At 43.0% G+C, this 72,089-nt stretch overlaps 2 protein-coding genes across 2 annotated transcripts in view; one reads left to right on the forward strand and one right to left on the reverse strand.

Moving 5' to 3' along the window:
* Nucleotides 1-16,743: 16,743 nt before the first annotated feature.
* ephb3a (eph receptor B3a) lies at nucleotides 16,744-49,531 on the reverse strand. The gene is made up of 15 exons (XM_061084011.1): nucleotides 49,468-49,531; nucleotides 42,638-42,702; nucleotides 39,116-39,788; nucleotides 37,007-37,162; nucleotides 33,925-34,260; nucleotides 32,642-32,766; nucleotides 30,333-30,489; nucleotides 29,927-30,035; nucleotides 29,591-29,643; nucleotides 27,770-27,892; nucleotides 26,842-27,089; nucleotides 23,197-23,412; nucleotides 22,130-22,279; nucleotides 19,973-20,166; nucleotides 16,744-16,855 (listed from the first exon to the last, which is right to left on the reverse strand). The coding sequence occupies exons 1-15, from the start codon at nucleotides 49,529-49,531 to the stop codon at nucleotides 16,744-16,746; spliced, it is 2,781 nt and encodes a 926-aa protein (XP_060939994.1).
* An 18,270-nt stretch (nucleotides 49,532-67,801) lies between these two features.
* The window catches only part of LOC133017829 (neuromedin-U receptor 1-like), a 5,245-nt gene continuing 957 nt past the window's right edge, over nucleotides 67,802-72,089 (forward strand). The window contains exons 1-5 of the mRNA XM_061084039.1: nucleotides 67,802-67,870; nucleotides 67,974-68,005; nucleotides 69,112-69,845; nucleotides 70,725-70,958; nucleotides 71,171-72,089. The exon at nucleotides 71,171-72,089 is cut by the window's right edge and continues 957 nt beyond it. Of these exons, the coding sequence (XP_060940022.1) occupies nucleotides 69,140-69,845; nucleotides 70,725-70,958; nucleotides 71,171-71,481 (1,251 nt within the window). The 5' untranslated portion in view covers nucleotides 67,802-67,870; nucleotides 67,974-68,005; nucleotides 69,112-69,139 and the 3' untranslated portion in view covers nucleotides 71,482-72,089. The remainder of the gene's footprint in view (nucleotides 67,871-67,973; nucleotides 68,006-69,111; nucleotides 69,846-70,724; nucleotides 70,959-71,170) is intronic.

Consider the following 72,089-nt stretch of genomic DNA (forward strand, 5'->3'; position numbering starts at 1 on the left):
AATGTGTCAGAACGAGTTGGCCCAAAGGAAGATATTACGCTTTATTACTTACCTCCATGTGTGAAATGCAGATCTTTTTTCGAAAAAAAGTTACTAAAATTATCGGACACAGATGCATTATTTGACTCCATGCAGATGTTGGACTCTGGTTCATGCTCAGCTGATGAAACCGACAGATTGTGGCTGAAGAGTTTACGGCTTCGCGAGCCGATCTGTGTGGATGGAGGCTACTTAGGCTTTGAGCCACATGCTAATGTCAGCAGCCTGAAATGCTCAAAATGATAATGCAAAGTGGGTGTAATTTCCACCGTAATTATGAGAATGTGTTAACATGCCAACGTTTGTTTATTAGTAGTAAAGGCTGATGGGAATGGAGCAGTAAGAGTTTGACTTAGTGATGATATGATGATATTACTACATTATTTGTTCCTATAAAATATTACTAAATAGTGACCTCTGCCAACAAGGGTAATGTCGTCATTGCCGTTTATTTGTCTGTTTTTCTGTCTGTTTGTCTGACAGCAGGATTACTCTTGAAGGATTACTTTAACCTACCAAACCGATTTCAATGAAATTCTGTGGAGGGGCGGCGAATGACCCAAAAAAGAACCCATTAATTTGGATCCAGATCCGACACATCCGAGTTTTTTTCGCTGTCTACAATATGGGGAGATGGGGCATTAGCATTGGCGAAGGTATGTCCTAGTTTTGAAAAATGACTTTAATGTGGAACTGAGTGGTAGACGGATAGATTTCCATCTGTGCTCCTTCAAAAGCTCATGAAAAAAACTTAATATTTGAGCCTTTTCTTTAAAGACTTGCATCAGTAGTAGCAATAGAGTATTTTCTTTAGATAATTTCAATGTTGCTTTGTTGTCAAAAAGAAAATATATGTGTCTTGATCATGAGCTGCAAAATGTACCTGTAAAATAAAATATGAAGCAATTTAAGTTTTTTTTTTCAATTAAAAATACCTTTTGACAATACTCAGGAAATCCTTTCATGTCTTCAAACCAGGATAATCAAATTCATCGCTATAGAATTAATCATTTTATGTGAATCGGCCTCTTTGATGCTTCAGTCATTGATTTAAATGACTGCGTTAAAATCTCATCAGCAAATTCAGTTTAATTGGAAGCAACAAAGCGAAGATTTTTTTTCACTCCTCAGCGGATTAATGTTTAAGGTTTATCCCTGGCTCCATGGGGAGGTCAGAGGTCACAGTCTGTGTGGAACCGGTGGTTTGCTTCCCGACTCAGGAGTGAATCTGGCTCTTCTGGTCGAGGGTCAGTTCTTTCTCCACCTCACTGCTGCCACAATGCTAATAGGTCATTGGTCTGATGGGCGTTGATGTAATATTCGTAAAAATGAATAGAAACATAAAAAGTATGACTTTTATTATAAATTTACATTTTTGGGGTTTAAATAATTGTTTGAAATTTGAATAAAAACATTTGAACAAAAACATGCTGGTCTCAATGTTAAATAGTCGTTTTTAGGAAGAGTGCAATCAGCAACCCTGTTATAAAACTATTCAAAGATTACTGAGATATTCCAGCCTTCATTTCATAACCATGCACCATTTTCTAATCAAACCGCTTTCATCAGGAGCTCATCTAGTTGTTGCAAATTATGTTAATGAGTTACAGTGAGGATCCACCAGTGTGGTTGCAATCAGCACAGACTTTCATTACTGTATGTTAGAAAATAATGGGAGGCAGAGCAGTGGAAAAGCATGATGACTGTGACTCAGCACTTGGGAAAAAAAAATCTCACTCCTAATTAAATCAAGTGCGACTTTCGCTTCGCTAAACTTCCATATCTGGTTTTTGATCGCACAGCGGCTGCTGGTAACTTATACGAGACGCTTGGTGCTGCAAATTCTAAGTTCCTCGAGTTCGATTGATCTGCAGTCGTCATCCTGAAATTGAAATCACTCAAGGAAACAGTCTGCGTTTTGTTCAGATGATCAATTTATGTCTGACCTTTAAGTAGCGACTGAAGCTGAGAGAGATTTAATTTCAAAATAGGCTTAAAAACAAGTATTTAATCTTGTTTTCACTGGGGAAAGGAGATTAGACTGGGTTACGATGTATTCTATCTATATATCCTTACGCATCACCTTATAAGAGAGTATTAACAGATGGAGTTATAATATTATAAAAAGGACATTTACACTGGGTTTTGCATCCATAAGGTCACATTTAGACACTGAGGGCAAAATAGGAGCTTATTTCTATATAGGGAATTCAAAATAGAAAATGAAAATCCAGCGTCCAAAATACAGAAACTAATACTTGTCTTTATTATTCATTATTTAATGAAACCTCATAGATGCGCTATCAGACATTAATACACTGTGAGGAATGACTTTGGCAGCAATTTTTCATGTTGGTAATTCATTAATATGTACACATGGTTTCTGTCAGGTTGTAATCAGCCATAAAGCACGAAATTATGAATGTTACTAAGTTATTTATAAATGGGTTTTAATCATCTTGAATAATTGGATTTGGTTCAAGTAAGTTTGGCGAAAGGGATCTTTCACAAACTGGCAACCCAAAAGTTGCTGTTATTAAAGGATTATAACGGATCAAGCTTTAATAAATTATTCATTATACAGCCATAATAAGTCACCATCTTATAAACTCTGTATAAATTATGAGTTAAAATTAAAGTGGCGGCATAAATGTTTAGAAAACACAACTGTGTGTGTGTGTGTGGTTGTGTGTGACAGTGACACATAATGAAACCATTGTTTAATTAGAAATTCAGATTCTAGTGACACTGATTACATTTTAAAACGTACCAGACGGCTGCATCCAGCTATGAAGTGTTGTCCCAAAGTCAATTTAGTATTGTTGTCACAGTATTAGTCGCTGGAGTCAGATTTTGAAAAAAGAAACAACTGAAGAATTTAAGCCCTAACTTCATGGGCCGAGCTTTAGAAAACAATATATTCTACATTTCTAATAATTCAACTCAAGCGAATCTTTCCTTAGACCCTTTGCAGATTGCAAAAGCATATTTTATTTGCAGTCGTCAAACCCAGACTGAAATACCTCTGGTGACATCACTATGACATCATCAGGGTTCTTTTCACAGACTTGAGTCTCCACTTTATTTTAAATTACAAAGAAACAAATCAATGATCCTCCAGAGCCACAATATACATTATACAGCTTGTGTAATATTGTACAATAACATAATGTAGTGTATTGGATTGTCCCTTAGAGCTGACGAACAAGAATCAATACAACACAGAATAATTATTAAATGCAGGATCAAAACTGTTTTTTTTTTATGATTGTATGCTTATCTACTGTTTAGAAAGCATCCAGCCATCCATTTTATGTTTCCTAATACATTAACACACACACACACACACACACGCTGTGCTCTCTCCGCAAACATCTGTTACATACTCCTGATAAACAATTCACCTTAAATACTTAAAGTGGTTTAATTATGTTCATATAGAAGAATTTAACATGTTTTCTAGCATTTTGCAAAGTGGAATTAAAATGTTATTAGAAGAAATATATTGCTAACTGCTATAGCATGTCATGCACTGTTTGTTTTTCTGAAATATTAAACACTAACACAGGGCTGATTGGATTGACCTCGCTTGACATGTCAGCAGCTGGGTGACGGGTGCATGCTCAGGATAATGAATATTTAAGGAAAGTTCACACATTTACCTGAAGCAACGTCGCCCGAGTCGTGACCTGAGAATGTCCGGACGAATACATTTTTAATGAGGTTGCCTTTCACATGTATGCATTTAGGTGAGGGGTGATGGGGTCTGTGAGGAAAAGTTCCAGAAAATGTCCGGAGCAACTGTCTCTGTTATTTAAGCTCTCACATCCAGCCCCTCTAGAAAAATCTGAGAGATCTTAAATGAAAAAGGTCCAGACTTCTGTCGATGTCTGAAAGCAGCTTTATTTACACAACATAATGAATGTACTGTATGTCCTATGAGACACATTGTGATTTGTGAATATGGGCTAAATCAAATTTGATTGATTGTCATGATTGAAATGATTGGTATGTTAATACATTTCCACTGATAAAATGAAACACATTAACTACACATCATGGTACTGTCAGACAGATTACTTAAAATAATGAGCAACGATCATAATGTTACATGTGAGATAATTTGTGTTTACCAACAACATGAAAACATTATATCATCAAAACACAATGAAGGACATGTATTATGTGAAAATATATATGTAAACCTGGACAGATAACAAATAAAACAAGGCACACAGGCTTAATTACAAAATGAAGCATCTTTGTGGACATGAAAAGACACATTTATTTGACTTGTTCTTCTTTGCCTTCTGGCTGTATAATTTTCTGACTTTTTTTGGAGAGGGGGGAGTTAAATTCCCATTAGCAATCCACAAATCTAATTTAAATGTTTTGGCAAAGTCAGCTTTCAAGTTTAATGCGTTCATTTATTTTGCTGCAGCCGCTGATTCCGTCTGGCAGCAGTCCTGAAACCGTGTTTACTGTTCGGCACTCCTGCACCCAACAGAATGTGCAAACAGTACAACAAAACATTGTCTGTGTTTTGCGAAATGCACGGTGCAATACTGTCGCTCCATTTTAACATTCATATCGAATTGCTCATGAAAATTATAGTTTTTTTTCCGGAGCTCCTCTTGCAGGATGTTGCTTGGCTGAGCACCGGTCCTGAAGTCCCTCTCCTTCACTCCCAGTCTCCCATCTTCTCAGGACTTTTCATTATCCTTACAAATCTCCCAGTGTGCTAACAAGCCGCTTCGCTCAGTGAGTGAACAGACGGAGCTCAGGGGGAAGAGGAGGATCAGAGCGACTCAGGGCTCTTGGGTTGGTGCGCTCGGAGATTCACATCTTTTTTTTCCCCCCCTTACATACAGCTGGGGCTCAATTAGTGTCCAGTTTTACTAATTAAGTACACTATGCATGAATCAGTGGTGCAAAAACTAACGTTGTTTGTTAAATCATACGCTGTATCCGGCTTGCTGCCCGTGAGGCAGGCTGGAGGCCCTTCTACTGTACACTGCTCTTCCTCTTCCTCTTTCTCTCTCCCTTCATGTGTGCACAGACGAAGAGAGGAAATCGAGCGTTCCCAGGGGTTTTCTGCAGCTACCAAATGTTTCTCTTCCCGTCATGTTTACACAAAATCCTACAAAGCAAGAAAGAGGTGCATTTTAGGAACTAGGAATTAGGAAAGAGCAATAGTGTCAATATTTAATTGTCCCCTCTCGCGATCCTGTCCCTTTTCAAACCGCTGCACTGGATGTCGAAACGCATATTTCTGCATGACATCCATTATTCTAGCGCCGGGCTAAAGCCCAGCTAAAGGCATGGAAGTGTAGTTTTGTGCATATTCTCCTAACAATGTGAAGCCGGGTAAGCTTGGCACAGCAGATGAATCCTAAAGGACTTGAAGAAGAGACCCACAGTCACAGACATTTACAGTGTGAAAATACCCTCACTGGCGTCTGAAGTTAACACTTTGTACTATGATTTGTGTTAAATTGCTCCCACAGAGAGACTTGGGACTGTCAATCTCTACACACCATCTGCGTACGGTATTAATTTCCCAGACAAGACGACGGTCCTTCGGCAGAAGGGTCAGACTTCTCCAAAATGATCTGTCAACCCCTTCATCCCCTGTCGCACTCTTATCAATGCCGCACACTTCCCTTCTCCACTGTTGCCATGGCTACGGTTTGGCAGGGATGAGCACTATCAAAAGCGCTGTGGAGTTCAGCGAAGACTCCTCTCCACACTTACCTCTGTTATGTTGCTCTAATCCCTTGCTTTTGATCTACTTTTCAAGGAGACATTAAACCTGGAGGAATTCAGGATGTACCTCACAAACACTTCACGCTACTATTTGATTGGACGAGACGTCGATTCTCTCCGGACTGATCCTGTGGTCCGACTGGGCTGCTCTCTCGCAGCTAACAGATAGGACCTCATTATCTGCTGTCCGCAGATAGGGAACCTCTCGCAGCCAGGAGCAAAGCTTTCTTCTTCTGCTCCACAAAATCTCTGCACATTTTCAGCTCAACAACACTTGAAAGGCAGCAGTGTTCCGTGCCAAAGTGTAACTTTTAAATACTTGGTAGACTTTTGATAAAAGCCTGACATTAAGGTTTAGGACTCTTTCTCACCTGAGAGTCTGAACCAAGTTTCTACACTGTTAGCATTTGATCTGGTTCGTTTTTGCTTCACATTATAAGGAGTTGACCAAAGACTTTGGTGTGACATACGTACATCATCATCTACGTGGACTGGGTCTACCTACACTCGATTTTGATTGGTTTGTAGAAAGGTGTATGTCTTATGTCATCGATCGGCAGGTAGTGGCCTTTCCATTGGAGGTAAATGAATGAACCGTTTAATTTTGTTCATTTTATTGCCACTGTAAGATCATTATGGTTCCACTCCCAGCTTTGGGTTCCATTCTCAACGCCAGTGTGAATGCAACTAATTAATGAGCTTGATGTTCAAACATATTGTGGACTGCAAGCAATCCTGTGAGCCAGCTCCGCTCAACTATGGTCAAGAGGCGTGCTAGCAGTCACCATGCATTCACTCTCATTAGGACTATGCTAACATGCTATTTTGTGTTTTAAATCACCATCTCTACGAATATGTCCCTAGAAGGACACTTCACACTGACTGACCAAGAACAAAAACAAATGCTCAACTTGAAGAAGTTTCCTGAAGGGGCTCCGTTTGAATTATTTGAATCTTTGCTGTAGAGGGGGCAGCCCGGAGTTACTGTATATCCTGAGGGTAAATTGATGCTCTGTACTAAATATCATGACAATCTTATTAGCATATCCTGATGTATTTCACTCAAAAACATAAATGGGAGACTTGTGTTTCTGCTAGAAAGAAGATCATGATAAAAATCAAGATATATGATCAACAAAGTTATTAGGATTCATTCTCTGAGGAACCCGCATGTCTGTCAAAATGGGATGAGATATTTTTAGGATGAACTTTTGACTGCAAGTAAAAGACGAATTTGCCATAAAGCCATTATTGCTAACAAGTTGTGGAATGTTACTTGACTTAAACTGTCCTTAAGTGCAATTTTGAGATTTTTCAGCTGTTTACTTGAACATATTCATTCAAACTGTTTGCGCTTTGCTGATTTGTATTTGCACCTCCAAGGCTCCAATTACCCGAGTTGTGAAGTTGTTGTTGTTCCGACTTTGGTTCGTTTTCAAAATGTGAAGCTGGATGTGTTGAGATCATTTAAAATAAAATACACCTTAACACTTTTTCTCAAATATTTGCATAACAACCAAAAGCAAAGAAAAAAGGATCAGGTGCGACCGGCTTATGAATATTTTAATACTTAGGCACATTTATCATAACAATGTCTGTGTTGGGTGAAGAGTGGTGTTTAGGGGCTTGTGAGAGATGGACACAAATTTTTGCAAGTGACCAAATTGTCACAAGTGCACATTAGATGGTAATATTAAGGCTACATCCTAAACTACTATGTTTTCTTTTGAAAATACATCAAGGTTTAAATAAAAGAACTGGAAAAATCCTTGATGCCCCACGGCAAAAGAATGGATTAATGAAATGATTAAGATTTCATCACATGAACACATGTTGAGTAGAATGAATAATGTAACTGAGACATGGGAACACTTCTGTCTTCATGTCGAGCTGAGCCTTAGATAAAATTGATATATATATTAATTAATGGAAACCCATCCCTTGTGTCCACCGTTTTATTATATTTCATTTTGTGTTAATGGCTGGTTTCCCCCCTATTGTGTAAATCATCTGTATTGTATCGGATATGTGGTCTACCGCACGGTTTCGTTGCACCAAAAATTGTATGACAAAAGAAAAAAGACAACTCATCAATATGTCAGTTTAAGTAAGAAACCTCTGGCACTGCGTTTTAGGGCGCGGGTAATAAATATCTAAATGAGCTAGAGAGGAGGCGAATAAAACATTCTCTTCCTGTGGCGCAGGAAATCCAAAGTGTGGCTTTTAACTCTGGCGATATTCGTGTTTATGTGACCTTGCCCTTAGCCTGGTTGGATCTTATTTTTCGGTCATGATTCCCCGTCAACATGAGTGTCAGCTACTGGGTGTAGATAGCTACATGAATAATCAAATACAAGCATTGCTAGCCCTGTCTTTGCTGACAGCTGTTGGAGATCATTTTACAATGTTAAAACTTCTGACGTGTGAAAGAGACGAGCTGTTTTCCTGAGCTCAAGCAGGGACACGGGTGGTCACGTGATATGCATTTCCAGAAACAACTTGGAGTTCTATAACGCGCTAACTCGTGCACCAACTTTTTCAGCACGTGAACACACGACACCTATGATTGTTGTTATTCTCCATCGAGTATTTTCACACTGTTGCATTGCGGCTTTTATTCATCCCGACACTTCTTTCACCAGCATTACAGCCCAGCATCGAGATAAACCCTCAGCTCTGTGTATTGTATCCATCCCCTCGACTCAGTGTGAGGCAGTGATGAGAAGATGTGCTTGAGTACATCGCACAAATATTTCCTCACTCTCGCTCCTTTCCTTCATCCTGCGCCCCGTGGCCCTCTGTGAGAAGCATCAATATCGCTGACAGATGGTGGAAACACAGCGAGAGTGGAAGAAAAAAAAAAAGAAACCCCAGATACATACAGTACGACAATTTGTGCAATGTGTGAATCCTCATCTAGTTTAATTTAAAGCCAAAGAATTTCCATATTACTCGCATTAAAGCGAATGAGGCTCTGATTCCTGAATATTCATCCGCTAATACCGCGGCCCACTCCACTGACTCGTACTAACTACGGCAACACATTAGAGTCAGTGCCATCTTAACAAAGTCACTTTACCCTGTCACTTTAATGCTAACGACTGACAATTAATGTTGCGGGGAGGTGCATGATGCAACATGACACACACACACACACACACACACACACACATAGCTGACATGCAGCTAAGCTTTAATACGGGGATTTGATTTTGAATGGGTCATCATGCACAGACATGTTTTGTGTGGCCATTTATCAGCGGCGGGCATAAAAAGTTGACTGTGCGACTTGTTGTGAATATGCCGGAGTTTATATGAGCCGCATGATGAATAGCTGGTGTCAGGTGTTACCATGGGGATGATTACTTGAAAGCAGCCAAGGCACTATGAGCATTTGGGATCTCTAGCCAACCCATCAAATGCTTGGCAGGCTATTTATTTAAAATATACAGGTAGTTTCAGGCAATAAGAATCTGCCTGTGTTTGTGTGTCTGTGTGTGTGTCTTTGTGATAGACAAAAAGAGATCACGCTGCACTTCAGTCAAACAGACTCCTACCATTTAATTACAAACCTGCACTGACACATATCACTGTCAACATCGGCGCCATCGACCCCGGTAACAGGACGAGACAGCGCCACATACTGGCTCGTAGGAATGGCGAGGAAGTGTTTTGGTTTCCTTGTCTCTCCTCATCTTCCCAGCGAACTGTAAAGCCCTCCGCATGTAGAGGAGAGTCCCTGAAGCCCGCCAGCCAGCCCTCTCACTCGCGGCCTTGTTTCTAACACGCCCCACAGGCCACAACAAAAGGGGCCTCTGAAAACAAACATCTCAAAACTTTGACTGGCAGCCCGGTGGTGCGAGCCGCCCCGATGCTCCACACAGATACTTTGCAGATTCAGAGAAGATAGGAGTTAAGCCCGGGATCCACCAATCCCTTTGGTCTCCTTTTTCTTTTCTCTGCCAATTTGGGACATCTGCTCTGAAACCACAGCATCACCCCCCCCTCCCCCCAACACACACACACACACACACACTCCGTTTACTCAAAAGCCTAAAGTCTGTCTCTTCCTTCTTCCTCCCCACCCCTAGTGGGGATTTGCGATTCAAACTGGGCTGAGGGACCTAAACCCCTCTATCTCATCTGCAAACATACAAATGCATAATCTGCTCTTTCATTCTGGCCCATTCACATGCATGCTAATGATCTGTGTTGGCCCCTCTATTCACCAAGAGCCCCTTGCTCGGGTGCTTTGAAACCCACCCTGGCAGTGTGATGCGGCCCTGGATCAGGCTGGATTGTGTTTTTTTTTACAGTGCACAATAGACACAGTGTCACAGTGTTTGATGATTTGTCACCTCATGGCAACATGACAGCTCAGTCAGAGGCTCCCGGGCGAACACGCGCACATTTCAGCTTTGAAATGTCAGATCCTCACCCGATCACAGTCCCGGGAGCAGATAGCAATTAAAAGAACAGCTTGAAATTTTAGGGTATGAGCTCATTTGTTTTCATGCTGAAAGTTTGACGAGAAGATTGATGCCACTCTCAAGTTGTTTAGTGGAAACGCGTGCAACTGTTCAACAGAGACTATTTAGCATCCTGTTTGGTTAATTTGTACAGAAAGTATTTAGTCTGTGCTAAAAGATAAAATACGCTGTGTCCAAACTATAAAGTGCTGATCTCCTGATGTCATTTCCAGACTCTTTTAGGCCCCTGTCTTTGAGTGTTTCTCTCTGTTACTCTCGAAAAATTAATTCAAACTGAGTTCAACACAGTGAACCCAGCTCCCAAACTGTTTTTCAAGGAGGTAGTTGCAGCAAGAAGTGCAGAGAAAACGTCAGAATAATTTCTTGTTTAATGTAAGTACTCAACCGAACAGCTAACTTGTGAAAAAAACAAGTTTTCAACGTTTTTGAATCAACCTGAGAGCTTCGTCCATAGCTCTGTTGCTAGGCAACAGCTGTACGGCTGGGACCAGCTAGTGATGCAATAAGAAGACCAGACTTCTCATTTCGGTTCGGCCGACGTGGTCAACGCTGCTGATGAAGGATGAAGCTGACGTAGGCTCTGTAGACCAGGTCCTCTGAAAGATGGGACCACTGAGACACAGCTATCAAGTCCTGCTGTCTTTTCTTTTTGTTGTGAATGCATCTGACCCGCACAAGATAAACTCAAAAAAGAGAAAAAGACTGCACTCAATTTCATTATGGTCTGGGGCTTATTGGGAATGGCATTCTTTTTAAGCTTCTACAAACAGAAACACTGAGAATGGAGTGAGCCAGGTACACGTGTTGGATTTTCTCTTGTTAGCTTATAGTTCGAAACGTCTGTGTCATTTTGACGGGGTTTTCATACTTGAGAAACCCAACATGGGAGTTCCAGGAGCCAGGTAACCACTGGAGACATTAAGGGTTCCTGCCAAGAATTAGTCTGTGACACAGCTGTGCTTCAGCACAACCAACACAGATTCATACAAACAGGCAACAGAGATTCATCCCCAATTCCTCCTCATCATCCTTACATTTCCTCATCTCCTCCTTTGCCTCTTTCCTCCTCCTGACCTCATTTGCTGCTCTGTCCCTGCACATTCTCCTCAAACTGTGTGTGGCTGTGGCCCATAGATCAGCGGCCCTGGAAGCAGGAGAGTAGGGGTGGGGGGGGGGAGGCAGTGAGCGGATGCCTTTCTGATGCACTGAGTCCTGTCCTGTAAACACAACAGGGCACTGACACCCGTTAATCAATGGTCAGGGCTTCAGAGAGCATTTAATGGATCACGCTGCAGAGATCGAGCATCGGACCCGGGGCGGAGGTGGGGAAGCCTCTGTGAGCACAAAGTGCACTGTCATGCTAATCATCAGTCCCTGCAACACTAAGGGCTTTCATAAGGACAGTGCTGGGTGGTAAAGGGGAGGTATTATTTTGTTTATGTGTGTGTGTGTGTGTGTGTGTGTGTGTGTGTGTGTGTGTGTGTGTGTGTGTGTGTGTGTGTGTGTGTGTGTGTGTGTGTGTGGATGTGTGTGTGAGGGTGTTTCTGTGTTGCAGCATTTTTAATTAAATGTGAAAAAAAATAATTTGAGGGGAAAATTGAGTATTTCAGTAATGAGACATTTGTAGCTCCTCATTTATATTTTTCATTAGACGTGATGCCGCAGCACAGATTACAGTTGCATTCGGTGCCAGCTGCTACGTTGACGATGTTCACACCATAACACTTGAAGAGCGGGGTTAGGGAGGAATGGATTATCTTTAACAAGATTACCATAATCTGGTTAGGAGAAATGCTAAATGTAATCCACTCCTTTAGATTTAAAAAGAGAAACTGTCCCGCAACTTTACAGCTTCATTCTGAATTGTCGATTTATGAGCAAAAAGTGGAAATTGCATCTTAATTGTTAATTAGTGTCTAAATATAAGGAAAATGAAAGTAATGTCTTTAGAACAATGAAGTGTGTGATATATTATGTTCATACCTATTACTGCTACTCCTGAAGACAACACAAGCCCCTTTTACACAAGTCAAAAACCCACTACCACACACTTTAGTCTGTAATGTGAGTGGATTTGATTTGCATTCACTCCCAGGTTCTATAACACGGCAGTGGAAACTTGTTTTAATCGGCTGTGGCTCTAATGGAAACATGACAACTGAACAAGCTATAATTTGGTTTTGTTTTATTTTGGAAGTCTTGATGCTGACGCTGCATGAAGCATGTACTACTTGTGTACTTTTTGTTTTTTACATCTTAGGAACAACCTGCAACAGTGTTTTGGAAAATGGAACAACGGTAAGGCAGCGACAGGTGGGAGAGCGCCTCAGTTCCCACTACCTGTGTGACATCGACCATGACTCAACAAGGGGAAAGAACAGAAAAGCAAACTCCTCTACTGGCAATGGGAATGGAGCTGCCTTTTTTAGCAAGTTATTTAAACATATAAATATTTAAAAAACCTGCATTTACTGTACCTGCCAACTTTTGTGTAGGAACGATAATATGAGAAGTTATTTTCGCCACAACATATATTAAACAGTTTGTGTAATATTGTATTGTATTTCCCCTTTAAGTTCACTTAGAAGAATAACTATAAACACCAAACAACAGCAATATATCACGTTTCTGAGCATTTCGATGATGTATATTGTCATGACAACATAAATGTATGATTATTTAAGTCATAGCTGAGCTGAGTTGAGTATTTTCTTTCCTTTGACTGTCGAACACGGAGCATTTACAGAGACACCTCACACGTCATGTTTCAGCAGCAGTTATCTTGTGTGTGTGTGTATGCACCGTTTCCCTCATTTGCTGCCTTCAAATCATAACACTCAGCCAGCTTAATTAAAACAGAATCCATTTTAAATAAAAATCGTTGCTGAAAAGACTTTGATTTCTGTTTGTGCTTGCAGTGCAGAGATGCAGAAACTCCTCCACAAAGTCTGAAAAAAAGGAGAAAAACCCCGATATTTCTGTGTCTCTCCTCACAGTTTGGGCTTAGTGCTGCATGCGCCTCACAATAAAGAGGGTAGTTTTCCATTGATGAGCCGGTACAGGCAGCTTCAGCACCAGCACCAGCAAATCACTTCTCTGTTAAAAGGCCCTGATGCGTAGCAAACTCTCCTGCCAAGCCTCCTCGCCTCAAATCTGCCTGCTTGCAGACCCCCTGTAATTGGAGGCATTAAACTTGCTTTGGACAGGATGGCAAATGAGTGCTTTGAGCCTGGAAGAGAACTGACTGGTGCATTCAGGAGGGGTACACAAGTAGCTGCAGCTCAATCGAACAAATCACTGCCAATCCTGCAGATCTGTTAGTGAGTGCCCGGGCGTCTGCAGTTGTGTTTGAGTGTGTGTTTGCGTTGTGTTTTCTCCTCCTGCAGTGTCCTGTCTGGCCTGGTGTTTGTGTGTGATTATGTACATGGGGTTATGAAGGCAGAGCTGCTGTTAATCTCGCAGTAATCGTCGGGATCTCTCTGGTGATGGAGGGATTTGACGGTGAACCCTCCAACTGTCTGGTCACTGACAAGCAAACCAGCAGCCATGAAATAAAACCTGTCCGTCATCCCGCCATCCCTTCCTCAGTTTTCACTCCACCAAGCATGCTCATTAAAATCGCCGTGAGAAACTGTCGCTGCTGATTTTTCATCGCTTAATGGTCTGTAATACAATAATGAGATATATTCCTTTAGGTTTGCTGCCATTTTGCATCATCTTTAAATATGCAGCAGAGGGAAAAAAAACGCTACACATCCAGCTCTCAGGAGATGGCGGCTGGCGGATGATGTCTGTGATGTAAGCAGTGAGCCACAGCGGCCGGCGAAGCTGGAAACGCTTCAAGTGTTTACTGGTAAACAGGATGCAAATCCTCACTTTTGACACTGTGTCAGATCTCGGATGTCATGGCGAATACCCAGCATGTAGAATAGTTGCTGTTTCAGAGATGAATTCAAAGCCAAACGCTCTTCAGAATCACTTCTTACAATGCAGCTGTTCACTGGAAGCCCTCGTCCTGAACCGGTTTGTATGCATAGTGTTCTCCAGCAAGGTCAAGCATTTGTACACATCTTATTTCCTGCTTCAACAGAAAGACCAGTTACACCACAAAGCGTTTATCTGGGATCTGCCTGCAAAAGCTTTGACACACATGATGAATGCCATGCTGCCGAGGTCGCCCAGTGGAATTACACTCCGTGGCTCGGTCTGTTTGTGTATTTGTGCATTTGTACGTGTGCTTTGTGCTGGTCTGGTGTGTGATTGCAGCAGATTAAAGACCATGTGGAAAACACAACTCCAGGAAGATCATACAGCTGCAGCCAGTCAAATATGGTTAATCATGAACCCTTGAAGAGCGCCACCTCCCCCATGGTCAGTAAAACCAGGGGGTGACAGCTTCCCTCTTCCGCATCGCTCTGCATGGAGAAAGACCTAGTTTGTGTCCCGGTTACCAGATTAAAGCCGAACAACATTGACATCTGGTGTGACGCCAGATTAACTTTGCTTCCTTGAAGCCTGTCCAGCAGCAGCTGAGGCAGCCGACACTGAAATCCCCAGAATAGTCCTGTGGTCGCACTAATTGGCGAGCCGCGTGGACCGGCCTTTGATTCGTCTTAAATCTTAATGAGTCCGTCCGAAGCTGCTGTGATATTCCGACTGAGGTGGTGAAACACACTCACAATTCCCTCCTTTCATCCCGCGGCCGGATGAGCAGAGACCAGGAGCCTCAGCCTGGTGAACCCGCCGAGAAATCAAAGAGAATACCAGAGATCCGTTTAATAATTTATTTGCATATGATTATCGTAAAAATACTGAAAGAGAAATGCTTATTTTTGTTCTAGTTTTCTGGCGTTTTTTTTTCTTCCATTTTTTTTTTTTTACAATCTAATACACCTTTAATTGCACAGGAAAAAGTCTGCCCTAACAGACACAACGTTTGATTTTCTGTTTTCATTGTGACATATAGTTTCAGATATGTAATGACCATTAAACTGCAATCTGCGATTTGTTTGCTCCTCCACAATAAACAAACAAGCATAGAAACAAGGGTCATTGAGGCCAAAGTCAGGTCAGATCAAGTAAATGCTGAGCAGATTGGTCTAATAGAAATATAGTATTATATACAGGCAGTTGCTTTAGATAGAGAACTGCGCTGACAGGTGGCGTGCTGAAGAAAACACATGTCTGGCGAAATAAACCAGTGAGTGATTTGTTTAACATCCAAGTTTGTAGGTCTGGTCAGTATTAAGGTCACAGAGCTATCATGTGGATAGTGACCTTTTGAGTTCTCGCTGATCTGCAACATGTTCGCCAAAGTAAAAGATACAACAACAGCACTACCACGGGCACTTTTCATTAAAAAACAAAAAAATGCCGAACAGCGATCTCGAAAGTCTCCTCAGTGCTTTTTTTTTTTTTAAAGGTCTGAGCAGAACGTTTCCTTCTCAATACCCTCATTCATTTTCTGTCTGGTTTGTTCATGTGTGAAAAAACAAGCATCGTAATAAAAAAGTCGAAGCCCCGGTACTCGTAAAAAAAAAAAAAAAAAGCAAAAAACACCTCTTTGCAATAATAGATAATAACTTAGCATTCAAAACAATGCCTATATGAATCAAATAAGATAAGAAAAACATGGACGTTAAAGGTCCATACAGCAAGATGCCACCAAAGCAACAGTTAACGTGGAACTGGTTTTTGTACTTTTCCCATGAAGAAGCGTCCACTTTGGCATGCACATGACGTGTCCCGCACAGTGTCAGTTCCATCTCCCCCCCGACACACAGAGAGAGAGACGGTGTGAAGACTCAGATGCTTTGTACAGATTTGTAACAAGTTTATCTCCCAGTACACATGGAAGACGGTATTTAAGAGGAAGCGGATGAAAAGTAAGGTTCATTTTTTTTTCTTGGTTTCAAAAAAAAAATTTGCAAAATAAAATAACATTGGTTGGTTGGGTTGGAAAAAACACAACATTGGACTGAAAGTCTACAGATGTAGAGCGGTTTTAAGAGTTCGTTATAAAGTAAATGTTTGCTTTATTTTGGCACTGTTGTATTGTTATAGACACTGAATCCTATCATCTGTGTGAGCTCTCATCCTCCGTCAGGGGTGGAAGAGAGGGAGGGATTGATTCCCAACCAGCAGAAAACACATGCAGACATGCAAACACAACCTGAGAAGGGGCAATAGGAAGTTTGGCCTTATGTAAATTTTACAAATCCAGAAAGTGTCAAGTAATGAACACACACACTGCAATGGAAGGTTCTCTTTAAATGGACATTAAATCTCCAGTCGGGAAAAAAAAAATGTCTCCAAAAGTGGGTCCTTGCTCTCTGCAGTTTGTTTCTTCTATCTTCTTCTTTTTTATATTTTACATTAGGCTCTTTTTGCAGCAGAGTTTCTAGGTAGTTTCTCATTCGTCCTACGTCCTCCGATGATTCGTGGCAGCTCACACTCTGATGGGGAGAGTTTGGCTCATCTGTTGCCGTACGATTTCCTGACTGGTGTCCGGACTCTTCCTGTTGTGTCCTGGCAGCGTTCCTCCGAGCCGCAGCAGGTCCCTGCCAACACAAAGCCACGCAGGTCAACAGCAGGTTCACAGGCACTTAAAACTAAAGACACAGCTCATTATTACTGCGCTAAGTGTTCTCATTGAATGTGGATAAAGGCTTAATCCATCTTAGTGACAGAGTAGCTATATTCTGCACAGTCCGTATACCTAAGACCTCGTGGTTATAAACGATAAAACACAGCAGCCTGAGTTAAAAACTGAGCTGCAGATTATGTAAGAAGAATCCAGCTCATTCATCACATTTCCAGTTTTAATAAAAGTTCTGTATATTTCTCAGCTATCTCGGGAGAAGCTCTGCTGCCTCAGAGTGTCCTTTGTTCCTCGGCCAGTGTCCTTGTTTTTTAAGGCCCTTGTGGATGAAGATACTCTACAGATAGCGCTGCATCTCATATCCTCCCCCTCCCTCCATTATCTGGCCCGGCATCGCTGCGCAGCCAATGGCAGGTGAGCAGCGGAGAGAATCCACCGGCTCAGACGCACACAGAAACACGGGAGACGCTCTCTAAATCATGCTCAGACAAAATTATCCTTTCTCTCTCCTTCTCTTCCTCCTGCTCCCGCTCTGCCTATCTCTCTTGTTGTTGCATACAGATGAGGCTATAAATTAATCATTGGCATGTCATCCGCACGCAGCGACACGTAGCATAACATGCACACACACACACACACACACACACACACACACACACACACACACACACACACACACACACACACAAACACACAAACACACACACACATCCCTCTCCTATTCGCCCATCATAGCATCGGGCGCGCCCTCCCCTGATGCATTAAAAAGCTCATTAGCAACCTAATTAAACACATTCCTCTCTTTTAGCTTCTCCTCAATCTCCCTTATTACTCACACTTCATCACTTCCTGCTTTTCCACATCAGCAGCTCTGGCTGCTGTCTGTCCTATCACCTATATTCCAGAATCCAGCCAAGTATAGGGGAATTAAACCGAGGTCAGCCATTACATTTCCACACACAATTAGCTTCACTGAGCCCAAGTCCTGGCATAGCGATCGCCCTTGGGGCTCAGTGTTAGAGTGAAGCTGTGAGCCAAGGAGCTGGTACCAGACTTGGATACTGCATGCATGAATTCTGCCTTTTGTACCTGTCAACACAGGAAACCATCTCGTAGTCAGGGTCGCAGAGTGGAGGATGTGTGCTTGATTCACTAAACATCCCTGCAGAGCTGAGGATCGAGCATCTACACCAGCACCAGTCATATTTTTGACTTGATGCCAGAACAACAAAATGCCGCACAAACATGTTGGTAAAAATGGCTGAAGAATTTGGAGACAGCAAACCTGAAATATAACCCGTCTCCACCTGGTAGATGGCTATGAGTAAGTCAACTTGTAAACTTCAGAGGGAAGTGTCAGTGAAAAAGAGGCAGACGTTTGTGTCGCAGCATGAGCATCCTCCCAAATCAACTGAAAACATAAAACAAACCAGACCCAATAGGCATGAAAGCTGTTGTGAGTCTCTTTAGGCCGGCAGTCTTTTTCTTTAAGGTGACATCTTATTCTAACAGCCCAGAGGCGCCGCCGCTCGTCTCTGCGCCAGGTGGAGTCTCCGTCCTCAGCTTCACAGCAGGAGACGATTTCACACCAGGTGAGAGAGAAAAAATTGCCTCGACTCTTTTTTGTCTTTGCTCTATTTCTGCTGCTACTGTAGAAAAACCTCCAAAGCATTTTGTGCCTATATTGAACAGTAGCAGCTTAATGCAAATACTTTATATTATGACTGCAACAACAGTCATTATTGAAGTCACAGGAAACTTGCTACCAAATATTACATAAGTATATTATATAAAAGCTTACAGTATGTACCTATATTATATATTATACATACATATACATAATTAATTATGTGTATATTGTATTTCTAGTTATTTGCCTTTGCTTTCTTTTTATTGTGTAAAGTGTCTTTGAGCATTGTTAAAAGATCTATACAAAGAAAATGTATTATCATAATTATTATAATTATTTATTGTTGTTGTTGATATTATATTCTAATATATTTTGTGCTTAAAATTTTTTCTTTACCTTGAATTCTGGTGGCTGTCTTTGAGATTCTTCTGAAGGGTATTTTTAGTTGAACATTTGGTTCAAAGATCTGTTCATAGTTGAGAACTCAGTGAAACTGAATATCTTGCTATAGCCACTCAGAAATAGTAAACTTCAAACTCTCAATAAATACTATGTAAATATTGCCTGAAAAGCTGATAAATCTCGTAAGAAACTTGCCAAGGTGGCACCAGTGAAGTGTTTTGCTCTAAAAATAAGTGAAATTACAACATATTTTCTGAAAGCAAAAAAACTTCCATCCACTTCTCTCAATTTAATTCAGCGTCTGAGAGGTGGTTGGAGAGCAAACGTGCGTTACAAACTATGACAGAAAACTATGTGAGAAAACTTCTGCTGTGTCTCTAAGTGAGGGATTAAGGTGTCAGCGAGCTTCAAACGAGGTGCCAGTCAGTTGGTGGAGCAGCAGCCTCCTCCACCCACACCTTTCCAATGTTGGAATCAGAGGTGGGGGTTGGGGGTGCTGCATCAATCAATCTGTGCAGTGGATGGCGCCCGTTAGAAACAGCTGAAATGTGTTTGTACAACCAAGTGCAATAGTGTCAAATTATCGTCATTTCGGCTTTTCGCGCATTATTTTAGGCTGAAGATAGACTTTGACTTTATCTTGCTTTATGTGCACAGGTACGCATCGTGGCTGCCACACCTCAGAAATTAACGATTTGTGTCTGCATGATGCAATACCCACATGGACAGTAGGGGCAGTGTATTTGCTAATGTCACAATATCCGATACCATCTATGACGACGCTGTTATTGAGGTAACCAAATGCTAACCTCGGCCAGTGTCGCCAAGTTTTTTTCCAGAATGCAGAATGCTAATCAAATACTCCAGTAACAAAGAACTCTATGTGTTGTACACAGCAGTTGTGAAAAAGAACCCTCATGTCAAATGCCCATGTTGACGCAAAAGCATGTTTTACCAGTAAGTACATCTAGATGATATTAGATGATGCCTCCTACAAACCACTGTTTCAAGCATACTAACACCAAGTCCTGCACATGGACTTACCCTGAGTTGGCGCTGGTCACCACCTTGAGGCTGGCGGCATTGCGGAGCAGCTTATCCAGGGTGCTAACAATGCGCGAGAACTTAGGCCTCAGGTTCCTCTCCTTCATCCAGCACTCCAGCATCAGCTGATGCAGCACCATAGGACAGTCCATGGGCGGCGGCAAACGGTAGTCCTGCTCCACTGCCGTCATCACCTGAGCAACAGGAAAACATCATTAAGGCTCAGATTTACCAGCAATGCAAGCAGCTAAATGTGGGCAGGGGCGTTGCAACAGGGTAGGAAGAGGAGACAATTGCCTGGGACCCAAAACTGAGAGGGGGCCGTGACTAAGTTAGCCTTTAGCTATGGCAGTTTTGTTAGTGGTGGTGGGGGTAGGCAATCAAAGTTTACAACTTCAATATTGTTAATATGTATACAGAGCATGCACTTTGTTTATAAAATTTATGAATAATGATGTATGTTATCATGTATCTTGGGTTGGGGCGGTGGGGGGTTCTGTAGTAGACCCCCAGGTCCCTTTTTGCCTTGGACCCCACGAATCCCTTGAAACACCCCTGTATAAGAGGCTGTACTTAAACATTGTGATGCTTTGAGGTAAATGCTAATATCAACATGCTAAAATGCTACAGTTTTTGAACATTTTTACCATTTAAGTTTAGTACATGATCATGCTAACATGTGCTAATGGGCACCTAAAAGAAGACCCATCAGAGGCTGAAAGGATTTTTTTGCAGACAACTTTACTTTTTGATGGCTATTGAAACCTGAAGACGACTTCACCAAATAAGTGTTTCAGAAACAACTTACCAACCCTTTTTTAATAAAGGGATCACCAAAACCATTACAGTTCATCCTCGGGGACCATGAATATCTGCGCAAACTTTCAACCCAATCTATCCATTATTCTGAAGATATTTCATCAAACACACCAGAGCAAAACTAAAAATGCAAAAGCATTTAAATAAAGATTAATTTTTACATTTACTGCAACATTTTGACCTTTTTTAAACATTTTACTTTCTTGTACAGAAATATTTGATCAATTTTGCTGTGGTGCTTCGTCATAGCGCTAGCACCCAAAGTTCTAACGCTCTCACTTTTCTCATTGATTACTGCTCACTCAGCCTTTGTTGGTGCAGAGGAAGAATAATCCCTTGTTGTCTTATTTTGTCCATCATTAGTCGGTTCCTCCGCTCAGTCTGTCACATCTGCCTCCACAAAACTCCACAAACTATTTTTCTCAAGTATTCTTCAAAGTTGTCACTTCAAAACAGCCATGATTGATAGCAGAGACAATAAGTGGGGGATGAAAACGTTTGCTCATTGATTTGATTTCGCCTAGCAACTACATTAGCCTCCACACACTCTGTATGGGTTTTTAACTCCCCTCAACAATAACAAAATTGCCATTTGGGAGCAATAAAGCCTTTCTGCTGCACTCGTCTTTCCCTGCTGTTTGTCCTTTGATTTTTTTATGTCGAACGAGTACCTCTGTTTATATCTCCTATTTGTCGACTCTGTTGCTTATTGAGCGACGGCTGCGGCACAAAGGCTGCCGGGAACAATGGAGGCCCGCTACTTTGATGCTTTCATTAGTGCGTGTGGGTTTTGTTATGAAAGTTATACATACATTACTGGCATTTTTCATTTCGGCTCCTTCTTTGCTTTATTGCTATCAGCGTTACAACTCCTCTTTTTGAAGCACAATACAGAGCAGAAAGTCCTCGGAGAATAAAGTGGAGGTGTACACGCCGCTTCAGTACTTTGTTCAAGAGGAGGAACCCAGAGATTTCTTTTTCTTTCCTGCAAGCTCGCTGCTGTAGTTATGATGTCTGTGCAGAGCAGATAGCCTTCAGGTAACAACGCCCGTACAAAAAAGCCTTTCCTGAATATGTCTTTGTGCGTGTGTGTGTGTGTGGGGAAGGAGGATTTGCAGTATGGATTTGTGGAGGGTGGGCAGACTGGGGCTGTAAATAAATTGTTAAAAACCAGAACAGAGGCACACAGCTGCACCAGCATCTGCAATGAGGAGATAAAGACAACTGAACAGGCCCGGGTCCAACAAGTCACGCTAGAAATCACAGCCACCGCAGCTCAGAGAAACTTCCATGCACAACTCCTGCGTCGGTCTGTTGATATGTGTTCGCTTAACTCACATCCTGGTTGCTCATGTCCCAGTATGGTCTCTCTCCATAGGACACCACCTCCCACATGACGATGCCGTAACTCCACACGTCACTGGCAGAGGTGAACTTCCTGAAGGCGATGGCCTCCGGCGCCGTCCACCGGATGGGAATCTTCCCTCCCTGCTCACACACACACACACAAACACACACACAAACACAGAGAGGGGATAGAGTCAACACCTTGGGAGACATCACAATCAGACAACGACACGGGAGGCCGCGTTAACACACACATGCAAATTTCCCAGACGTGCTAACGAAAACATTGGCACACATGATGAGTCACATATGCATCCGTGTGTATATGTGAGACATGTGAAGGGGATCGAATTAGAAAGCACAATTACACACTGTATTGGACAAATTATCTAAGAGTGGTTGAAACTTATTTTATAGTTGAAGAGTAACTTTTAGCAGACCTGTCTAAGACTCCATGACCTTAAATGTTTATGACCTGAAACCTGTATGACCTTTCTTTTTTACCTTTTTTTTATTTTTTTTTTACCATTTTCTTTTTATTCAACAATAAGTACACCAATACAAGTCATCAACAACACCAGAAATAAAAAACTAAAAATGAAAAACCTGCTGTCATGTCAAGTCTGTGTCAACTGCCATAGAGTCCACTTTCTCCATTTACTGTCCATCTGTGGTCCTGTATGACCTTTCTATATACCTGTTTGACCTTGCCATTACTAATTGACTGTCCAAAGAACCCAATTGAAATGTATGTAAATCATTTGTTACTGTGCTTTAGTTCCTGTCTTAAACTACCCTACAGAACCAGTCTGAACTGGCTCAGGCAAACGTCCTCCTATATAAGACCCTTGTATTTGACTGTTCTCCATCTTCACTCTGAGATCCTCGTGGTTTCTCTGTGTTGATCCTTTCTGCAGAAAGCCCCTTATTAAATACACGTAGATAACTTTGTTGTTTCCAGCCTCTTGTATCTCCAGATTTCCATCACAACACACACAGAGGAAACAAACACACAGGAGCAGAACGCACACACACACACACACACACGCGATACTGACCAGGGAGCTTGTGTACGTGGGGTCAGCAGAGGTGTCGTCCAGAAATCGTGACAGGCCAAAGTCAGAGACCTTGCAGACCAAGTTGCTGTTGACCAGGATATTCCGCGCGGCGAGGTCTCGGTGAACATAGTTCATGTCTGACAGGTACTTCATCCCCGCGGCGATGCCACGCAGCATCCCGACCAGCTGTGTCATCGTGAAGCGTCCATCGTTTAGCTAGGAAAGAGAAGGAGGGGGGGGGGGGGGGGGGGGGAGGGTGGTTAATGAAGGAGGATCAGTGATGGAGGGAAAATGAGGAAAAAAGGATGCGGATAAATACGGAGGGGACAGACAACAGGGACGGGTTTATGAGATAAAGAGGAGGGGAAAGCACCAGGGAGCCAATCAGTCACTGAGGCAACATAAACATGACATGTGTCATAATGCTTCACGGCCACTACTGACAGTCACTGACAGCTGACCTTTTCACACATGCTGTCCAATTAGCTGATTAATTATACTCTTTGCTTTCATAATAAACCCATTAGGGCTCAACACCAACAACTATCAACCAACCACACACACACACAAATAAACAAGGGAGCAGCGACACTGGAATCTCCACCAGACCTCTGCAAGTATTTTGTTTTTCCCTCTCTACATTTTTTTTCCCCCTGTGAACTTTAAAGTCAGCCCTCCACTGGATTGGCGCGGCATGTTGCTCAAAGCCCATTTCCCTCATTTCAAAGTCCACCATTTGCAGATTTTCTGCCCTTTCATGTGAACATTTGAGAAGCATGAAACAAATCTGAAATAAGGGCTTTCAAGGTTTAATTTGCAATTCTCCACGTTTATGATGTGTGCCGCGGCGGGATGAACTCGAGATCATAACAATTCAGCCCCGAAAACCTGTGAAGGCTCATGAAAGCCGATGTGTGACTGTGCTAGACTAAAACTAATCAATGGAATGTCGACGCACAGTAAATACTGATACACAATAACTCGGCAAATCTGGACAAAGCTGTATCTGCGCCGTGGCTCCCATCTATGACTTGAATATTTAATACAAGAGCAAAACAATTTTCAACATAATCAATCTCTCAGACGCAGCAACAAGAGAGCAAAGAATACAAGACGTGACATGACAAAACCATAAACACTCTGCTTTGTAGTCTGCACACTCCACTGAGATCTGACAGCAAAACAGGCCGGGATGGATGGATGTATAAACAGCTATGATTCATCGCAGGCCTTCGAAGCCACGGTGGCGTGTAGGTTGGAATGTGTGTGTTATTTCTGTATATCTGTAGTGTTTCTACATGTGCATATGTTGTGTGTGTGTGAGTCTCCAGGGAGCATGTGTTGGACACATTCAGACAGTTTGTGCATGGGTAACTAAGTTAACTCTATAGTTTCATGGTTAGAGCAGAACTCAGAGTTCCTTTGAGTCACAGGCAGTTTGACACTGGCAGCGAGCGGGGGTGAGGACGGCACAGGCTGGGTGGTTTTTTTGTGTTATTTGTGGGACAGCTGACTGAGAGGAGTGGGTGAGAAGGAGGGAAGAAGCTCAGGCTGGACAATCAGATGGACAACTAACTCGTTTTCTTTTTTTAAGTACCAATTAGACAGTTTTTGGTTATTTTCAAATAACAGATTAATCGTCACCTTTACAAAATGTCAGAAAACAGTGACGGTGATGTTTCCAATGAAAGATTAATGGGACATTATCTGATAAGGAATTCATCAGTTGTTACTTTTCAAGAAAAAAATCAAAATATACTGAGATGTCATGATTTACTTGGGCTCTTGTGACTTGAGTTTTTAGTTTTTTTATTACACCTCCCAGAAAAAGGTAATTAATATTGAAAAAACTATCAATTGCAGCTGTTTCAAATTATTTGTTGTAAATGAGCAACATAAGGAACTTAAAGACATTGATTTGGCAATAATAAACAGAGACAACTAGCAATTTAACACATCCGAGTTTGTCGCAGTAAAAGCAATTTAGACTCAAATAGTTATCCATTACCCAAATTGTTTCAATTAGCTTGTTTTAATTGACTAAATAACTGGACTCAGTGTAAAACCTCAGTACTTTTGGTGCTGCAGACTGAAATGTGTCTGTAGCACCGAAAGCAGCAGAGAGCCAGATCGAGAGTCATCGTCTCATCTACTCGTTCTTCTTTAACCAAATTAAAGCTTCACTTAGATCTTACACTGCATTTTGTTCAGGCAAAATTATGGTCAAGCTTCTTATCGAGGTGACATTTAATATTTAAGAAGTTATAAATATTTAAATATTGAAACATACACTACATAAATATATTAGGAAAAGCAGAGCTGCAACTAGCTATTTCCATTATTTATTTGATAATAATCTTTCAGGCTGATTTATGAATTATTTATTGTTTCATATACAGAGTCAGAAAAAGACAAGAAGAAAGAAAACAGAAAATGGGTCAATTAGTGCTATCCTCAAAAATAAATGTCCATTGACATTGATTGCTTGTTGATGAAGAGATTCTCAAAATGTAATTGATAAATCAATTTTCTGTTGATCAAATAATCGATATATTGATCATGTTCTGAAAGGAAGAAGAAATTAATTTTACATTTAACTAATTTCATTCTTGATAAATCAGTTTTTGATTTGTTTCAATTAATTAATGCTTTTCCCAACATGCCAGTTTTTTCGCACATTTTAGAGGCAAAATACATTGGCTTGGTAACTTTGATAGATTACTTACAAAATTCATAAATGTATTTATTCAGGCATGGTGGTTGTGTGGCTGCTTATGATAAAACATTTTGCAACATTCAATGGGTTTTGAAAAATGGTGTCAAATCATAAAACTTTGTGTGTCAGTTTTGTCAAATAATAACACCCACTAATCCTAAAGATTTTAGTTTTTTGAATTTCTCTATTTTTGCCTTTTGTCTTTGTGCATCCATATGGAGAGGTGACAACAGGCAGCAAGGTGTCAATACAAGCTTATCGAGACTCAACAATATCAACGATATTCTACGTACGTTACAAATCTAAATATTACTTCAAGGTAAATTGCATTTAAGAGCAACAGCTTTGCATTGATTCCCCACAAGCATTAAGTAGCCTCACTCAGCCTAACAGCTGCAGTAAGTAGACTTCTTCACAGTGCAGCCACGCGAGAAAACACATTTTCCTGAATGTAAATGACATGTAATAGCCCCCACGCAGCTGGAAATGTACTGTGCGACACCTCATTTCTCATCCTGCTTTTGTTCAGCATATTGTGTAGGTGGTGGTAGTCTGAACCAGAAACTCTGATCAGTAATACATTCTGTAGTTGTACAAAGACTCTAATACGCTGGAGCAAAATCTATCCAAAGGTCTGCCGTGTGACAGTTCTCCACCAGGAGTTTGTGTATTGGAAAGTCTGTCAGCATCAGTCACTCACGTCAAGCAGAGACACTATTCCTGTCTCCAGGCGTTATATTGCACATTTAATCTCTATCACTCAGCAAGTGAGCGCCTCAGGGTGTTTTACAGCGAGACAAACATTACGATAACCCAGAGGTGTGGTGAATGACTGTCTGCATGTGTGTGTTCCTCTCAGCTTTGATAGAAAACAGAAAGTAATCTTCTCTCTCAGAGGTGTTGGGGCATGCACCTCCCGTCAAGCTCACCCTGAGGAAGGAATCGAGCGCTCCGTTCTCCATGAATTCGGTGATGATGAGGACTGGGCAGATTCGTGTCAGGACGCCTTCCAGCCGTATCACGTTGGGGTGGTCGAACTGGCCCATGATGGAGGCCTCGCCCAGGAAGTCCCGCCGCTGGCGCTCGGTGTACCCGGCCTTCAGCGTCTTAATCGCCACCACCATCTCCCTGCGACTGGGCTGCTTGAGACGCCCGCGACACACCTCGCCGAATTCACCTGGAGCGAGAAAACGAGGTGGGGAAGGGGGGTGGGTGAGGGAGGGAGGGGGTGAGAGGGATTGAGTGAGCGGAGGAAAGAAGAGGAGGGGTGGCGGGGAAAGAGGAAGTTGAGGAAAAGTGACTGGTTGGAATCAGGAGTGAAGGAACTGATTTGAAAAGAGTTGAGGGTCAGCGTCAACTGCGGGAGAGGATTAGAAGAGGGAGGCGGAGAGGTCGGCGATGTCGGGGAGAGAGGGAGTGACTGGTATCGATCGGGGGTGCAACCTGGGAGCGGTGTGGGGAGACAGAGGACGGGCAAGGAACTTGGGGGTTCTACATGTGGTGCCTGCGTACGAATGTTCACAGGAGAGTGGGAAAGTGAAAGCATAAAAGAGAGGCAGGGAGGAAGATTAAACGAGCGGGAGCAGATTGTCATTTGAGGTGAAGTTAGGACACAACATGCTGCTGGAGAGCAAGAAAAAAAACAGACTTGAGGGGGAAGAGCTAAAGAAAAAGACTTTCCCTTGCATCCCAGCCACCCTCGGCGCTCATGCACACTCTAACCCTTTCTCCCAAAGAGAGACTCTCTTACAGAGGAGACCCATGGGCTTGATGGCACACTCGTGTTCAAATAAATGATTAATAAAGCTGAACCATTCTCCGGCCACTCAGAAAAAACAACAGCAGGGTTTTTTTTACCTGCACCGATGACTTCTTCTATTTTCACGCAGGAGATGTCGATCTCTTTGGCGAACTCATGGACGGCATCGTTGGGGTCCTCGTAGGTGAAAGGGTCGATGTAGACTTTCACCCCTGGTGAAACTGAGAGGGAAAGAGCTGAGTCAGCATCCACAGAGTATTATACATGAGTATAGTTATAAAAAGGCAGAGTAGTGTTGGGATTTTAAATTTTAGCTGGTCTGTGTGAAGATGGCATTAGAACTGAAACTCTAAACAATAAAGCAGGAGCAGTTTTGGTCAGATATAAGGCCTTCACAAATGATTAATAATAACCTTTTCCTTCCTAGTGTTTAATCTTGAAATTAGCTAGAAATGTGTGTGCGTCACAATGCTGGTCAGTCTCACACCTGTCTTGATAAAAGGTCTGAGTGACATTGTTTGGTTTCATTGTTACAAATGTTTACACATACAGAACATACAGCCGATAAAGCAGGCGCACAATATTCTTTTTCCAATGCCAAAAGGGTGGCCTACGCCTGCGTACTATCGAGGAAGAACCAAGGAAGACATCCCTTCGTTATTGACCACTGTTCTATCTACTGTTATAAAATATTACAGATGCCGGCTGTTTGATGCGTTTTGATGCGACTCGAGACTTCCCCGGGGCTGCTAGAGTTCCGGGGTAGTGTGTTGGATGTCCATTGTTTTGCTGTTAACTTTTCATACTTTTTCATTGCCTCTTAATAAAAACTTGAATTAGACCAAACCGGCTCTTCTCATATTTAGGATAAACGAACACGCAACGACAAAAGTGAAGAGAATGAAATCAACCAAAAGACATTAGCCATGCTAACTCAGCCACTCTAAAGATGGTAATTCATTGGTGATTTGTTAATTAATTTCCAGGGGGATAGTCAGTCCCTAATGAACACCAACCAACACACCTTGTAAAATGTAGGCCTCCCAAACAGGAGGTGCAAGACACTGCAGGACACTTCAATCATGACAACGCACAGCAAACACAGTGTCTATCAAGTTAATGCTGAATGCTGCCTTCCTGCTGAAGACAGTAAAATATTTATGGATATTTTTTAACAGCCGATGTTGATGTTCAATCTGAGTGTGACAGACGATCTGTGTGTTTGTGTAGGAAAGGGAGCAAGGCTCAGAGAACTGTTCTCTTGTATGTTTTCAATGAGATTTGTTTTCAACTTTTAAAAATACTGCGGATTCATACGTTCTTCTGGGCATATAAAAAGGAGCAAAGGGCCAGGCTGGAGCTGAACCAGTGGCCAGGCCTCTGTTAGTGGGGCCCCCAAGCTTCCGTCCTGCAATTTAGTTAGCAGCATTAACTAGAGGATGTTCCTAAGCACACACAAATCCTCTGTACACGTAGCACTCTCTCTCTCATCAGGGATGGGGGATGGCGGAGAGAGGACGGCAGAATTGACAGATTATTTACTGGGATGAATTTTTGGTCGCTTTGGTTTAAAGGGGATGAACCGTTCAAATCTGCCTGATCCTAATGGCTTCGGTTATTTTCTCATGGTTCGAGCTGCGTGCCGACATGTTAGACTGAGACAGTGACCATGTTAAACATCACATGCTACACATTGAGCACTTCCGTTTTGTGATTATATCTGCATGCTGACATTCTCCATCTGTGTGCTTGAGATGTGTCTGCTCAGCTGCTCTGTCTGGTCGGGACCTCCCCTGAACAAACGGGGAACTGATTTCCTGCCTCGATCAGGTGATTGGATAATTGATTGAATCAGTCGGTTTAACTGTACAGGCATGACCGCAGAGGACACAGTTCCCAAGCTGAACACATGAACTTACTGTATTGCTGCAGTTTCTCCGTGTACTCCAGCTCGGAGCCGCTGCGCTGCTTCCTGTAAACAAGCAGCACATAAACAAAGTCACATTCACAGTCGATCCTTTCCAGGTAGAGCATATTAAAACTAATATTTAACTGCCATGTGAAAGCTCCAGACTGCCAAGGAAGAAACTCACAGAGCGGCTCTGTGAATCTCCTCCTCCTTTTCTGAAGCCCGAGAGTGAGTCTACGCACTTTGAAAGCACGTTAAAGTTTAATGAGCCTCTTTGTTTAGAGCCTAACTAACAAAATGAAACATGCAGTTCAGGCTGTCAGTAATAAAAAAATCAAACACTTACTTAAGGCAGACAACAGCGATAACCACCAAGGCAACGATGACCACCAGCCCTGCAGAGGCCGAGCCGACGATGAGAGGAAGCTGGTCCTGCACCGACTTCTGAGGGTCACCTGGTTCACATAACACACACACACACACACACACACACACACACACACACACACACACACACACACACACACACACACACACACACACACACAAATAAGTAAATAACAGCAGTAACCCTGCTTGAGAGAATTAAAGGTGGCCTGGTTCTGCATGTAAGAGCTACCAATTAAGGTAGCCGTAAAAACTATTAAGCTGGAACTCCCATTAAGAAACCTCTGGCAGCAGATCCTCAAGCCGAGGGTGTGTGTTTGTGTGTGTGTGTGTGTGTGTTTGTGTGTGTGGGGAGGTATACGTACTGTGTAGGCTGGTGCTGAAGTCCATGGGGTTGCTGTAGCGACCGTATCCAGCTACAGTGCGAGCTCTGACCTGCACCACATAAGGCGAAGCGGCCCTCAGCCCCTCCACCTTGGATGAGCTGTGCTGGGCAGTGACTGTGTGTGACATCGCTTGGCCCTGAAATGCAAATAAAAATTATCGTTAATGCAGAAGTTGACAAATGTTTCCTGATAATTTACGGGGTGGCTTGCAGGTGAGGAATACATTTTTTGGCTACTGCTGATAATGAAAAAAAGAAATCCTTCTTTAATGTGTTGCTGCCCCCAAAGCATGAATAAAGCTGCTTTCAGAAAATGTCCGGACTGAAATTTTATGGACTTTCCCTTTCACATATGGAGAACACACAGACTTCCTGGTTGCCATCTTTGTCTCTCTTTTTCATTCTGAGATATTTGTATTTTTCCAGTTGTGCGTCCACAATCACCAGGCCCACACACTCGTTGTGGATTTTACCACATTTACTCAAACCTTTCTAAGACATTGTATTAGGGGGGCATGCAGTGAAACAATTCCTGAGCAATTGACTTGCAGGTTGGCATTGTCACTTATTAACCCATCTGGAAAATTTCTGGAAAATGTCCGAAACTCAGTGCATGTCTGAAAGCAGCTTATGTAACATTTAAAATTGAGAAATTAAACAATCTTACACCTATAATATTTAAAGTTCATTTCATGACCAATCAAACAAACCATTTCATCTCGACTGAGAGGTTCAGCAGCTTCTTTTCTTCGACTGGTGGTGGAAAATGTTTCCTTCCCCAATTATGATTTCTTTCTTCTTCACTACACCTTGTCACTTGTGGTCGTAGTGAATCACATTAATTCATTAAGACTTACTCAAACAACTACTTACCTAACCTGGGTCTTACCTTAACCTAACCCCAAAATCAGCTTTTTCCTAATGGGAAAACAGCTTTTGTCCTTAATCGGACAATTCTTCAACGGTTGACTGGTTTTTAATCAGAAATTTGTCCCTAAGGCAGCCGCACACAAACACACAGCCACCCATGCACCCACCCACACACACAATCAAAGTCTAAGGTCGAGGTTTTTACCATTAAAGGTAATAAAAGGTCCATATTTGATCAGCAGGGCTTACAATTCGATCAATACCAATAACCAGGGGCTCCCTCTGGTAGCTGACCTGTTTGACTGTGTAACATTTAGTCTGAGTCCTCACTGCAGCAGCCTGAGTTTGAATCAGCATAGGCCATTAATGGGTGCATGTCATCCCCTATCCCCCCCGCCCCCAGCTTTCCTGTCTGTCTCTCCACTCACACTGTCATGAGGCAGAAAATTCCTGAAGCAATAACTAAAAAAAATATACCAAAGACACATTACATCACCAGTTGCTGAGTTTAACAAGCACATCCTCTGCAGCAATAGAGATTTCTAGACTCGTCTAACCCACTCACACCACATTTAAATATCAAATTTCACTATCTAGTCTGTCTGTCTGTCTGTCTGTCTGTCTGTCTGTCTGTCTGTCTGTCTGTCTGTCTGTCTGTCTGTCTGTCTGTCTGTCTGTCTGTCTGTCTGTCTGTCTGTCTGTCTGTCTGTCTGTCTGTCTGTCTGTCTGTCTGTCTGTCTGTCTGTCTGTCTGTCTGTCTGTCTGTCTGTCTGTCTGTCTGTCTGTCTGTCTGTCTGTCTGTCTGTCTGTCTGTCTGTCTGTCTGTCTGTCTGTCTGTCTGTCTGTCTGTCTGTCTGTCTGTCTGTCTGTCTGTCTGTCTGTCTGTCTGTCTGTCTGTCTGTGACATATCTTAAAAACCCTCCATCTTATCGGCTTCACACTTGACATGTGTATTGTTAAAGGTGCAAGAAGCAGCAGCATTGAATTTCATGCCATTTGGGGACACGAGATATGTTAAATATGAATAAACTTTGATTAGTCAGGCGACCAGTGCTCTGAAGCAGCAGCTGCTGGGTCTCATAAATGTGAGTGACTTTTTGTCAATCGCGACAACAGTGAATTCACAACAACTAGCGAGCTCACAACAACAGCAATGACAACTGAATTAGGGTTCTGCATACAAGCTTCACCAGACTTCAAATAAGCAGGTGAGCAGCTCTTTGTGCAGCAGCAGAGTGGCAGCTGCAGGTTTCAGTAGACTGAGTCCTGCAGCCAGCAGTCGGTCACTTTCACAGATTCAGAGAGAGAAAGCTGCAACCAGCATTTCCACAGGCCGTAAAAATGTTGGAAAATAACCTTTTCAAAGTAGATAAAGCATGTGACTTACATTGAGGCTACAACTAAAAAGTCCAAGCTTACCCTCTCGTGGTATTTGATCTCGTAGTCGAGGATGACCCCGTTGGGTTTCTCGGGGGGCAGCCACGACAAGCTGAGAGTGTCGGATGTGGAGCGCATCAGATGAACGGTGGGCACTGCTGAAGGCGCTGGAGGGGGTGGACACCAGAGAGGAGAGGTTTATAATACACTGGTAACTTGTGTTTTGAGTTGCCAACCTTTTTGCTCTTTTAAAGACACAAACCATCCCAGTACGATAATTATTATTCAACATACTTCATGCAGAGCAGTTTAAAGAGAAGCAGTACATGTTTCACCTTCACTGCTCTGCAGCTTATTGATTTGTGAGGCCTGAAAGTGACTCAATTGATAGTCATTGTCCCGGGTCCATAAACTGCAGGAAGGTGGATTAAGTGCAGGTTAACTGGGAGAGTAATTACATTCTGTGAAAGGTGCTGAGCAGTTTGGTTGATGGTGATGATGCAAATATTAAGTGGAGATGTTGAAAGGTGACATTGTCAGTGAGCTTCTGGTTGACAGTGGAGACATAACAGATACTTAACATTATATCTGTCTTTCCTTTGAGGCTACATCCACACGAATATGTTTTCAAATGAACTCTGCTACAGATACTCTGGTGTTTTAAAGCCACTGAAACAGACAAGTTTGAAATGTCGCTGAGTTGATCTTACTCTCAAAACTACAATCGGTCACGATGTAGCCTACTCTGATTCATCAGGCTCTTATCACATGATCCGGAATAAAAACAACCAGCATTGGCCTCGGCTGACTGTGTAGAACACAACAAGCGGTGCTGACCCTGTTTTCTTGGCTAACAGCTGCTGTGAAATTAAATTCAGCATTTTACAAAGTTACAAAAGCTTGCCTGCGTAGAAGATTATTTTTTATGGCACAGACTGCAACTATCAACTAAATGCTATCTATTTGCACCGCCATATGTGATATGCATTTTCAGGCGTATTAGTATGAACAGGGATTAGAATTGATACAGAGAGAGCCAAAAGCGATTGTGTTGACAGAGATTATTTCCAAACGAAAACGCAGTAATATAGACGCAGTCTAAGTCGCTCTCACCGGGATTTTCCATCTGTTGTTCCCACTGAGCTTGTTCACCAGTGTTTGCTGTTGGTGTTGATAATGCTCAGGAGCTCATTACCAGTCTCACCGGCTGTAGACAACTAGCCAGCCTGCTTCATCTTGATGGTAAACGTTATTGATCGGAGCCGCCCGCTACATTAACCTGGTTCGTGGACACACACGCTGTCATTGACGCATCTTCTACTAACCGGCTTGGTTGGTGGTGATGTTGACCGTGGAGTAGCTGGGCGAGATGGGGTTCTTCCCGGAGACCCCGTTGACAGCCTGCACCTCGAAGCTGTAGCGGGTGTGAGCCTGCAGGTTCCTCACCACCACTTTCCTCTGCCTCAGCCCCAGCCTGCGGGGGGCGATGTCCACGTTGTCGTCGCAGCGCGTGCAGGGGGTCCGGTCCCTCAGGCATTTCTTGCACACCACGTTGTAGACCAGGTCGCTCCTCCCGCCTGTGTCCTCGGGCTCCTCCCACTCCAAGGAGAGCGAGGTCTCGTTCACACTGGATATAACGTTGCGAGGCGCTGAGGGGATAGCTGCAGAAACGCACACACACAAACAAACACACACACGTACACGAACGTAGGTGTTTAAGAAGGTAGGCAGTGCAGAATAGAAAAACACACAAGTGAGGTGTTAGTCATGTTCCCTTTGCAGTGCAGTTCTTCTTACACAATACTTTTACACAAATAGATGTGTTATTTGCTTTACGAGTCCCAAAACTGAGCGTGGAAACTTGTCAGAACACAACAACAGGGAAAAATCCGTTCCTGGTGCAAATAAATAAATCAAGGAATTCGGTAACAGGAGAATAAGCACAACTTCACATGCACAACGCAACACCACTGTTCATCACTAAGTCATGTTGCTTAAAGGAATACACAATACTGTCCAGCTGTACAGTTGTAGTCCACGTCCATCTCTATGTACATCTCCTCTTGATGCTCGTAGAGCTTGGCTAATCCACCCATGATAGGAAATCAAGTTCTAGTATCAGTATAACCCAAGGCCACCTGGTTTCAAATGGCAGTGCTGCCTTTTGAAAGAAGAATATTGAAAACCTGGATAAAATATGATAACCACAGAGGGAGGCAACAAAGATTGGTTCAGCTAACGTGCTTTTCATCCTTTTACGGTGGAAGAAGAGAGGGGGTCTCCCTCTAAGCTTCCAGTGGTAGAGAGTCTAACCTGTCTCAAAGCAGAGAGAGAGAGAGAAGAGGGAGGGGAAGAAGGGAAGACTCTTAGTCTGTCAGCTGAAACTGTCTGTCCGCCGAGTTCAGCTCCTCAGTCGGCTCGCCCTGAGCCGCGTTTCACTCGCCCTGTCCTCCCTAATTGGGCAGACACAATTCAGAGTGGAAGCTCTTCTAATTGGACGCCCATCTGAAACACACGCTGAGTCCAAGCTGCCGGCCATTGACTGGCCGAGGATCTCTTGTGCTACACACCACTTCCAACACAAAGCACAGGCTGCCGAGCACAAGCTCTGACAGTCCGCGGGGACAGAACTGTCAGGCGTGTGTTTTTGTTGATGTGTGTGTGTATGTGTGTGTGTGTGTGTGTGTGTGTGTGTGTGTGTGTGTGTGTGTGTGTGTGTGTGTGTGTGTGTGTGTGTGTGTGTGTGTGTGTGTGTGTGTGTGTGTGTCTGTGTGTGTGTGTGTGTGTGTGTGTGTGTCTGTGTTTACTCCGAGGTGGTGCTTGTGTCCCTGCCTGCCTGTCTGTGTGCACTGGTCAATGTCAGAGTCCACAGTGTTCCTGTGACGAGGATCTGGGGAGGACAGTTGCGGGCCATGTGTGTCATTTAACGCGCTGAAAGGCCCCGGGGGGGTGATATGACGCGCTCAGGACAGCACATGTCCCTCTCCATCAGCACAACTGCTGGGACTCCTCTCAGAGGCCTGTCTATGCAAAACCAGCATGGACGCTGCGGTCAGCACCAGACCAGACTGGTTACCACCACAGCACAATTTCCATTTCAAACATTGACACGCAGCCGCACGTGTGTCATATTTCATGAAGCTGAAATGAAAAAAAATATATAAATATAATAAGAAAATATAAACTAAAGTGATATTATATATAAAAGCATTCTTGAATACGATCAGTGAAACAGTGTCTGACTGTTACTGGTATTTGAGAGTCAGCACTTTCAGATCATGATCATTAATACAAGACATTGTCCCCTGTTTTACAACAAACCCACTTTGCATCAGTTATGTGCCGTACATGATATAAGATTGAGAAAGAGAACAGCTTGATCCACCCGATGTTCAATCAGACAAAATGGACGCTAGTTAGCTTAACATTCTAATGTTTGCATACAGAGAGGACTGAGAGCACAAAGCAGCCGCTGATAATTTAAGCATCCCAGCTGTCCTATAACAAAACACTGCGGCACCTGCTCAATCAGATATTCCTACAAAAACAATAAATATTCATTATAAATTACTCGTAGAAATAATCAAATGATAAGAACCAACAAACAAAAGTTCACACGCTCAATTGAAAAACATTACGGTAAATTTCGCCAAAAAAAAACTAAATAATTTATATTTTGATAGATAACAAAATCCAAAACAAAGTAATGAAAATACAAGGATATATGCTGATCTATTAAAAAGGACAACTGATTTCAGATTGGTTTTAATCAACAGGTGGCTGTGGCTGAGAGGGTAGAGCAATTTAGAGAATTTGGATAAAAGCTAAAAACAACATCATTGATTCAACCTGACACTGATATTGTCCTGTCATTTGCTTGGGCTCTTCTGAATATTATATGTGAATATATCATCTGGACAGCGTTGGGAGCCGGGTCAGCCCTTCAAACGCCAATGTCCCCTACAAACTGAATAAGGCACCGTGTGAGGGAGTGACAGAGCCGGGCCAAGTGTCGGACTTTTCCCTTTGGACGTTGCTCTTTTAAAAATGATTTGGCCCAAACACTAACATCATCAGACTTGTTGCTGTACACGCTCGGCTCCGGTGTCAAGTGTTGGCCGAGTTCTGCCTGCCTGCCAAGAGCTAATGCAGGAACAGGCACCGTTAAAGGACAGACTACTGGTGTTCTGTCAAGTTAACACCGGGTGAAAACGCTCGGCGGCCTAAATGGAGACGAATCAGCCATTCGGTAATATTTCATCACCAAGCTATAACCAAGATGTAGGCGTTATACCTGCTTGACAAAATAGGGAACAGACGACTGTTCAGTTCAACACGCCCATACACAGTCTAACCTTACACTGGCTTTTCACTTGTTTTTATTCTGTGCAGTGGAGGATGACTTACTGGTGCAGGAAGAGTCAGGAGGATCGCTGTCAGCGCGGTAGAAACCACTCTGGCAGGGACAAATATTGGCTCCTCGTGCACTGGTGCGACTGTTGGACGGGCAGGGAGCACAGGATCCTTCACCGAATTTAGATTTGAAGGTCCCAGGGATGCAGGCTGGATGAGAGAGAAAATACAGAGGAAACTAAGAAGAGGAAAAACAAGACAAAAAACATGCTGCACTGTGTGGTATCTAAGAGACAAGCGGGTGTCACTTCTGTCACACAACAAATGCCGTGCCTGTTGGGTACCTGCACAACTCGTACGCATGTGAAATCTGTGAATCGCTCAAGCATCAGGTGTTATTTTCACGGTTTGCATCATTTTCGACCGGGTGACATTAATCTCTCCCCCCCCCTAAAAAAAGAGTTAAGATGACGGCAAAGTTTCCCGTTGAAGAGGAGGACGGAGATGGAGATAGTGTGTTGACAGGAGATAGCTGTTGTCAAGACAAACAGGGATGGAGAATGCTTCTGAGAAAAGGGAATACACCCTAAACCCATCCATCAGTGTCAGCTCAGTGCTCAGCTCTCCAAACCCCACTGCTGTAACGAATACAAACAAGCATGCAGATCGGCTCCATAATAAGTTAATAAATCAATGCAAATGAACGGACATCAGACTGGACATAAATTAGCGGAAGGGGAGCCGTTTGGAAAATATACAAAGTTGCCGTAATCTCAGATGACGCGTCCAGGCCACTTGTTAATAAGTGTCACGTAGGAGATCGGCTGATACCGAGTCTTAAGGATAAACCGACATAAGCCAAGACTAAAGCGGGATTCAGATAAAGGGGATTAGCAGCAAAAGGTCTGGATGTAGCAGCCTCCCGAGAACCGCGTTTTACTGTTTCCCACATTCCTGACTGGTGGTGTAAACGCGGGGTCTCTGGCAAACATCTGTCCTGTCAGCGTGAGGGCTCGTAAAAGGCAGCCAGCGAGGGAGAGAGCGTGATTAACTAGTTAGGCTAAGTGGTCTTTTCGGTTTGAACCCAAGTTCCACCCTAATTCCCAACAATGGCACTTTTAGGAAAATCAGCCCAGCTAATGGACCCACATTGTAGCTCTGAAGCCCAAGCAATAAAAAGCCAAAGAGGAAGATGAGATGAAAACGTTCTTCATTATTTCTCTTCCCCACAATTCACCGAGACCTTTAGGCTCTAGACTCTGTGATCTGATTTATTTCTCTCCTATTACACGGTGCCTCGTGATTTTCTTTTATTTGTTTGTTTTTTCCTCGCTTCTTTTTCGAGTGGGTGCTGAATCACCCCACTGTCTTGCTTCAATCCGCGGCAACCTCCTTGTTTCCCGTTCCCCCCCCCCCCCCCCAGCTTCTATTGTCTCCTCCTCTCACGCCGCGTTTGGCTGCGAGCGAGCAGCCAGACCGGGGGTAAGAAATGAAACGTCTCAGTGATTAATGTCGGTGTAGCAGCGCTGGCTCACGTTGGTCTGAATGGTGTTAATGAGCGTGGCCATCTGTAGATTAACTAACGGGAGGCCTCGGAGGAAATTACACTTCCTCATCGCAAACCGCTGGCAGACGCCCTGCCGGCTTTTTATCAGGCAAAGCTTTTAACCTTGAGCCGCCAAATGGCAACGAATGAGCTCTCCGGCGCATGTTCGACACTCGTTCTCACGCCCAGGTTAGAGGAGGCTTCGCTTGTCTGTCTTTGACTTCCTGTGTCCCCCGCCCCCACCCCCACCCCCACCCTTATTCATCCTCATCCCTCGGCGGCTGCTTCTTTGGCTATTCACGGCTGTTAACTCGCCCTATCTCTGTTAATATCTCTCCTCTGGACTCGTATTATCTGCATTTTCCTCGCACAATTCTGCCGCCTTTCTATTTTGTGCCTTTCTTTCTCTCCCTCCTGTTCTGCTCTCACAATATTTGTATGCTGCTCCTCTCCGCAACACCTCATTAATTCATACTCTCCTCCACCCTCCTTCACCCCCCCCTTCAGGAGCCTCACAATAAATGCAGAGAAGAGGGCACAGGCTGAGGTGACTTGCATTGAGCATATAAAGAGGGTTTGGTTAAATAAAAGCCCAAATGCCTGTTAAATACACATACCCTGGCACTGAGTGCCGTCTGCAGAGGGTTCAAAACCAGCCACGCAGGTGCAGGAGCCCACGGGAACCATCCACTCGCCGTCCCCGTTGCAGTACAGCTTCAGAGGGACGGACACCTCCATGGCGTTGGTCACGCAGGCCCCCGGAGCAATCACCAGGGAGGTGGCTTCTGCCCCTGTGGCGGTCTCTGGGAAGACGGCAAAATTGGCGATGGTGGTAGAGCACTTCTTGAAGAAAACCCTAACGGAGATGAGCGACATGCAGGCGCCCAGGTCCTGGAACGCCAGGTAGAAGCCTCCCTTGGAGAGGGGGCCAAAGCTGCGCACTTTGGTGTTGATCCGTCCCGCCTCCAGCAGAGAGAAGCTCTCGTCCGGGGCTATAGTGTCCACCTTCACGTAGGGGTTCTCCCTCCACAGAGGGCTGGTGTCTGTAGCCGTGTCCCCCTCCGATTCGTAGTAGAACAGATTAAAGGTCTCTTTGCAGGAGCCAGGGATGTTGGGAATGCTGGCACAGTCACGGACAGAGAACTTGAGCTCCACGTAGACGCGCAGCACGCCTCGCCGGGGGATGAAGTCCGTCCTCAGCCAGTTGTTCTGGTTGGGTTGTCGGACATTACACACCTGATAGGTTCTGATCGGGCTCATGGAGTCATCGTAGCCGCTGACCTCCTCCCACTGTGGACACAGCAGAGAGACAGTGTGACAAAGGGACAGACGGAAGATTGAGACAATCGCGACAGAAGAATAGAGAAGGTTAAAGGATCAAATGAGAGAGAATTGAATTTATTATCTGATGTGACAACTAGGGTTGCAAAGGGGCAGAAAGTTCCCGGTAAATTTCCAGAAACTTTCCAGAATCTTTCCATGGGAAGTTAAGCTCAGGAATTTTTGGAATTTTGAAAAAAAATAAAAAATACGTAAATTAGACGCTGAGCAATAAAAACATAATTCGAAACTCTATTTTAAAGATGTATGGAATGCAGCACACGCTGAACGTTGAGTCTCAACCCTCCATTGTGAATTCTTCCATCACATGCACAGATAATTCCCAGCATCCTTCACTCTACAGCAGGTTCATTGAGGCCTGCTGTAGTGTGCAGGACTAGTCAGGTAAGTTTCGATGATATTACTGGGGAAAATATATTCGCATGCTGATTGAGGATTGTTCATCTGTTCATCTAGCCTATTTCCATTCATTTATCCATCAATTGTAAAATATTTTCACAGACGATTCCAATTGTTTGGCTAACTATTTATATCTCTGGCATTGCATTAGTGTTTTTTTACAAACTTTTTTCTCATCTTATTCTACAGAACAATGCCACGTGCACTATCTCATGTGAAGTGCCCAAAGCTCCCTTAGGGCTCAAATCAGCCTATAACAAAACAAAATGTTTATGTAAATACAGTTAGTATTAATTATCCACAAAATGTCCAGTTTGTTCCTGTTAATTCCCGTTAATTCCCGTATATTCCCGTTAATTCCCGTTAATTCCAATGGAAAGTTTCCAACTTTGAATATTCCCGGAATTTTGCAACCCTAGTGACAACACAGTTCTACTTCTCATTCAGAGGCTGCTTAACTACAGCAGAAAGTCACTTATCCAATATGTTGTCAATTAATGTTGAGTAATGGTAAATGCAGCGCACCCTAATGCAAACCATCCGAGCATAGAGGACGTTCAAAACAGAGAAGCCACGTCTGATATAAACACAACATGAAAATGCAATACATGCACACACACACTGACACACACACACACACACACACATCCCCACAGTGTGTTGTGTACATGAGGCCTGTGAGGAATAATTTGCAGCTAAAATGATTTTAATTGCATGAATCGTTCAGAAAATTCCAATCATTACGGACCAGAAATAGAAAAAGATTTGGACATAAAAACTAATTTAATGCATTTTGGCTTGTTAGCAGCCCCGGTGCTGATAAGAGTTTGGTAAATGGAGGTTGTTGGTCAGTCTGATGTTAAACGATTCGCAGGCAGAGCTCAGTGTTACTGCAGCGGGGCGATCGAAACGGTTCTCAGGCAGGGATTCAGATTCCACAACATGTAAATGTGTTATTTTAGCCGAGAGAATGAAAGTGTCAAACTGTACATTTTTAATGGAAAACATTCCTCATACATGTATAATGCAAACGTGTGTTATTTATTAAAATGGCAATCTAAATGCACTGCTGTCAGCATCATGGCACTGTGGAAGCACTTCTGACAACTTAAGCTGGTGCTGATATTATACGTATTCTTTCATGCTGACACGTCGAACCAGAGAGCTGATATTAGCATTCACTGTGGTTAACATACCTGGTGGACTTGTCTTTTTAAAATTGCTATTAAAAGAATGACATGACATGGACATGATTTCTGCCTCTGACCCATGTCAAGGCACAGATTTACATGTTGCTGTACCTGCTCTTTGTATGTGGTAAATAACATTAGAGCCGATGATAAATGACTTCATGGTCAATACATTTAGTCAATCCTTTTTGATTTTTTTTTTCTCTTCCTAATTCCCTATTGGACTGAATGCTTCGTTTCCATAAGAAATGAGCTTCCCAGAAATTGATTATTTCAACTGGGAAGAAAATAATGCATAACTCATCGCACGTCGGCGATCGTTCCTGCGCAATTTATTCCCAAACGATGAGCCCAGGAGTCAGCATTAGACGTCGTAAATCACCAGCAACACGTTGATGCACTACCTGACAAATATGATAATTGCTGGCCGCCGCCAACGTATGGGCTTGTCAGGCGCCAGGAGAGAGAAGCTGCCTCGCCAGTCGTGACATATGACTTCATGGATGCTGGGACATTCAGGAGCCGGCCATTCTGAGGCAGAGGGAAGGAGCCGGGGCTGCCGAAGATCGTTTCCATGGAAACCCACCATTTCCATTGACTGACTTTGCGCTCACGTAGCGAAGACAAATTACACTGGCCGGGAGTGGGGGAGGTCTGTCAGGCTGTTAGCCCCGGGTCAAATTCATGTTGTTTTATTTTCTCACCATTCCTATAGGGGGGTATCAACTGAATACCTTAATTCCTGCCTGTAATGTACTCTAGGGCCTATATTATAAAAGACAGAGACACATGCTTTCAATTATCTGGCGCTCTCTCCTGGGGAGACATGCAGGGTAAAGCCTACGTTATAGCCCTGACACACTGCGGGGATTTGCTTTGTGTATCTGCATGTTTGCTCATTTGTGTGTGTTTAAATACAAGATGCACAGATTTAGTTTTTACAGTTTAAGCCTTTTGCAGCATTTTAACGCTGAAAAAATCTCAGATTTCTTGTACATCGTGTCTCACAGTGTGTTTCTCATTTGCTTTTTAGGATCTAAAAAAAGCAAACATACACTGCAAAAATAAAGATATAAAACAGTAGGAGGTGAGCTGTTCAAGGCAGACTGGGCTCAATTAACAAGCAAATGGAACAAATGTTGGTAAAGAAGAAGAAAAAAAGGGAACACAAAACAAACTCAACACAGGCACACACAGATTAAAACTCACCCCACTTTCTGGGAATGTGGTCCAAGCCAGCTCTGTGGTTGCCCACCGGCTGTCCATAAGGGTTTCTGCATAAAAAAGAGGAGGAGGAAGGTTTGACACAAGAATTAACTGGTGTGAGGAAGAGAAAACAAAATCAGTACACAACATTAAAGACCACACACACACACATACACACATCCAAGTTCCCCCCTGCGAGACAAAGGATCCAGGTAAAACTTTCCTTCTCTTTCATAACCTCCACCTACGTGTACTGTTTGTGAAAACGCTGACAAGCATGGCATATTTGTGATGACGCCTAATTAAGGCTTTTTCTCTCTCTCTCTGTGTGTGTGTGTGTGTGAGTTTTTGGCACTCAAAAGTGCACCTCTTTCAATATTCATTTGTGGAACTAAGAACAAAGCATCCTCCAAGATGCCTTTAGTGGGAAATATTCCATCAGCGAGAACTGTTGCAGTGAGGTCAAATAAGCACAGAGAAATGTATTAATACAACACATTTAAAGGGGAGGTTTACGCCCAAGACACAGAAATGTGATGCCTTTTGTTTGACAATTGCCATATCTGAGATGACTTGAGATTTGGCCAATCTTTTCTCCACCTCGCTGTTTTACGACTTCACACCGAGGTGAGAACAGGACACACAATCAGAGGAGAGGCCGCGAATAAACAGCAGGATCCATGAGCACTGTTGTGTCAGCTTGTCAATCAGTTGTCACCCGAGTGGTGGTCCAGACTCCAGAGGTGTGTCTGTAGCACCTCTGAAGATTTGACTCCTCTCTCTGGGTTTTCTGCATGCAGCTGTGAACGTGTTTGGCTCTCGTCGCTCCGTTGTTGTTAGCACATAATTACTGCAACAATTACACTTTCTTCGTGGAGCCTCGATGACACGGCGCCTGCTGTGCACCATTTGCTCGCAAGTCACTGATAACGGCGCTAAAGCAGGGTGGGTGTGAGAGGGCAAACAAAGTGCATGTCCTGTGCAGAACAGCAGCCTGGCCCTGGTCCCGTAGCTTTAACGGTGGATGTTTAGCTATAAAAGACGAGAAACAATGCAGATATACGGGACAGCATGTCCTTGGCTTCAGCGTGCAAATAATAGAAGTTGCTTGATCGAGTCAGTGGATCATTGGTCCATCTGTAGCTGCTGAGCTCGAGCTATTTGCAGTGTTTACAATCTGTGCTCTGTGTTCATTAGAAAAACCACAATGGCTTTTCTTCTCCCTAGAAGATGACAGATAATGAATTGTGATCTGTGCATTACATCTGTGGGTTTTCAAATGTGTGCCGCGGAGAGCAGAGAGAATCTCACCAAAGACGGCAAACAGGCAGCGATCAAACTCTAATTAAAAGCTCATTTCAGTGCTTCATGTGGTCACATTCTCCCTGCAGTAACTGCTTGGACCAAAAGAAAGAGACAAAAACATCCTTGTCCTTAGTTCTCATGCAAATTAGCCTGTCTGTGTGTAAATGAAAGCAGGATGGGACAACTGCTATTTGATGTGACAGATTAAATATCATGTGTTTAGCATATGTTCCTCTAGTTTGGCCAGTCATGGTCCATCATGGTCAGGAGCTGATCCAAAGATTTATAATTCCTTTTAACAGTTTTATAAAATAACCTGCTGAGACATTGTGGGAAATACGCTTGTTTGCTGTCTTGACCACAGTTGAGAAGATTGACACCATTCTCATGTCTAGACAGTCAATATAAAGCTACAACCAGCAGTCGCTCAGCTTACCATAGAGACAGGAAACAGGAGGAAACAACTATATCTTTGTCTACATCGAACAAAATCTACTTACAAGCAATCTTATCACATTTTAAGAATCGTGTTTCTCATATTAAACCCATTTTTAAAATTTGTTTTATTCTACAAATTTAAACAAATAATATAAAGTTAATTCCTGAACTAGAGGTGATAGATTCTGAACTCTGGACATAGCCTTGTTAAGTTTTCCCTCATTTTTCCAGTCTATATGCTAAGTTAGGTTAGCCTGGTGATGGAAGTAGCTTCATAGTTAGCAGGCAGATCTGCCTGTTAGCTTGGTGTGCGACTCCATATAAAATGGCAATGTGACGTGTTGATGATATGTAGATTTTGTGCAAATTGAAGAAAAAATAAAGTCAGTATAATTACTGGTGTTTGTCATTTCTTCCTTTCAAACAAAGACAGGCTACTTGTTTCCCTCTGTTTCCAGTTTGTGTGCTAAGCTAAGCTAACTGGACGTGAAGAAGACAGACATGAGAGTGGTATCCATCTTCTCTTTTAACGTTTGACAAGAGGGAAAACAAAAACATGTTTCTCAAAAAACGACAGCTTGATTTATGGTGTTTTAATGCGTAAATTCATTCCGGGGCGTTTCACAAATTCATGATATTCGCCATGAAGAAACAATGAAGTCTCTCTGAGGTTATTAATGCTTAAACAGACATACCATCATCCACCATCACTGACTGTTGGGTCACGCAGCAGCATGTACATGTTTGCATATCACTGGCGGTTTCACCAGAGTAGGTACAGTAACGATTTCAAACTGAATCTATTCATGGCTCTGAAATGTGACTCCATCCCAGCTAATTTGGTGGCATATTAGCGTCTGAAGTATTCAAATTAACAATCATTAAGTGACGAACCACTAAGCATTAATTAATCACATGAACTCTCAGTCGCTTTATCATTCCTTCATGGGGAGCAACAGGAATCGTGCATTGCTTAAACAGGTGATTTATGGCCTTGAACAGAAATATTTCAAATGCAAATAACCGTGGTTTTAAAAAATGAAAAGTGGGCTGAAATAAACAGATGAGTGGCGCTGCACAAAGTAGAAATCATTGATTTTTTTAAAAAGGGAAAACAAAGTGGCTGCCTTCATCTTTTTGACAATTGAAATGACATTTACTTCTGCATTTTATTATTTATGTATAAAGCAGCGTTTAACAAGAAGAAATAGACTCGTAACTCGTTTGTTAAAGCGCTCGGCCTCTTTTATCTGCGTGCGTGAGGACACAGCCGTTAATAACTCTGGCTGTCGAGCCCCAAATGTTCGTCATGTTCGCGAACAAGGTTGTTTTACTGATTAACACGACTTGAGCCACAGACGAGCAACTAATCAGAGAAATCAGCGGCTGTTGTCTCTGCTCGGCTACACTCGGCCCTGGGAGGCACACAGCCGACTGAACACTCCCAGACTGCTTGCTGCTGCTGATCCATGGATCCAGTCTATCCCCCGGGTGTCTGATCTGGTTCTGCCCCCCCATCCCTCTTCTCCCCCGGCGCCCAGAAGCAACAGAGACAGAATCGCTCAGCCTCAGCGAACCACAGGTTTGAGCCGATGCTCCATTCAACAGGCTCCACCTCCCACAGGGCGCATTCGGGGGGCTGCAGGGTGACCATCTGTAAAAGCCGGGGTTCAAGCCCCCGGTATAAGCAGGATTTCACCCCACTGGAGCCTTCCTGAGCCAGAGGCTGAGTCCCCAGCAGCTGTAGGGGGGCTATTATGCATCCTGACCTTTGACCTCCGTGTGGAGCAAGAGATTTTTCTTTTTCTACAAAGATTTGAAAGAATCGTAATATTTTTACACTGTTTTATCCCCAATCATAAAGTTGGTCAATCTTGCAGAAAATTATATTAAGAAACCATTTATCATACGAGTTGATTTATAAATCAAAGTCACATTGTTATTTCTGTAAGTGTATTAAAATAGATTTTTGCTTGTGAGTGCAGGTTGTACAGCAAATGACAAACACTTGATAAACAGAAAAATGTTTCATAAATCTGAGGTCGATCAGTTGTTTGTAAACCTCCTCACTGTGCTGCAATATACTGATATTTATAAATAGAAATTGTGTTGTCTTTTTATGGATGAAAATGATGTTGTATTGGTATCATTTGAATGCCCAGCCTCACGCTTAATAACAGAGTCCAGACTCACGTTGCCTCAGAATCACAAAAATAAATTTTCAGACATGATCTATGGAAAATGACCCAATCTTCCGCACATTTTCAGGACTTTGTGCTTCCCCTAACCACATATGAAGAACGCAGCGGGAGATTGTCTGGATCAGACGTGGTCACAAAAACACTCAGGCGAGGGGCGGAGCCTGGGTAGAGTGTGCTGGAGGCAGGATATGACGTATGAATCCTGCTGCGGAAATTGCGTGTTTTTGTTTAGAGCACATCGACACCGGTGTCGGCCCTCATCGCCGAAAGCTCTTGAATCTCATTGTCATTCTGAGTTGATATTGTCTTTGTCTTCTACGGCCCCTCAGGAAAAATGTCTGGAAAATACCCAGACTTCAGTGCGTGTCTGAAAGCTGCTTCGGTATCTTACCCTCAAAAAACTATTATCTGCCAGAGTTCAACATCATCAGGCTCAGGATGCCGACGAGTCACTAAAACCTCAGAGTGGAAAAGGGTTTCGTTCGACTACGCCGATCACCACCAAAGTGTTTCATCGTCAAATCACTAAATCCCAGAGACCAGTTAAGATTGAAAAAGATCCCATTTGTTCCACGGTAAATTTACAATGCCTCTGAGATAGCCTCGGTGCTATAACTCAAAACTAGAAATCTTCCCCCCGCTCCCATTGAACGGTGGAGTTGTTTTGCCCCAGGGAGTGGGGGGGGGGGGGGAACAATGCTGCAGAGGGAACTTTAGAGCATCACCACCCGTGGCATTTACTGTTTTGTTTTTTTGATCACCCGCCAGATCCAAAATGCCACACAACTCAGAATTCTCTGAGCGCTTTGGAGGCTCACACACATGCTGATGTTTTATTCACTTTGTGAGAGCGGCTGTGTGATGAAAGGGAGGCCTCGCCTTCTACTACACCGACACTCGCTGCCAACAAGCAAACATATGAAATATTAACAGCCCGACATCATCATCAGTGATCGAAGGATGATAAAACGCGTGGCTATAAACAGATGTTAAAAGGAGGACCTGGGATTTTTGTCACTAAAAATGAACTTTGGAGTGGAATTGTTATTTGCCTGCATCAAAGATGAGTGCGATGCTCAGCTTGACGTCTGATGAGCGCTTTTTTGAAGAAGCAAATCTGACCTAATTCAATCTCGCTTCAGCATTTGATGTTGCAGGTCAACAAATTACGACTCTTGTTGATATTCTGAAGCATAGGAAGCAGACAAATGTAAATGAAGCTCCTCTATTAGTGCGAAAATTGCCTTTTCCGACCATCGTACACACACAGACCACAGAATATTGTGTAAAATGCCCTCCGAGTGGTCATCCATCTCCTTTATGAGCTTTTAAAATAAGAGTACAGTAAACGCAGACTGTAAATGGAAGTAATATGGCATAAAAGTGTCACAGTTGCTGAGGCTTTTACTGCAGTGTGTTGGTGTGAACTGGAGATAAGTCATCGCTGGAGCTTTGGTAAATAAGCACACACGTAGTTGCAGTGTGTGTAGTTGCAGTCCAGTTTGCATCATCCATGCGCAAACACTTGCCAGGCCAAAAAAAAACAAAAAAATCAGATTCAAGCCATGTGTTGAAATCCTCTGAGTAAGCAGCTCAATAATGAGATGTAACTCGCTGAAACAAAAAAGAAAAAACGGGGGGCCTCCCTTTCCCCCCTGTCATTAAAACCTATCTGATGATCTTCCCGTTTTGTTTATCCTCAGAGGACAAGCGTGAGTTAACCCCTGAGCTTTGAGTAACAGTTCGTGGTGCAGGCTGGGGAAACGGGACTGATCATCTCGCGGTGAGAGCCCGGTGGGACCTGGAGGGCTGCTGCCGCTGCATTGATTTACTTGCTGACACCAGAATTGATGAGGGATGGTGGCTGGCCCCGGTCCAGCAGAGGCAGATTGGACAGGGTGGGGGGGGGGGGGAGAGAGAAGGGAGGCGAGAGACGTGTGGCTACAGCTCAGAGAGGAGTTGCTGGGTGGGATGCAGCAGCGGTGGAGGCGGTGGTGGGAGAGGGTGGGCTTCTCCCCCTGGAGCATCACTCCCTGGATGATGGCGGGAGCTAGAGGGACGGCTGCATACTTGTTAAGCCGTTGAGCTTTCATTCTCACACTTGTCATTTTATACATTTCACATGTGTGTCCCTGTGGTGCCTCGGGGGGGCCGGGAGCGATCCACTCCAAGCCTCCACAGCACTGGTATTCCTGAAGCACAACAGCAGGTCCCAATGCTTTGACATGCATCATATGAGGAGCCAGTGTGTTTGCATTGGACTGTCTCCTCTGCTATGGCTCTAACCTGGGGGTCGGTGCAATATCAGTGTGGGCATCCTCGCTCAGCTTGTGGGTGTGACAACAACAGGGGACAATAGCAACAAGGCAGTCCTTCAGCCGCAATGGAAGCACTGGGATGTCATCACACACACAGACACACACACACACACATACACACACACACACACACACACCAGGGCGTGCTGATACATGTGTGCATGTCTTACAATCAGCGAGCAAATTGATACTCAGTAGAATTGCCTATTCCACAGAGCATGTCCACATCATTATCAGCATCATTATTAACAGCTTTAATTTAACATGAAAATGAACAGAGTCTTGTTCAAAGATCTAATTTCACGAAGGATAAATCTGCAGTGTGCTTTATTTAAACTGACGTGATGCACTGATCCCAGAATGATTTCAATTACAGGAGTAAATAACCTTACTTTCTGTTCCTATGAATATATATTGGGTTTATATGTATACAGGTAAATGAATGAGGATTCCCCCCCCCCCCCCTTGTGCCAATAGAGAGTTTTAATTCGGATCCATGCATTCTGCCCATTGTCCATCGATGGGAGACATGAAGTAGAGATGGAAATGTCATATGGAAATATCCACGTACCTTCTACAGCCAGCACCACGGGGACAACGAGGCTGCACACCCACAGCAGGTAATCCATTGTCATAGAGCGGGCGTCTGCAACATGAAGGGAGGTGTGTGTGGACTGGACCCTTCGTGTGGATGGATGGAGACTCACAGCACCGCAGCACCGCTTCTCGCTCCTCTTCTCGCTCTCATGTCTTCAGCCGTGCACCGGATCTGTCACTTCCACATTCCACCCAAAACGAGAGGAAAATTTCAAAAAATTAAAAATCCTCCAAAATCCTCTCCTGCCTGCTCCCGGGTCCGTTATTCCCGCGGTGACCGGAGCGCTCCTCTGCGTCTCGTTCCCTTTCTTCCTCCTCACTTCACCCAGCCACGCCGATCCTCCGTCCGGGGGAGCATCTCCGGAAAGCTGCCCGGCGCACAGGCTGCTGTAGCGGGATGGAGCTGCGGTCTGTGTCCGGTGAGGGGGGGTGGGGAGCTGGTTCGCAGGGTTCACACTTTGGACAACTCCGCGTAGCTGTTGCTCCTCAGTGAGGGATGTGCGTCGGAATGGCAACACTGGGACACAGAGGGGAGGAGGGGAGGGGGGAGCTCACACACACACAGAGTCAATGCACACGTAGTCTACACTAAGCTTCCGCTCAGTGTTTTCAAAATAATGTGAGTACCATCATAATCATCATCATCATCATCATCATCATCATCATCATCATCATCATCATCATCATCATCATCATCATCATCATCATCATCATCATCATCATCATCATCATCATCATCATCATCATCATCATCATCATCATATTATTATTATTATTATTATTATTATTATTATTGTTGTTGTTTTTTGTTTTTGTCATTATTATTATTAGGGCCCAAGCACTGATCAAAGGTCAGGTGAGGCCCTATTGAAATTGTAAGGATTATTATTATTATTATCATTATTATTATTATTATTATTGTTATTATTATTATTATTATTATTATTATTATTATTATTATTATTATTATTATTATTCAGGCAAATGAATTGGCTTTTTGAGGGCTTTACCATGCTCAAATTCTTACAAAAATGTACGTATTCTGAAGGAATTTTCAATGGGCGTCGCAAAATGGCTCAACGGTGCCCCCGAGACCCCTGGAACGTGTTCACATTGACCGTTCTTCACAAAAATCAATATACAGGTGTATCATGACCAGACAAACAAAAAAGTCTTAGGTGCAATTGGAAAAACACAACAGGAAGCCTGCTATTTTGCATTTAGTTATTATTATTATTATTATTATTATTATTATTGTTCATAAACATATTATTATTATCAGTAGTAGTAGCGAGGAATGGAGGTTTAGTTCTTCATTAGTAAGCTATTTAATTTTTCCTATGCTCAGAACTATATGTGCTGATGTTTTATGAATGGAGACTCAATGGCCTATTACAATATATTCTCCTCCTACTTAGTGGAATCACCAAAGTTTTTCTTGTTTCATCTTAAAATAAAAAAAGTTAGACTCTGATTCTAACCGAGATTATTATTATTTAGAACTCCCACAACATCTGCGTATATCAAAAATCCCTCAACAATTAATTAAGTGAGGTAAAACCAGATGTGAAAATCTGATCAGTCGACACAAGCACCGATCAATAGGTTATAACACATGTCACCAAATGAGACTGAAAGTAAAACCATGGGTCAAAAAACCATGGGTTATTTGAACAATTAATTGTAATAAATGTATGTTTCATGCCAACAGGGAATTAAAGACTAATTTAGTTATTTCTCAAAAATCAAGACACCAAGTATATTAATGTAGTTGTTGTTTCATTTATTTAAGGCTATTTCATTTCAGAACAGTAAAATTGACCCAACCACAAGGCAAATATATGGATAAAAAAAACACAGTTTGTGGAATGGGAAATGTGGAAAAAAAAAGTTTATATCATTCCATGAGTGATGTGATATTGTCACATTTAAGGTGAGAGAAAAAAACTTATATCATCATTTGTGAAATGCGGAAAAAATACTTGTGTAAAAGATTGCTTATCATCATGTCTATTGCTTATTTGGACACTTTGCATGAATATTCATTCGATGCCAAGGTGAGTCACACAGGTCAGCAGCTGTTGGGCCTTCCGTGGACTGAAGGTGACCTCATGCCTGTCAGTGATGTCACCAGGGTATCACAGATCATCACCAGTGAAAATGCATGGTGGTGACGTCACTGACGAGGCTGGTGTAATGTCATGATACATTTCCATGACACTGGCTACACCATACTAGTTTCTATTGTACATTTTTATTAAGAGAAAGTTTTATGGAAGGCATTCATGCTTTTATTTTGAAGTGACAGCAGCCAAACTACCGTTTCTCTCCTGGATGTCTGTGTTTGATTTGATGCAGCTGGTGGGAGGAAGATGTGAGGGAGAGGAGGTGGGAGGAGGGAGGCAGAGGGGAGGGGAAGCTGGTTGGATGAATGGTTGAGTGTCTGGTTAGATGGTTGGATGTTGGATGGTTGGATGCTTGAATGTTTGGTTGGATGGTTGTTTGGATGGATGGGTGGATGTTTGTCTGGTTGGATGGTTAGTTGGATGGTTGATGGGATGGGTGGATGGTTGGATGGGTGTTTGGATGGTTGGGTGCTTGGTTGGATGCTTGGTTGGATGCCTGGTTGAATAGTTGGGTGGTTGGATGGATGATCGTCCAGCAGACTGAAGCTTTCTCCAGCCCCGAAGTGTGTGTGTGTGTGTGTGTGTGTGTCTGTGTGTGTTTGCACCGCCGGCATCAGGTAACACTGGTGTGGAGCCACAGCTCAACACTGATCAATCCCGCCATTAAATTAACTGTGGTCAGATCACGTCAATAAGAGCTTCGATCATAATCCACAGACAGAGCCTCCTGAGGGTCATGTGAGGCTGACAGCTTAGTGCATTATAACAATAATCTTCATGAGAGTTGGCGGTTTAACGCGGGTGGTAATTTTACAAAACAATAGTAGTTTAATAATAGTCAATTTGATCATTTCATATAAAACGTTGAGCAATGTTGCCACTGAAAATTCAATACTCAGATAAAATGAGGCAACATGTGTGCTGGAACAAAGACTGGGTTACCTGTGTGTGTGTGTGTGTGTGTGTGTGTTTCTGTGTGTGTGTGTGTGTGTGTGGTCCAGGTATTACTCATGTTATAGGGACTTAAATCTCTTTACAGTATAGGCACTTGTCTTCCTCATGGGGACAAAAATTGTGTCCACATAACGTAAGTCATTAAGATTTTAAGTCAATGTGTATTTTAAGTTCAGGTTTACATAAAGTTTGGGTTTAGATGTAGGTAGTTATACGGTTAAGTCTCCAAAATGAATGTAATGTAATTTCAATGTAATGTCCTTTGAAGTCTTGCTGGAGACACGGCGGTGTGTGTGTGTATGTGTGAGTGTGTGTGTGTGTGTGTGTGTGTGTGTGATCTACTACTCATCAAAGTGATATCCTCAGTGCACAAAGTGTCTCGATAGTCTGCCTGTCCTCATTACTTCATGCTACACTTTGACCTTTTAGCCATCTCCGTCTCTTTTGGGTTCCTTTCCCCCAGACCCACTCTGTCCTTTGTCACTTTAGCAGCGAATGTGTATGCGTGTGTGTGTGTGTGTGTGTGTGTGTGTGTGTGTGTGTGTGTGTGTGTGTGTGTGTGTGTGTGTGTGTGTGTGTGTAGTGGCTCACAGCTCAGGGACAAGGATCCCCTTCACACTACTAATTCTTCCGTCTGTGTGTCCCCACTCCCACTGCTCAAACACCCACAATCCCCAAATCCCACTCCCTCCTGCACAGGAACACACACACACACACACACACACACACACACACACACACACACACACACACACACACACACACACACACACACACGCACGCATACTCACACACAAAGTTTTCCCCCAAAAGGTCCTCTGTGCTACCCCTGCCCCCTCCTCAAGAAATCTTCACCCACACACACCCCCCACTTTCAAGCAACTCCCCCATCAACACAACCCCCGGAGTTGCCTTTGTCCCCGAGGCTTTGTGCACTAATTAACTACAGTTCAGTTCCCAGCGGGCTTGGGTCAACCTCCACTACTGAAACCACTGACGGGCTCCCTGCATCCAAAAAATAACAAATGAGAAAAAAAGGTCCAAGCAACGGTGAAGTCATTATACAACCTGACATGTGACAGAGCAGGAATCCACTCCTGCTGCTGCTGCTGCTGCTCGGCTCATATTTGTTAAATATCCCTCATAGCCGGCTTGTTTGTGTGTTTTTAAAGAGGCTCCTCAGAGACCAAGGGTGTTTAAGAAAAATACAAGCCTGCCAGTGGATTCAGCTTCGCCGCAGTCATTAAATTCCCCCAGTATCTTAAAGTACACACCGCAGGGAATAATTTAAACGAATTAAAAAAAAATGCCATTCCTCTTCTTGTTTTGAAACATCCTGTCAATCTTGCATTTGACTGATGGGGAATGCAGAGCGCCAAGCTTGTCATATGAGGCGGGAGAGGCGGTGGACTAGTGGCAGAAACTTGGACTATGGGCAGAAAAGGTCTCTGTTTCGTCTCTGGTTCAACCAAAAGAAGAACCTGGATTGATCTTTCCAAAAATCCTAGAGGATTCTCCCTACCCTGTCTAGTGCCCCTGAGCAAGGCACCTTACTCCCCTTACATCTGCTCCCCGGGCGCCGTACATGGCTGCTCACTGCTCTGTGTGTCCTGCACCAGATGGGTTAAAAGCAGAGGTTAAATGTACCCTTGCATGAGTGTGCCTGTGCATGTCTGTGCATGTGTGTGGGATAATAAAATGTATCTTAATCTTAATATCTCTTTGTGTTGAGGAAACAGTAAATATCCTGATAGTGTGTCTTTGAGTGAAGGAGGACCCCCCCCCCTGCAGTCCTACTTTCAAGTTATCGGCACCCCCAGCGCAGCCTTTCACCCCCAGACCTACATGATGAACCAGCAGTCAGACAGCAAGATTTACAGATGCTGAATGTACTGGGATTGTTTGTGCTTCAGCTGCTGCCGCGACAGGTGGAATAAGAGATTGCTGCTCTGGAGACTCTACCTCCATCGTGCTGCAGATGAGAAATCAGCTCTCGGGCTCAGGGGGGAAAAATACATATTTTACAGAGCATGGAGAGGCGACGTGAAGAGTCAAGGATGAGGTGGAGGGAATGAAAATGAGCTGTGTAGGACAGCGGTGTTAAGCTGACAAGAAGGGATGACTGAACATCTCCACAGACCCAGACTGTCGGCTGCAACCTACTTGTGAATAATGGAGTCTGTCCAGTCGTCCGCACTGTGTGTATGATTAACATTCATGTGCTCACAGAACTTTGTTTGCATGAAGTATACTTAAATAAATCTCCTTGCAGTCATTTTCCATTGATCTTACATGAATGTTTGACTTCCTTACTGACGTTTACGCTTATTTTGTGTTAATATATATACATTTTTTTTGAATGTCATTTGAATAAAAGTGTTCAGCATGAAAAACAAACCACAACACCTGCAATAATCTCACCGTCATCCAGTCGTTGTCATGTCAGCACAGTGTTCATGGTCAAATTTAGTTTCTTTAGAATTTCACTTCTCATTATTAAGGGGAAGTTTTAGGGGAAACAGCTCAAGATGAACCTTTACTTTATTCTTACACTGTGCGATTAAGGTGGGACTTCCAATCAACCTCACATCTGTACAGTGAGTGTAAAGCTGCAGCTGGTTATCTCAGCAGAGAGATACAGCAGCTGTGTGAGCGTCAGAGGAGCTGGCACCAGGATTCAGTTACTTATGGACAGAGTCAAGCTGCTTCGCCCGCAGACTGTGAGTGAAGATGAACGACAAGATGGTTCCCGAGTGACTCAATCACAATCTGGTGACTGACTGCGGTATAGGTTATAAACCCAGCCTCTTCCATGTTAATGGATGGGACATGGCTTAAACAAAAAAGTCAAAGAAATGTTGTTATCATTTTAGTAAGGTCTTCACAGTGATATTGCTATATATTGCTATACAAACGGGAGTGAAAGGTCATGATCAAAAGCTGCGATGACTCACAACTAGTCAAGCTCCACACCAGGATCACTGCTGACTCCAAATCAGGTTGTCAGCACAAGATCATTGGTTCGTGATGGCAGATTTCTTATACGGGAGATATTGGCCTCATTTCTGGATAGTGAGAGGAAGTGGAGAGTCGTCCACCTTTATATTCAGTCAAGGGCTTCAAGTCTTTGCTCTACGAAAGCTAGCTGACTGCTGCCTGATGGAATTAGCTTAATATGGAACTGACAAATATTAGAGAGGTATCAGCTAAAGTGAAAATATTAACGATAAAGAATTCACAGTATGTGACAAATATATCTTGGCTAAGATAACCCGCTTTGCATTAACTCTACAGACGTAAGAGCTGTATTAATATTCTCATCTCAGCGAATATTCTCAAAATGTATAAATACAACTATTAGCGTATGCCATTTATTAGCTTTGGCTCCTGTATATCACATTGGATATATATTAGCACAATTACGATGCTAATCAGTCATAGTATTTATGATTTTCACTGCAGAAACTTTGAGGAATCTATTGGGGCAACTCGTTCAAGAATCCAGAAAACAATCTGTCAACACACAGTGGGGATAAATTTAATGGAGGCAACTGAGACTGATAATGAAGAGAACACAACCTTTCTGCATGTATCTGGATTTCTGCCAATGTCACTCTGAGCTATTTGGTCGCTAACAAGGCAAAAATAAAGAGCACAGAGTCCTCCACTAAACCAGACATGAAATTGTGCAGGAGTGGCGATTTGCTTCATTGATTGGGGAAGTAATAATACATGATTGTGCTCAGACGGGGAGGTGGCTGTTAGCTGCAGCTTAAGGCCACGGGTGCTGCTGGGCTCCTGGCAGACTGCTGTCAGCGTGTTGCTCTGTGCACCGCTGACTGATTAAACATGAAATGCTGCTGGTTTCAAGGAGCTCCGCGTCTTTTTTGTCTGTGTGAAACTGCTCCTGAATCGACTGGAGTTCGAATGGAGGCTGTCAGCCCACAGCTCCGGCAGCAGAGCTCCACCCAGAGCCAGCTGCACTTCCTCTGACTCCCCCAACTTCACAGCTAATCAGAGGAGGGCTGTCAGTTATTTTTTGCATAATGGGGAGTTTCAGTTGGAGATTTCAGGATTGCAGGTAATCTGAGGCGTCGATGAGTGGAACCCTGCGTGCGAAATAATGAGTTCTCAACCGGAGAGTGAGGCAACGCACGGCAAAAACTAATTAAGAACAATTCCATTTTAGTGGGCACAGACAGTTTTTCAGCAGAAGTCTTTTTCCTTCAGAATTATTCACAGGAGGCGTTATTGATGATTCGCCACATTCTGCAATTTTCCCACCATTCTCCTCCTCCATTATTCATCCACCTCTACTTTTTAATCTCCTGTGAGCTGACTCAGAACTCCACTTCCATTTGCAGACTGTTCCTCCTCTACGCTCATGTCTGTAGCATTGATTAAATGGACCCCAGTGGGCTGGGGATTACATTGGGGTCTATTTGAAATGGCATTTCTACAGTGTTTTTCCATTACTGAGGATACTATTGGAATTTAGATAAACTGGGTCTGGGTTGGCTTTGTTGATTTCCGAGTTCACATTGGGTCCATTTGCTGCAATTTAACAATTACTAGCTTTGGCGTGTCTGCAAAATGTCTGCGTTCGCATCCCTCACCAGCTAAGAGTCAGCCAACATGGGCTCCCACTGGAAGGCAGAGGATAGAGGGCGAAGGAAGAACGGAGGCAGGAAATGAATACCGACAATTGTTTTTCATCAGCGGAGATTGAGCAGGGACACGATCAAAGAAGACTGAGACAAATTAGATAACGGAGTCTGGAGAGCGAGAGACAGCCAGCCTGCTGTTTCGGCCTCTCCTTCTGTCTTGTCAACATATTTGTGGTCTTAACTGCGAGCTGGTGGTCAGTGAACACTTGCCCTTTTCTTAAATGCAGGAACTATTTCATGCCCTTGCAGCCAGAGCGGGTCACGGTGAGGAATTTTGTCCGCTATCTCTGTTTACTCCACAGACTGTATATAAAGATGGACGCAGTATCCAGAAGTGAAGCCCAAATATCCCGGAGACGAAACGCTGCCATCGTGCACATTTGGAGCCACAGTTTGCAAAGTTTAAATCGTCCGACACTTGACCAACAGGTTGTCAGTCTCAGCTGTCAAATATTTCCACCACCTTTTTATGGCATTGAATAACTAATAATATAATGTCACAACATTTGAACATACATTCAGTGAGAAAAAGTGAGAAAAAAGACAGCTTAATCGATTCTTATCAATGCTCAATGTAAGAATATGTGAAAGCTTTTGACCCGTTTGTGTGACCTTCATCCCCTTGTGTGGTAATTGACCACTTCCTCCCACAGGTGGAGTAATTGTCCTTAGATATAAGATAAGTGTCCGGTGCCTCAGCTTCAGCCAAAGGTCGACACTTCAGCCGAGTGTTTCCTCGCCCAGCGTGCAACCTGCAAAGCGACATGAGCCAGGAAGCTCTATCGTCCACTTCAGGTTCTACTCAGGAACAATTATCTGGCAGGCTGGGCAGAGGCTGCTCATGTGTTTCCCCCGAGGCTGAACTCAACCAGTTCAAGATGTCCTGGGCCCTTCTCTGTTAGAACCAGGAGCTCAAATCACTCACAACCTTAGCTGTGCTTAAAGTTTTCCAAACTAAACACAGTTGAACAATGTATTCATTCAATTTTATTTCTCTCAGAATATGATATAATAGATTGATCCCATATATAGAGACTCAGAGAGCGCTTATCTCAAACATAGCCCAACAGTCTCCTTAAATCCACATAAAAAATCACTAGATCCAGATATTTATTTGGATCTGCACCTAATCGCAAACTGTTAACATGCCAGATTTTTTCCCTACAAGATCCTTGAATCATTCTCTGAGAAATCAAGGAGAATGTTGCAGAACACCCTCTCTCTCTATGCTGATCCGGATTTGCAACAAAATTGTAATGGGTTCATCAAATTTCGTGGTAATCCTTCCAGTTGTAGATGAAGGGAGACAAAAAGATTGGTGGACGTACCGTTAAAGCCAGGGAGGAAATAAGAAAAAAGAGAAAAGGGAGTTGTACACATTAATATGCATCCCTCCCTCTTTTTTTTATATAACTAAATGTCGCTGGATCTCCGAAAACTAATTGAGCCAAGAGTTTCAGGTGTATCCCAAATTAGCTTCTAAACTAAACCTTACAGCAGCCTCTTCCTTCACGATGCATATTCATGAGTAATAAACCAGACGTGTTTTCCAGCCGCTGAGACATTTCTGTAATTTGTTGGACCAGTTCATTTTTTCCCATTGAACCGTTATGTGGTTTAAGGATGGAGATCAGCCGCCTGGATTATGGTGTAAAACAGATATTACAGATTTGGGTCAGCATGCATCAGTGGTAGTGAACAGTGGGATCAACAGATGTAGAGAGAGATTTTTTGACAGTGCACAGACTGTCTGCAATCGCCGGTTCTAACCTGCACTTGTAATACCAAGTCCGTCTGAAAGGCAGGGAAAAGAGCATTGTCTGAAATATTTAACACAAGATTTTTGGAGTAAAACAAATCTTGAAATGGACCCACAGACGGCAGGATTGTTTTCTTAAAATACGCTTTTTATCGTTATCATAAGCAATTTAGTTACCTCAACCGTAGCAGGTATGATAATGCGTTCGTATGAAACCACAAAGTAAAAAAAGGGTTTAAGGCATAATATTCCAAAAGCAGAGGAAACGAGCCAACCAAATGAAAAGAAAGCAGAACACACATGTACCAAAAAACAACATATACATAAATACATGCAAAATCTCCAGCACCTGCATGCTCTTGTACCAAATAGAGACTGCGTAGGTAATATTCCACTTTGACACCTTTAAGGCACATTTTGAAATTTGTGAACAAATTAAAAAATGAATAATTGAAATATGAATAAAATACAAAATCTGAAACACAAGTTTGCTCAAATCAGTGTCCAGTGACACCGAATTGAAAGAACGTTGCTTTGTAATGCAGGTAACATTTTATTTCGGTAGCAAGCTTCAACATGAGGCTTTTAAAAAAAAACCTGGTGTTTTCCATGAGCACAAACCAGACAGAATGGTGTTTTCCACCTTCCATACCGTTAGATTAGTTTTATATATTTATCTATTGTGTTTAGAATAGATGGTTTCTTTGCAACAGGAGGGAGCTGTGCATCAAACAGACAGCGTTCCCCTAAAGACACACCTAACACGACCTCATGGGCCTCAGCTCCGAGGAAAACGCTCAGGAGTCAACCTGTGGGTCAAAGACCTTTTTATAATGAGGTGAGGGTGATGTCATGTGCCAAGTGTGTGTGTGTGTGCATGTGAGTGTGTTGATACGTGTGTGTGTGTGTGTGTGAATGAGTCAAGCTTGAGAAGGCTTTATTTCATGTTCGAGCTGATTTACCAGACCAAACCCTCTGGGAGGATTACAGGCTGCAGAAAGTTGCATGTAGCAGAAATGACTCTGCAGCCAAATGTAAAGGTAGCATGGTGATGATGAGCACTTGTGACTGTCTGCGCCCTCTGAACCCCCCCCTGTGGACTCGCCCCTGTGCCGGGCAGGGAGAGAGAGCATTCTGGCTGTGACACTAACTGGAATTTGGTTCGGGGGGACTCACTAATTTTATCTGGCACGATGACACAGGAAATATTACACGATGATGCAACCTGCTGTAGGCATCAGTAGTTATACTCCTCATGCCTCCAGCTGCAGGGCCCTGCACTCACAGAGCACGAGCGCCCCCCTGTGGTCAAGTACTTAAATGCAGTAATACACACTTGAGGCTGAGCAGCTTTAGAGGATGGAGAAGAATTCAAGCAGAGAGAGTGACACTTAAGCGTACTTAAGAAAGTCTGCATACTAAATGAACTCTCTCACAAATTTCAGTTTGCATGTGTGTTAACGCTGTCCCATGATGAAATAAACCAAAGGATTTGTTGGGTCAAAAGTGTTTATTAGATTAAATTGATTTATATTCACAGAATCTTCATACAATTTAGTTTTGATCATTTGAGTGGTCTATAGAAACTATATGTCTTTGTATTCCATTCCATTGATACGATTATTCTTGTCTGCAGATATTATTATATTCATTCTGATTATTATATATTCCCCCCATCTCGCCTGTTTCCTCTTTTTATTGAATTTAATTGGTTTCATCTTTTAAATAGTTGTCTTAGATTTATAATCTTTCAAGTTTGATCTGCACTCACCTGTGTTAAAGGTACTATAGTAATAAAGTTTAATGGATTGATTGAACTTTATAATTAATGCATTTAAAATAAAGCACGAGAATATCTTGGTTTTATTATCATTCTCCCAAATTGCACGAAACAAATAATGTCTCGTATAACATAAGGATACATTTATGAACTCTTAGCATTGGTTATCAAATTGTGAGATAATCTCGCTCGCTGCCGGAAAGGCAAAGGAAAGAATCCGTTTGGCTCGTGGCTGCTCTTTGTGTTCAGCGAACAGTGAAAAGACCACATGGACCACATTCACGTTCAAATGAGGGAATTTGTTTGTGTTTTTTTGTCTGAATTCAGCCACAGGCTCTTAACACAGCGTTCAGTAGCTCGTCCCTGGAGAAGGGCTCTTGTAAACAAAGCCATCATAAAGTACGGCTGCAGCACATGGAGGCAACTGAAGCCAGCGTTGTGATGTCGGATGAAGAAGTGATGGGAAATGTGAGTGTTTTTCCACATACACCCCAGCTGGTGCAGTATCCTATAAAAAGACAGTTTAAACAATACATTTGTTCTGGCAGGACACTGTGAGCGACGTGACTGTGTGCCGGTCGCCAGCCGGCACCTGTCACAGCTTCCTACGTTTGGCCTGTTTCATGGCTTCATGCTCCAATAGTGAACGTGAGAATGTCAGTGCCTCACTGCTCCTCCACTCGAACGTCCACTTGTCTTGGTTCCTCTGTGTTTACATCCACCATAGAGAGTTTGTTTCTTGATAATTTCCCACAGGGTGATTACGTGCATCTCATATCGTGCTGCTGGAGGCGTCTGTGAGAGCAGATCCACAGCAGCAAGATCAACTCCAAGCTATTTTGTTTTTAGGATTGTAACTATACACCTAACTGTCCTCTGACTGTTTGAAGTGAGCGTGAACATCACCAGCACCTATTCTCTTGTGTAAACTGTGTCTGAATCTAAAAAAAGGCCTTTACCCATGTTTGGAGAAACAACAGTAAGACAGAGTGTCACTGCTGCCCTTTCCATAAACTCAGGAGCAGTGACAGAGAGTCTAACACTAACCTCTGCAAAAGAAGGGATAAACATAATTAGGAATTACGGCGTCATGAGCTCTGGAAGAGGACAGATATCTGAACTGCACCACCGGTGAGTCGCAGTTTATCATCCCCTGAGGTCGTCCTGAAATCTGCCTGTTCACCGTCGTACTTTGACACAGCCGTCATGGAAATCTCTCTGCTTAATTCATACAGCTCAGGGTCAGACTAGCAAACCAGCATGGGGGATCGCTAACCAGACGGTCAGTGGTTCGATATCTGTCTCCTCCAGTCTGCATTAGTGTCCTTGAGCAAGATTATGAACCCCAATGAACTCCACATCAGCTGAGCTGTACCAATACTGTGCGAATGTGATAAATAAGAAAAGAAAAGCTGTTGTCAGTGCTGTATGAATGTGTACTTGAACGGGTGAATATAACTTGGACTGTAAAACGTGGTCACTAAGACTGAATAACCACGAAATAAATACAATCAATCTATCGTTCTATAAAATTTACATTTCATTTTACTGTCTTTGAAATGTTTTTAGCCTGTTTTAAGCTTGACTTTTAACTTTGACCATGAAGAGGGTGAAAATTGAGTTTTAAAGGTTCATACAGGGGACATTACATTTACTAATCGACTGTGAGCAGACCTCGAAAATACTAAACGTGCAATAATATAAACCAGGAAAAAGCACTATCCATTTCTGGATAGTGTGAGGAAGTGGAGACCTGTCATTTATCTTTAAATACAGTCTATGGTTGATGAGATACTTTGAATATATCAAATTCCACTAAATTAGTTGATATATATATTGCATTTCGATAAAGTGCTATTGGACATTTTCTGGATGAAAAACGTCTCTGTCTCAGCTGTTTTCACATCCGTGCTAAAATCAATATGCCACAGTCTGTGAAGCAGCAGTGAAAGAGCTGTTTTTACATTTTGTGAATGTAAAAGGATTTTTCCACTGGTGAGACAAAACACTTAAAACACACTGACAAGCAAAAACATATAGAAAGTTCTCTTAAATGTCAGATCAAAAGTCATTGTTTAAAAAACACCTGGCCCTTTATATATATATACAAATTAAAGACTTTTCATTAAAAGATGTCAGCAACAAGTATTTTGTTCTACTATACTCATGTAAAAGAATGATTGCTGTTATGCTGCTGCTCATCTTTCCAAGGAAGGAGCTTTAATTAAAGTGTTGATATTTTCGTTAAATAAAAAGAGGAAGATTTAATATGAGACAGTTATAATTAAACTCTCATTGGAAAAAGGAACACAGCTGTATATCATTTCAAATTAACTTCAGTGGCACTTGCAAGAAAATACTGGTGGTTGGCTTAAAGATGAAGTTAAAAAAAATTTTAATTGCATTTTATACGCATGTGTTTAACAGTCTGCTGGAGCTTTTCAAAGCAGTGTTTTGTTCATTCTGGATAGAGTTTACAGTTCAAATAAATGCTCCTGGCCTCCATTTGTATACGATACAGGAAACAATTCATGGAGGAAATGTCAGTGTGAGCCACCGGGGGCTCCTGCACGACCCTAAAACCTCACGTTTGATACTGTCTCAGTGATAAACAGGATTGCATATTTACACAGGAGCAGAAACCACAGTCAAACTACATTGTTATGTGAAACACGTAACTTTACATCACGCAGCTGCTGTCCCCTGCAGGTCCACAACGGTCCTGGAATCACAAATCTGCTTTATTCCTCTCTGTTTGCTGATACTCACACACACACAGAACAAGGCGGTGGAAGGTGTGGTACAGAATTCAATATGAGGACGAGGAAAACCTTCTCCAGGCTGCATGTGTGTTTTCTGGACACTGCGTGGGATGTATGAGAAGCTGTGGGCTGAGAGGAGCAGATGCTGATATCATAAATACAAAGATCTGATCTGCATCATCCAGACATCCATGGTTTAATCTAATTGGTGACCTTTGCTGCAAATCATTCTCAGGCCTCATTTCCTGGCAAATCTCTGTTGTCTGATTTGCATAGGACAAAGGCATGAATAATGATGTTGAACTTTCATGTCACAACATCCCACCATTTTTTTTATCAGTATATCACTGTAGATGCTACACAGCAAACTAGAATTATCCCCCTTTCACATTGACCTTTGACCACTAGAATCAAAACAGTTTATCTTTGAGAGCAAGTGACAACTGGTCAAAAGGAAGGAATTCCTTAAGGGCAGACATGAGATATCATATTGAGGAGGCCAAAAACATGTTGTGTGAGGCCACCATGACCATTGACCTTTGACCTGTGACAAACCACATCAAAACAGTTAATTTGTGTGTCTAAGAGCAGAGTCGTGCCAAGTGTGAAGGGGTTCTCTAAGTTTTATTGAGTGTCCCTCGTTCAATATGAAGACTAATTTTGATAATAAAACAGTTTATTTATTTAGTACATCACAAATCGCTTGACAAAAAATGAACTGACCTTTCCCACATTTCGACCATTCAGGGGAATCTGGTTTTAATTCATCAAAATCTCAATAAGCTTGAGTTTTTTCACTTGGCCTCACTATTCTTTGATCTCTTTGTGGTACTGAGGTAATCATCACCAGTGTTTCACACAAAAAAAGAATGGTCTTTTAATTGAATGAAAACGTGATTTGAGGAAAAAGGTCATGATAATCTAACATCATTTTGAAAAGCATAGTTTTTTTTTCTGGTTCTTTCTTGAGGAACTACTGCTCCATCTTTGCAGCCAGTCTTGGTTTGATTTGACTCCGACCCCTCTGGCCGCCGTCCAGTGCGGTGGAGACTAATGGAATTGTGTTTGCAGAGCTCGCAGCCTTGAAAAATGACTCCTGCTCCAATAACACCAGTTCCAATGAAAACTGTTGACTGTGAGGTCTGTGGTGACACAATTACAGACCAGCTGACGAACAAATAAACTGGAATCAATGCCACCCAAGGCAAGTAAGAAAGATTTATGTTGTGATACAGCTGCTTTCAGACATGCAGCTGAAGTCTGGACCTTTTCCTGACATTTTCCAGATGTTCTGTATGTGAGAACGTCAATGTCCAAGGCAGTTGTTCCGGACATTTTCAAGAAACCTTTGCTGCCAGACCTTCAGTAAAATGTCAGATTAAGCCCATCTGAGAATCCATTCATCCATTATCCTTAGCGATTATCCTCTCAGGATCACAGGGGGGCCGGAGCCAATCCCAACTAATCACAGGGCCGACATACAGAGACAAACAACCATTAACAGTCAGAACTTGAATCAATTTAGTGTCTCAGATTAACCTAACCTCAAATCTGCATGTTTTTGGACTGCAGGGAGGATGCCAGACTACTAGGAGAAAACCAGCAGACCAGAATCACATCCTGCCTCCTGCATGTTCTACCCAGACGCCAGCCCTCACATGACTGTTTCAGAAATGTTCCTGTTGTTGTGAACATGTCTGACTCCTGACAGTCTCCTGTGGAAGACAAACTCAAAGCAAAATATATAAACCCATTTTCCGAGCTCTTGTCTGGAAACCCAGTTTGTACAAAGCACAGAGTGACGCTTGGTTGTCTGGTCACACTTCGGGAAAACTGGACATCATTTTGCGGAAACCTGTCAGAAAAAGGAATAATCACAGACTCCAGTGCGAAAAAATAAACTCTCACTGTGAGCCCACATTTAAAAAAGACAGTGCTGACCCGGCAGACATGTTGAGGGATTCTCTGACACCATTAATGCATGACTAAATGGAAGCATCAGTGAGAACATGCCAGCTGCCGAGGACGTGTTGGAGCCCCCTGCACTCGGATCAAAAGCTGTGATCGAGTTAGTAACCCACACGGGGGGAGGCAGTGATATGTGGAGAGAGGCCGACGTGTGCAGTCATCTGAAACTGGTAATTTGTCTGCCCTCGGACTGAAGCTCCGATGATGACTTATGTGCACAGCGTTGCCCGATCCAGTCCTGCGTAGGATGCTTCGCAGCAAATCAAATATTTCCTCAACTCCCCCCTGCTCAGCACGTATTCACAAATATCCTTAAAAATTATCGGTTTCATTACTGAGGCTTTCACTTTGCCTAATCTACGCCTGCACGATCAAACATGATAGCACACTCGGTGACTCATAGGCCTTATGTTAGATTCAGGGGGACAAGATACTGAATTACACGAGTCACTCTAGATCAAATCATCTGCTCACACAAACACACACAGATATTTTTACCCAGACTCTCGTTCTCTGGAAATGAGGGAGCTGCAGATGTGAGGAAATTAGACCAAATTAAACTTTGCCCATCACACAGTGCAGTTTGTGTTAGCCTGGAACTATGGGGGTGTTTACTAAATGTGTCTTGCCAAGGTAAATAATGCCTGATTTTATCTGACTACCAGTGTAGCCGACAAAAAAATGAAATGCTGTGACTCAAGCATTTCATTGCCAGCGACTGCTTAATGTTATTGTTGTGCATTTGATAATAAACTCTTGAATCTCTTGAATCTCTTGAAGGGGGACAGGGTTTGAGTCTTTTGTATTTGCACTACGCAAATTGTTAATCAGTGCTGTGGGTTCAGTGAGGTCTCATTCAGACTGACAGCAGCCCTGCAGGAGAAATCCAATCCCTGTCAGTCAGTTGAGTCCGTCCGTCAGAGGAGTGATGTCCGCCAAGTCAAACCAGGGTCAAATGTAACTGTCACATCAGATCCATCGCTTGTAATTGAAATGGAGCATAAAGTGCGGACAGAGTCATTTAGCAGATTTTACCAGTTGCTGATAAGTGACTGTGGGAAAAAAAGTCAAACGTAGTACAAGGAGTTTTTAACTGGATATGAAATTGACTCATTGAAATATCACTGCAACGGAGACAATCAGGGAGAAAATGGGCTTTTCTGGCTATTCTCAGTGTCTGAGTGAGGTCCGACAAAACGATTTGCTTTGTTATTCATCCTCTTGGAACCATGAATGTCTGAACTACAGTCCCCTATAGTCCCCGTTCATACATACAGAAATATTTCTCATAATAAGTGAATAAACGGATGAGATCCGTGTGTTGGTTTTAGGAGGAAATTCAGGGAATTATAATTTAGGGTATAATTAAGTCATTAAAATTCACCCTCTGGGAACAATGAATGCCTCAAAGTGATGTCACTTTCTTGTAAAAATGCCCGATTAAGAAAAAAGAAAAGACAACTGGTGTTTTGGTTTTTGGTTGTGGTTGGTGGTGTTCTGTATCATGATCACTGGTGCCTATTCTGATAAATAATAATAATGATGATGCATTTTATTCATGACACATTAATAAACACTCATGGACACTTTATAACACACAATAAGGTGAAAACCAATGAATAATAGCTGCTGGAAAACTGGGAATCGCTCAGTTGAAGGCAAACACAGTAATAGTTCATTTTATATATACATATATATAAACTGTATATCCAAATGTCCCTTAGTAATGATTTGAGTGGGATTTTTTGTTTTGTCTTTGAAAAAATAGATTCATCTTTTATATGTGCATCCCCACATACACCACACACACTCAAGCCACAGGTCAAAGCAATCTCAACCTTAGTTTTCAATTTGCAAATTGATGTGGTCTTTCAATGGGAAAAGTAATAGAATGGAAAATTGCGGTATACTATAGGCTCACATAAAAGATGTGAAAATGTATATGTGTGTGTGTGTTCAGGTGTCTTTGTGAGGACATTGTTACCTGTCCCCACTCTCTGTTTTTGGGCTGTTTGAGGGGTTAAGACCTAGTTTTAGGGTTAGTGAAAGAAATAGGTGTAGATTAGGGTTCGGGTTAGGATAGGAATTTCGTTTGAATGGGTAGGGGGCTACAGGGAATACACTATGCCGATCAGTGTCCTTGCTAAGACGGAAGTACAAATATGTGTGTGTGTGTGTGTGTGTGTTATTGTGTGTGTGTGTGCTCTGGTGATGGGGTAAGAGAGAGAGAGAGAGAGAGAGAGAGAGAGAGAGAGAGAGAGAGAGAGAGAGAGAGAGAGAGAGAGAGGTGGGGTGTAAAGGACTGCTGCACAACAGAAAATCAAGGCAACTGCGTCGCATTGAAGCAGCAAAGCAGTGAAGGTAAAGTAGCAGGAAAACAAAGAAGTCAGGATGCAGAGAAATGTGAGTGATGATTATACATCTTCTCACATGTCTTCATTTCTTCACTTCTTGTGAATAACAGGGAAAAGGCCTCATGGAACCCGCAAGCTGAAGGTGTGTGATTTAATTTTTCCTTGAATGTTTCCTCTGTTATGTTGAATGGATACAAATTCCTTGTTAGTCTTTAAGTGAATTTTTGCATGAGCACAGTAGACAATACCAACTCTATTTAAGAAGATTGTTAGAATAATTAAAAGGCTAAAGCTCAGAGAACATGGTGAGTTGTGTCAAGCATTTCAGTTCGTGCTGCTATGGTGATACTACAATTTCCATTAAATCATGAAACTGGTTTTCAGCCACCTGTTGCTTCCACTTGTGAACATAGAGTTTCCCTGGAGTGGATGAGAGCTCAGTGGCAGCTACAGTTTATATAAATAAATATAAATAGATTCTCTTGAACAAATCTTCTTCTCTGGGAGTTGTTTTGGTTTTAGAATCCAAATGTAATCACTTTATGTATGTAAGGGTACTTTCTTAGCTGATAATGGGTGTCCAGTGAGTCAGTGTCGCAGCTTCATACGGCTGAGGGACTCTCAAGACACCGATTTTAGAAGGGAATGGTCAAAATTGAGGTTACCGCATATCTTATAATCCTATTGGCTAGGACCTTCCTGTGGTAAATTGACAAACAGGGACATTTCAACAGGTAGGTAAAGCAGGGTATTCCATCAGCGTTCACAACAGAAGAGGAGAGGCGTCTGGGTTTATCATGCAGGAGGTATAACACAGCGTAGAAATTATTTTGCGTAAAACACGTGTTATTGTTTACAACACATCAACTACGTCGTCAGCCCTCATCACCAAAAGATCCAGAATCTTGTTGTCATTCCAAGTTGACATCTTCATCCATGTTTTCTACGTGTGTGACACCTTTTTCATCCTAAAATATTGATATTCTTTTCCCTTTTGTGTACGACATCAACACACACCCGTCCTGCTGTGTTCTCACATGGGCTCACTTAGACATTTTCCAGTCATTGTAGGAAGGGGCTGGCAGGAACGTTTTCACAGACAGCCTAAGACACCATCAAGGTTCTTTTTCCAATCTTAGCCAAGAAAGTACACAACTATCGTCACAGGTTGAGGAGTATAAATAAAAGGCGGAACTGTGTAAAACCAGTGGGGTGCTTACATTTCCTCCTTTTTATTCCTTTCAATAGGATTACAGAGCTGGCATCAAACACCACCATGGCATCAAACATCACCATGCTGGAGCTGAACTGTTCCCTCGAGGCTATTTTCACATCTGGTGCCCCAGTCTTCGGTGGCGTGGGCTGCCCTGAGGCCGCTGTGGGGTGTGGGATGAATATCTCGCTGGTGCCGGCAAACGCCACTGAGCAGGATCTAGAGGAGCTGTGCCTGAGTGAGGAGGAGTACCTGGAGAGGTACCTGGGGCCTGTCCGGTCCCCCGTCTTCTCTCCCGTCTGCGTCACCTACCTCGCCATCTTCATGGTGGGCGTCCTGGGCAACTGTTTGACCTGCGCCGTCATCTTGCGCTACAGGGTGATGCAGACGCCCACCAACTACTACCTGCTGAGCCTGGCGGTGTCTGACCTGCTGGTGCTGCTGCTGGGCATGCCTCTGGAGCTCTACGACATGTGGCGGAACTACCCTTTCCTGCTCGGCGAGGGGGGCTGCTACTTCAAAACCTTCCTGTTTGAGACCGTCTGCTTTGCCTCGATCCTCAATGTCACCGCCCTCTGTGTGGAACGCTACGTGGCCGTGGTCCACCCCCTGAAAGTCAAACACATGACCACGCACGCCCACGTGAGGAGGGTCATCTTCATGCTGTGGGTTCTGTCCATGGTGTGTGCCGTGCCAAACACCAGCCTGCACGGCCTCATGGTGCTGCCCCCAAGGTTTGGACGACAGTTTCCTCGATCTACAATCTGCCGTATGTGTAAATCTTTATATTTTATTGTTCCCTTTGTTGAAAACTGTGATACCAATTCTCACAAAGATAATGTTACGTGCTGAAATGGAGGAATATTAAAGGTTTAGTCCACATGTTCACATGCTAACATCTTCCGATTAGAACTAAACACAAAGTACACATGAGGCCGATTTGTATGTCATTGGTTTGCAGGTAATTTTAATGAATGAGTGTTTGCCGGGGGCCCCAGGCAAAAGGCGCCGGGGGGCCCTCTATCAAAACCAAACAATAATGGTTGTTGCTGTAGACCACAGACTGAATTTTAAGATGGATGAAAAACCTCCACTTCCTTCCACTACCCAGGGATGAAGATAAAATATCCTGGATATAAACAAGCACGGCCATCATGATGTTTCATCTCATTTGTATAGCATCAACTAACTAATTCAAACCAAACTTATAAGAAAAATAACATTTTGACATACAGCAGCGTGATAAGAATTAGCTAAAATGACAGAAACAATTTCTGAGAAAAAAATCGATATGAAGTGTATATTTAAGTTTGGTCCGTGTCCCATTCACGAAAAAATGTTGACCTGTACTGCAGCCAGTCACCAGGGGGCAATGAAGATGCTTTGTCTTTACTTTGGGGGTTCAGAGTTGTCATCTGTAGTTAAATACAATCTTGCTGTAGACTCATTTATTTTTTCAAAATCATGTCAAGTAATCTGTTCAGGGTCATATATATATATTTATTTGTGTTATGTACTAACAGACTAACCATTTATAGATCTAAAAGGTTTTGCACTGACATATGAAGCGATGATGCCCTTGGTACAGCTGGGATCATGAGCTGACTCAGATCTGTGCTTCTCCACACTTTTGTATCTCGATCCTCAGATGTGGTCAAGCCCACCTGGATGTACAACCTGATCATCCTGATTTCCACGCTGGTCTTCTTCCTGCTCCCCATGCTGGTAATCAGCGTTCTCTACCTGCTCATTGGCCTGCAGCTCCGCAGGGAGAAGATCATGACCGTGGCAAACACCACGCGTAGCTTCGGAGAGGAAAGTGTCTCCAGGTCAAGTAAACAGAAGCTGAGCAAACGCAACGTGCAAGTCACCAAGATGCTGTGTAGGTGGTTTTTCAGTTATGTTTTTACCATGTGTGCATCTGAGTAAACAGCCCTCGAGCCCATTTGTTATTTTTGTCTTTTTCCTTCTGACTTTTGTGTCTCACTTTTGTCTTGCCGTCTGCCACATGCTGGAGATTGGATTGACGATTGTGTGTCTGCTTCTGTTAGCCCGTTCTCTGTGACTCTATGTGATTGTATCCTCCTGATCCAGGTGCGTTGGTGGTCGTGTTCGGCCTCTGCTGGGCGCCCTTCCACGTCGACCGCTTGATGTGGAGTCACATCGACACCTCATCCGAGCAACACCTCAAGCTCTTCGAGCAAATCCACGTGGTCTCCGGAGTTTGCTTCTACCTGAGCTCCGCCATCAACCCCATCCTCTACAACCTCATGTCCACCAGGTTCAGAGAAATGTTCAGTCACATGACTTGTTTCTCTAACAGCTGGCCAATGCGCTCCATCTCACAGAGGACCAGGCGCAGCACCTTGAGCGAGAAAATGCCCAACACTATGAATTGGACCTAGGGTCTGGATATAATACACTGATGGGCAACAACTTACATTTTTGTTTTATAATTGAACAAGTACAGGACACAAGTTGGGTGGAGCAGTGGTGGGATTAGAGGATGTGCATTGTAACTCCTGCTCTGTCCAAATCCAACAGGAGAATAAAAGACCATTTCCAAACCTATTCATGTAAAAACATCTCCCGTTCTGTGTATGTAGATTTAACATTGACATCTTCTGCTCTTTAAAACTTGTGACTTCCCTGAAAGCTATTATCAGTGTGATACATGGATTGTTGTCTTTTACGTATTTTTGCAATGCTGGCTTCCCCCAATCTGACTCTGACTCCATTGTTGGCAAAGGGCATTATTTTTTTTATGGCATCGTAATGCATTTTCAATCACACCCGAAACCAGCCACCAGTGCAGATAGATGAAAAAAGATGTATATATTCTCTTCAACTGCATATTGCAAAAACGATTGTTATTATGATTCCTGTCCAGCTTGCTCCTTTTGGCATTTTTTCCTGTTTTGTAATCAAATCGTGAAACTGACCATCATCCTGCAGGAATCATGTAACACACAGGAGTCCTTAAAAAAGTGGACAGTATCGTGCAGAGTTTCAG

The sequence above is a fragment of the Limanda limanda genome, chromosome 13 (assembly GCF_963576545.1).
Source record: "Limanda limanda chromosome 13, fLimLim1.1, whole genome shotgun sequence".
In the NCBI taxonomy this organism is placed as follows: Eukaryota; Metazoa; Chordata; class Actinopteri; order Pleuronectiformes; family Pleuronectidae; genus Limanda; species Limanda limanda.

What these genes read in the sequence shown, in the direction of transcription:
- ephb3a (XM_061084011.1), bottom strand. Translation starts at nt 49,531, where the DNA reads ATGACAATGGATTACCTGCTGTGGGTGTGCAGCCTCGTTGTCCCCGTG. An exon ending in CCACATTCCCAGAAAGTGGG is followed by an intron (nt 39,789 to 42,637) that starts GTGAGTTTTAAT and finishes CTGTGTCCACAG; the next exon opens with TGGGAGGAGGTCAGCGGCTA. An exon ending in CCACGTACACAAGCTCCCTG is followed by an intron (nt 22,280 to 23,196) that starts GTCAGTATCGCG and finishes GTGTGTGAGCAG; the next exon opens with GGAGGGAAGATTCCCATCCG.